This window comes from Agelaius tricolor, unplaced genomic scaffold, assembly GCF_023055355.1.
Source record: "Agelaius tricolor isolate 1412-34295 unplaced genomic scaffold, bAgeTri1.0.p SCAF_2, whole genome shotgun sequence".
NCBI classification, from domain to species: domain Eukaryota; kingdom Metazoa; phylum Chordata; class Aves; order Passeriformes; family Icteridae; genus Agelaius; species Agelaius tricolor.
The window spans coordinates 76,436,351-76,503,173 of NW_027269262.1; the positions used below are offsets into that span (position 1 = coordinate 76,436,351).

General features: G+C 39.3%; 1 protein-coding gene across 1 annotated transcript; it reads left to right on the forward strand.

The window, feature by feature from the left end:
• The first annotated feature begins 43,370 nt into the window (after positions 1 to 43,370).
• Positions 43,371 to 60,605, forward strand: CALB1 (calbindin 1). The gene is made up of 11 exons (XM_071421625.1): positions 43,371 to 43,600; positions 43,885 to 43,961; positions 48,420 to 48,494; positions 53,097 to 53,180; positions 53,269 to 53,325; positions 56,261 to 56,338; positions 58,603 to 58,658; positions 58,757 to 58,796; positions 58,884 to 58,937; positions 59,071 to 59,142; positions 59,557 to 60,605. The coding sequence occupies exons 1-11, from the start codon at positions 43,519 to 43,521 to the stop codon at positions 59,668 to 59,670; spliced, it is 789 nt and encodes a 262-aa protein (XP_071277726.1). The 5' UTR covers positions 43,371 to 43,518; the 3' UTR covers positions 59,671 to 60,605.
• The last annotated feature ends 6,218 nt before the right edge of the window (positions 60,606 to 66,823 follow it).

The following is a 66,823-nucleotide window of genomic DNA, read 5'->3' on the forward strand; positions in this document are numbered from 1 at the left end:
GGATTCTTAGACCTTTGTTTCTTTCATAACACATTCACACACAGAGCTTTCCAGAGAGAGCAAAATGGACAGGAAATAAAAAAAGGCAAATTCTTTCTTCCTCTCTTTCTTTTAATTTCATACTATGCTACAGTGACTCAGAGCTAAAGCCAAAATCCAAATTTTTAGTTTTGATTTTAGCATACAAAAATTGTAGATATTCTTGACCAATGTAGTTTTTTTTGCAGGAAGTTAGAGAAGAAGATTTTGAGATGTTTCAACATCCTCTGCTCCATGTAAGGAGTTACTGCAAGTCAATTAAAAGCATCAGTTAAAAATAGCTTTCCCTTGATAAAGGAGATATTTCTCTCATTAGGACACATTGCTACGTTCTATAACCTTACAGGGAAACAGCATTATCAGCTAAACTGCCCCGGTTTACTTTCTTTTGTCTAATTCTGTAACACCCACGTGTCTTACAGGGGAACCAGTTATGGTAGGTGTGGTGAAGTGTTTTACCAGTATTTGTTCTGGGACTTGATGTAGATTAAAATAAAGAAAATATATCCAAACTCAGGGGAAATTAGAAAATTATCTGTTTAGAAAAAACACTTATGCAGTTTTAGGATAAAAAGCAAAACAGTTTAATTTTGCAGGAGGAGGAAGAGAGACCATGCAAAGCAGCAGATTTGGAGAGAGTTACTTGTATAAACCAATATAATTACAGGGAAACTTGGACAGCTATGGCCCTTGAGAGTGCTCCTTGAGCTGTATCCCTTGAGAAGTGGCCTGAAGGCTTCTCAGAACAGGAGCCCTGCATTGAGAACATCTCCAGGATGCAGAGATGAAACAGGGATATAGGCACACAGGCTCACGAGAGCCCTTGCATCATCAGATCCACTTACCTGCTCCTGCAGACTACCAGGCGGTAATAGTCTGTCCATCAGCTTATAAAATCCATCTTACAGGTAATCAAGCTGCTGGATCCTGCTACTGGGTCTGAGATGCCTGTCCAGGAGTGCTGCACAGACCAATGGCCAGGTGTGGTACCTGTTGCCCTGCAGAGGTTTTCCCCTGTGCCCTTGTACAACTGCTGGGGGCTCTCTCCCATTGGGCTGTAGAGGGAGAAGATGCCCCTGACCACAGAGTTATAGTTTGGGCTCAGTTACCAGGTTACCTGAAGCTGTAATGTATTTTTTGTAACAGTAAAATCTGCTAGTGAACTGATTTATTTTCCAGTAAAAATACAGATAGTTTAGAGTGGGAGGATTTCTCTGTGTTCAGATATTTCTTTCTAAAACTGAAACAAAATATTTCTTTCATATTATTTTAGTTTAGCAGGTAACATAGAAGCTCTCTTCATTGTAGCTTTGCTACTGCTTCTGCAGCAAGGAAAGAAGTTTGAAAGGTGCAAACTGCAGGAAGACATGCAACACTTGTAGGCTTTCTGATAGAGCTTTGAGTCCTGTGGGGGCTTTATGTCTTTTCCTTACAATCTCAGAGCAAGCAAGTACATTGAAATGAACACACATGAGAAGCCCAGAGCTCAGGGAAGCTGCTTTTGATGCCATGCTGCAATCACCTGTACCTGCTCCATCTGCCGTGCCTCAGTGGGCAAGGCCTTTCTCCACCCAGCTCCATCACAAAATTTTTTAGTCATAGGGTTTCAGTGGTTTCTCAGCCAAGCCCATCCTCCCTCTTAGCTGGTGCATGGCACACAGAGTGATCACTGCTGGTGGCAGAGAGAGTAGAGACTTAAGTTTGCCATTCACAGAGTATCTCAACCCTTTGCCAAAAATCCCCAAGACCATTCTGGTAACATTTAACACTGAGTTTATTATTCCTCAGACTACCCAGGCAGAGCTTGCATGTGGACAGATGCTCCAAGACAGACATGCAGAAGGAGCTGTCACATTCTCTGCTGCAGCTCCTCCCAAGGTGTCCCCTTCTCCAGACTCCCTACAGACTATGGGATCTACTCCTGCACTACACACACTGGGGATACCTTTAGGAAAGGCTCTGGGGAAGTATGAACATTAACCAATGAAGGGATTGGACTAGGAGCAGACCATGGAACCCTAAGGTCTGGCAGAACATTGCCCTGTTCTCAGGAATTCCTGTCAAAGTATCTGCACACATTCTTGCCCATGGCTGGCAGAGAGCTTTTAGATGTCTCACATAAACAAGATGCCTCTTTGACCCACACAGGTTTTCCATCTTGGTCCGAGTGCATGGAGATTTTGCTGTAGAGCACAAGAAAAAGCAGTTCTATTTCTGCCCATCAAACAACCAAGAGCAAGTAACCACCTTTCCTCTTGTTACAGAATATTGCCATGGTTTCATGGAAGAAAACAAATATATATTTCATCTTCTGAAAAAAATAATGATTTTACATTTCCCCAGTTCCTCTTTATACAGTTTTCTTGTCAGACACAGAAGCACACTTATTTATTTCCTGTCTGTGTTTACAAAGTCTTGCAAATAGCAATATAAGATTTTTGACACCTAGAATTATGATTCCAGGGCCAGGATATTTTTCCCTGCACCAGCAACACACAGCACCTGTAAAACTTGCTTCATTACCATGCTCTTGGGGATTTCTCTTATGTGAGTCCACAGTTTATAAATTGCTCTGGATAGTAAAGCATACTGATCCCAAAAGAGCCAGTTTTTGCAGCCTCACTCAGAAGGTGTGTCATATCACTTAATCGTGTTTCTCATGGATTCCAGTGCTGAGTACTGCAGCAGCTTTGTATCAGAATTTAGGTTTTGGAGAATATCTGCAGCTAACTGAATTCTCCTCCCAGCAGCAGAAGATGTCTGTGTTTCAGTTCACACAGTAGTTCACCAAGAAGCTTGTAACAAATTATTTCCAGGGCAATCCTTTTGGGTCAGCATTTTGCAAACAAATTTCTAGATACAATTAAAATGTTTTATTTCCCCATAGGCATGAGGATAATAAACAAAAGAATCCCTGTACTCAATATGTGTCTCCTTCAGAAATTCTTCATTTTCTTTGGAATCTGGTCTGAGATACCTTCTTTAAATTTTAGTACAGGCTTTTGCTTTTTAAATGTTTTAAAGAACCATTTAGTTCATATGTTCATTAAGCTGGATGAAATGTCTCTGAAAGGGGGAGATTATGCCTGACAGAAAATCCTTGAGTAAATAAATTCTTGCAAAGAATACAAGTTTAGACGCTGTTTCTGTAAATAAGGAAGCAAGGTCCAATTTTTTGAGGTTATTTGAATTGTGAGTGAGTTCAAGGAAATTAAGACCCCTGGTGCTAGGAGCCATTTAAATAGAATTTATTTATTTATTTGAATAAATAGCTACAATGTCAGTTGCCTGTTTCCCACAATGTTCTGGTAACAGCAGATTCACTAAAATGCCTTTAAATTTTAAAGAGTAAGGCAATAAAATGAATAAAACACTACAGAACCCCAGGTGTCCAGCTAAGATTCCCTGCAGCAGAAAAACACCCAAACAGAGCTGATTTTTTAATATCTTTGATGTGAGAGAAGGCATAATGAGCTCAACAGTATTAGTTTCTAAGGAGACACATGCAGAAATTAGCTCCATTTTGCTTAATAAACTGTTAAACAAAAATGGTTTTGATGTCAGACTTGGTGAAGATGAGACTTAAATCTTTTTTTCATCTGCTCTCTGGGATGTTCTTATTTGAACAAAATAAAACTCATCTCTCTAAATTAATGAGACTCTTCATTTCAGGATCATAGTTTGTAAAGTGTGCATTAGATCTAGTCAACATCTGTTAAACTAAAACAGCTATTCAAGTACAATTAAAATTTTTCAAGTAATTTTGCATTTTGGTCCATGTTATAGTCTGGTGCTGACAAGCAGATAAAGTGACTCAGATAAATTCATGCTATCTTCATAATAAATTTCATTTTCTGGAGCTTGTTAAAATTTTGGGGTTGAGGAGTTCATTAGCAACATTTTCACAGTGAACCTTACCCTTTTTAAACAAATCTTTTGGGGTTTTGGAGTAATTTTACCATGTGGAAACGAAATCTTTGGAAACCTAGAAAAAGAAAGGAATCAAGCGGTATTTAAGGAACTTAAATAGTTCTTTCTCCAAACCTAACAAGTGAAGGAGATACTTCCACACTCAGACTTGCTTTCAAGAATGGAAAACTGGAGCCACTTCCACAGTGAAGGCAACTTCCTGCACAGCAGATTCCCACTCTTTCCTGCAGGATCTTCAGGGCAGCAAGAGCAGTGGGGGTGGTGGGTTTCCCCGTGGGACACGGGGTTGCCCATCACTCCCATTCCCAATGGCAAGGAATGGGATACTGTCAATAGATCAGCTTTCAGCCCAGTCCTTTAGCTGCTGTGAGGGGGTTTAAGAAGAAGAGCTCAGATGTTTCAGCACCACACTGAGATCACAGTGTTGGCACACTCTGCATCCTTCCAGAAATTTCTGCAGTATTTTGAAGTACCTTGAGCTCAAGCAATTAAGGCAGCAATTGTAAAGGCTATCTTTACCTTAGTTATAGTGACTGACATATATAAAGTGACTTTAGAGAGTTGAAAAGGTTAGTTTCCCTAGTCTGTTCCATTGCTATTGCCTGCTTAGTCATCAGGATATGTTGATTATTTGTTAACATATTAAATATCATATCTGTGGGAAAATGGGTTCATTTAGGATATATCCACATGCCTGCATACCTGTCCATAGATGCATGCTAACTACATGCTTACTACTGAGCTAAGCCCTGAGGAGGGGCAGAGGAACTTGTGTTCTGGTTCCAGCAGTAACTTCCGCATGGAGCTGCCCAGAGAAGCTTGCCCTGGATCCCTGGGGATGTCAATCACACCAGACAGACAGTACTAGAGCTGTGGCACTGCAAAGAGATTTCCCAGACCCCAAACCACATCTGGCATCACAGCTGGTAACTTGCTGTTGGGGCCTGATGCTTTACTCAGCATCCACCCCTTTCTAAAACTGGAGGGAATATTAAAAGCAGAGATCTTTAACACATCAGCCAAAGTTTCAAATATCAGATACCACTAATGCTTGTTCAATTCCTTCTAAAATTTGTCATTCCAAGTCTAATGCCACTGTCATTCTCATTAGAAATAAACAGGGCAGGAGACTTTTTCTCCTTTTATTGCCTTTATTAAAAGTGATCAGCTCAAGATTGGGAAGCCCGACAGGTCCGCGTCTCTCCCAGGGTGACTCGGAGGAGGAGGAGGATTTGTGCAGCTTTGTCCACCAGGGGCAGAGTTGGGGGTCCAGTCCTCGTGGGAGCTGTAGGGCGTGGCCCCACTCTCGATGTTCTACTGCTGTCCAGCTCCAGCTCTTGGTTTAGGATGATTTCTTGCTCAGGGCGAGGGGTAACAAAGGTTTTCAGCATCTCTGCAGGCTCAGCATTCTGTTCCTCACGTCCAGGCATCACTCTAATTTCTTAATTCTGTATTGGCTCGTTGTCTTTGGGGTCTTTTTGGTAAGTTTGACACTTCTCATGGCATGCTGGTCCTCAAGTTATTTTGCATCTTCTGATGCCCCCCTCCATCCTTTCCCCTCACTGTCTGGGGAGAAGAGCCATTAGCCTAGCCCTAGCCAGGGCCTTTACTGATACAAAAAGAACCCTTAACTTCAACGACTTGTGATTATCATAACAAACAGATAGCACTGTAGCAGCAACACTGGTCTGACTGGTTTTGTAACCTTTTTCTCAGAAAAAAATTGGCAGATTTTTTGTTTATAACATAATTTTTTAATAAATAAATAAATAAATAAATAAATAAGCAAATAAACAACCTTTAGACTCATGGAATAACAAGTGATACCATTTCTTTTAATGACTACATGTTTCCAAGTCAGTGGAAGAAAATTTGCTGTGTTCTAGTCTCTCTGGCTCATTAACTCCAGAAATCTGATAACGATTTTAATGTAAAAGAATCATGTTAGGTTTTAAATGTGGACAAAATAAAACATGCACAGGAATAAATTAACCTGTTACATCCCCCAAACGATTACTTTCCCTGACCTGGAATTTGCATAGACAAGTGCCTTACAAACAAGTACACAAATGTGTGGTTCAGCTCAAAATATTGAAAATAGTTGGGAAATTCTGTCCCTATAGATAGACTCTATGTTAGGTGTCTTCTGATCCTGCTCTTTCCCATGGTATCTCCAAATCCAGAGCAGTGCACAGTAGCTGCAGCAGGTACAACAGGGCAGAGTAGGAATTAGCAAAGAACAGAAGCACATCTGTTCCTTGGAGCATCAAATGCAAAAACAAGCAGCATTTAGGCTTTTATTAAATCAGAACAGTCACAGCTGTTAATTCCATTCCAACTTCTAGTGAACTGTTACTCAAGAAATCTCATGTTCTATGATGTGTTTTGAGCTCCAGTTTCGGTGTAAATATGTGTTAGAAGAACAATCTCTTGGTTGAAAGGTGGTAGTCCTTAAATGTGATGTAAGTTGAGAACCATCAAACTTTTTGTCTTCAGAATTAGTTGGAGAAGAGTGAATTAAGGAGAGCTGTGGAAGATTACAGGAAGTTTCTCAGAAAAGGAGAACAAAACCACTCTGGGCATCATATAAGGAGCTTGACAGTTTGAATTGCAGAAGTCAAGAGGCAATGAGCACGAACTGAAACACAAGAGGTTCCTTCTGAGCATCAGAAAACACTTTTTCACTGTGAGGGCGACTGAGCACTGGCACAGGTTTCCCAGAGAGACTGTGGAGACTTCACCCTTGAAAATATTCCCAGGTTTTATGTACATAGTCCTGGGCAAGTGGCTCTAGGTGGCCTTGCTTGAGCAGGGGGATTGAACCAGATGACCTCCAGGGGTCCCTTCCAACCTGAACCATTCTGTGGTTCTGAGAGATCAGAGCAACTAGGAATGAGCTAATGTAATGATTACTAGGTAACACTACCTAATAGGTATGCATTTGCAATGCACATGAGGAACTGCTCCCACTGACCTTCACGTGTAAGCTCAGCCAGAGTATAAGCAGCAAAACCTCAAAATTGAAAAGTTACAAGTTATGTGGAGAAAGGGAAGTTTAAGAGAAATATAAAGAAACAACTGGAAACAAATCTGTTGGATCCTCAGGAAAAAGGACTGGGAAGTCATTAGACAATTAAGGTTTTTATCCAAAATACAGTTCTTACTAAGGACTGCAGAAGCAAATTTATTTCCACTGTTCAAGCTTGGTAAAACCATCAGCTCTGCATGGAGAGCATGGCTGTCTAACATCTTCAAAACAGTTCTGTTATAACCTGTCAGAATGAGCAAGAAAAATAAACTATGAATGAAAATTTGTATTTGAGAGAAGAGTAATTCTCTGAAAGTCTGAGCAAGGCTCAATCAAATCAGGTAATCTCTCCATCCTTGGCACGGTCTAAGCATACTTCACAGGGCAATGTGTTCCTGCAGGATATATGGGCAGCAGTAGAACATTTTCCACTCCTAGGGAAAGGAAAAAAGCTACTGCATTTATGTGTTTTCTTCAGGATAGTTCTGAGAACTTCAGAAAACATTTTGAGATAAGTATTCCAGAAGAAATAAATAAGGAAGTTGGAGGGGTGTTTTTTGTTTGGCGTTTTTTCCCAAGTGGAAGTATACTAAATACTTCATCAGATTGAAGGCATTGTTCGGCATCGGAAGGAGGAATTATTCTGTAAATCTGGTTTGAAAATGAGTTCATGTGTTGGAGAGGTCTGTCTGGTGAAGGCTAGGTGTGAAGCTGCACCTCCAGAGGCACCAGGGAACCAGCCAAAATCACATGCTGGGTTATCCTAAGGAACAGGGAGGAAGACAGCAGCTGTTGAGTTTGCCAGCTGGAGTCTTAGGGAGGTAGGTAGGGTACACATCTGTATTTCTGAATGCTTATTTGTCATCATCACATGCTTTGTCTTGAAAGATTTCCAGTTGCTCCAAAATGCACCAGGGAATGAGCGATCTCTGAGATATCCAAGTCCACAGGTCTGCAGTGAGCATCTTTGTGCCTCTCCTTCCTTAAAGGCAGCAAGCAGATCTAGCTTTAGAGGCTGGATGCACCTCTTCCTCCTGGTGCAATTGGATCTTTAGCTTATATCTGAGGCACCCATCACTGCAATGTAATCCCTTGTGATATGTAAATCCTTACATGGTGAAACAGGACTCATTTTAGGAGTGTCCTAGTCCACCAGGCTCATTCTCTGCATTCATAGGGGAGGGAATTCCAGGTTCTTCCTCAGATAAAACACCCTGCTCTAAAGCAGGACACTGATGTGATGACAAAGCATATGGTAACTGTGGAAAGGCAACATGATGCCATGACATGTGATGCCTCTATCTGCAAGAACAGGAACACCAGCACTTGCAGACGTATCAGATTTTTCATCAGTTAGAAATGCAAGGTCTGAAACATGCTGCTAGCTCCTTGTCCATACAGACCAACTTTTGGAATTGGGACATGAATGGTATGGGCTAAATCAGGTTTGCTGCTGGTCTAGCAGCTAAGCAGTGCCTCTCTCTCTGCTCCTTTCAGAAATGTATCACCTACTTTTGGGGAATCTGAATTTAAAAGAAACAAGCCTGTGTCCTGTCCATCGTGCAACTGCCCAACACAGCTGGGTTTGAAAGAGCAGCACTTCTGGAGATGACACCTGTGGATGATTCAGAGGTCAGTATGTGTTAGTGACCATTCCCAATTAAGAGTACACCCCTTTCATCTTGTTTAGATGTGCAGATGCTCCTTAAGCAACAGACAACCAAATTCCTCCGGCTCCCCATACCACAGTGAATACCACAGCACCTCAGGGAAACTCCACTGGTAACAAAAGTTATATAAAACTTGTAAAACACTGACTAAGAAACCTGTCATCCTTTCTTTTACTGGTCAAGTGGTGATACCTTCCACTCATGAAAAGCGATCCATGGATAACTAACTACTCCCTCTACCTTTTCTGGATATCGAGGTAATAATCTTTAAACTCCTTAGTGTGGCCATGGGCAGAGAGAGCTACACAGAACAGGAGATGGCAGTCTGTATCCTAAACATAGATTCTGCCCTTCCTTTACCTTGCCATTGGTTTAGAAATCAATGTTTGGTTTCGACTTAACATAGCAGGAAACCACAAACCACAAGGACAAGATACAGCTTCTCTGGCATCCACTCAAACTTTGTAGACAAGGAAAAGCTAGACCTAAAATCATGCCCAGGATGGTCTCTCTCCAGCCATCCTAGGAGAGGTGGAGTCTTCAGGGGATAGAGCAGAGGCACTACCTCCAAATCTGGCTCTTTCTAGTTACCTAAAATGGAAGGCTGAACCCACCTGCATAGGAAACCACCTGTGCAAGGCCACATACCCATCTTAGCTGGGAAGTTTGGCTGAGGCTCTGCCTGGAGTGCTTTCTGTCTTACTGTGAATCTGGCCAAGGATAGCAATGTATTGTAGCAGTACTTCTCACCTGTCTTCAGAAATATTCAACTCCCACTTATGGGATGTGCTGTCAAATATAACCCCAAGATTATTAGAAGTGACTGTTAGCACTCTGCATGTGTTTTTGAGCAATTATCCTAGGGTGACTGAAGGAACTTTATTTCTTTAGAAAAAGAGGAGCGACAACAAAAGTTTGGGGTTTTATTTTATTTAGTACATGGAAACTACAATTACAAAAATAAGGTTTAAAATTGCTGAAGAGTCTTCATAAAGGCAAACAAAAGAACAAAGAACAAACCAACTTCTGTTTGAGAATGTAAATTTTCTTAAGCATTTGGGTAAATAGAAAAAGGGAAGAGGTCCTTTCAGCCAGGTTGCTGAAAGGAGCTAACTCATACAAAGAGAAATTTTCCCCTCCTAATGGATTATTTTTCTGCTAAAAGAAGCATACAGGGAAGGATAGGATGACAAAAACCTGCTTTATCACTTTACAAAAAAAAAAAAAACAACAAACCACTCACCATGCTCTGAAAAGTGGGATGGGTGAGTGGTGAGCAAAGGACAAATGGAACTTCTGAAAGCCTCATTTTCCCAGTCAGCATGTAGCAGACCTTCCCAGAGGCTTCTCTTCTCAGTTTACCATGGCAAAGGAAAGAATTGTTCAGCAGCTTCTGAGTGCCCTGGCAAAGACGGCGAGTGTAGTGACCAAGGGTGGAGCGAATCGTGAGATATTTATGAGACAGTTCTCTATGAATGTCTATTTTACTAGCACATGATATCCCAAATTAGATATATCCTAGAGGTAGCCAGGCACTAAATTAGAAAGAGGATCAATTTTACACAATACACCTTGTTCGAGTTGTATGCCAGTAGACAATCAGCAGCTCCCTGGAAAGGTGACTTCTTTTTTTACGGAGAATTGGTATAAGATTTACTTTTCTTAAAATTGCTTCAGGTTTTCAGAAAATTGTGGTGTTATCAAGCAGCATTCTGAAGAATCAAAAATGTTGTCTTGCACATAGGATATTGTTCAAAGGTGGAACTCTGACACAGGGTGTTGGGGGACCAAAATATCAGTGCATTCAGCAACACAACAGATTTCTGGAGAATTTATAGATAGATGCAGCTTTCTACTCCAGAGATCTTCAAATGGCACTTTTTTCCCCCCACAATGGAGAAATTATGTTAGGGAAAGAGAGTAAATTAAGAGGTAATATCCAGGAACACATACAAAAAGAAGCATCAACTAATCATGTCTATTTTTTACACATAGTCTTCAAGATTTTCATTACTGGGTGGTGCTGGAGACACAGCTCTCTGCACAGTGTTTTCATTCATTCTTCACTTTGTATATTTTTATTGTAACAAATATTATGATCAGATACTTGTGTGAATATAAGATACCACTTTTCTTGATTGTTTCATAAGTGCTCAGCCACCAATGCTCAGCTCACTTCCAACCAGAGGTAAGAGCAAGGAGGAGCATGTACATCAGTACTTTGGCAATGTTGATAGCCAGAATACCACATTTCCACTATTAAAGGCCTCTATCTACAAAGTAGGCAAGTTTGCCCTTCATTTGAGCAAGTCTCTTGAGACTGACATGGCTGCATAAAGTTTAGAATAGGAGGAAGGGCATTTTAAGCAATTGCTATCAGAGTCACGAGCTTTCCTAACAAAATTCCAGGATTAACCTTATCAAAGTTTCACAGCTACCTAGGTAGCCTTTGGTATGACTTGACTCCAGAAATGAGAAGATTCACTGAACCATTCAAGGCCTTCATTCTCACAAAAAAAAAAAAAAAAAAAAAAAAAAAAAAGCCCAAAGAAGGTGAAATTGCATACAGGCCAGTCAGCAGGTTTGGTGTTTGTGTTTGTACTTTCTTAATTGAAGCTAACAGCTCTGCCTGCAAGAAGTCAGCTGACAGAGATCCAGTTCTGCACAATTTACAGTTTGTGGACGTACAGATTAGAGCTGACTGCAGAGTATGCACAAGCATTATTTTTTGTGCAGCCATTTGCCTGACAGCTGCCTTCTCAAGAGGAACAAGATACAAGCTCGTTCCGGTTTACAATTGATGGAGGAAACAAGAAATCCTTTCTGGTGTTTGGGTGGAAGCCAGGCATGAATGAATGAAAATGTAGATCTACATTTTTCTTACACTGACAGAGGATGTATGCCTCTCTACTCTAGTACAGGGAACAGCCTGCCATCAGCTCTTTGAAAATCAAAACAGATTTTTGAAGGAAGATAACCATTTATTGATTCAAGAAGTGCATGAAAATCCTATCAGTTGTACAAAACTTGAGGAATCTTCCCTCAAAAAATCTTCTGAAAATGTGAGAAAGAACTTGGGAAACACATGAACCATTTCCCTAATGAATGATTGTTCAAATTACAGTGAAATAAAAGTTAGTGACCAAATAAATAAAGCCATTCCCACCATTCCAGAACTCCCATTTTGCTAATTATGAATGTTTCAACTTCTGTACTAAATTTAGGAGCTCTACATGAAATCTTGGCTCTATTGAAATTAATGGGAGTTTCTGTCATTTCGAGGAGGTTCTAAATTTAGCTAAATGAATTTTCTCCTCAGTAGTTCAGTGCCTTCTCATAGTTTTGCTGACACTAGCCAAATCTACATGTCCTTGGACTAAACACTAACAGCCAGTGTTTTGGGGCTTCTTTCACATTAAATGCTTGTTTCAGCCACTATTTAATTATTGTTCCCCACACTCTGTTTCCATATATCTGAGAGAGTCCCCTACAATTTGACAACTCTGAATATGTTCCTAAAAAAGTGATGGAATACATTCAGTGTGGAATATATAAAGGTGTCAGGAATAAACGAATTTAGAGCCCCAGAAGGCAGAGTGATCTGTAAATCATAAAATTGTGCATTTTTGACTGTCCCATAGTGAGATAATCTGTCTGCTGATGGTCTGAATAATCTTTCAAAGTCTCCTAATCAATTTTTGTGTATGTTAGACCCCTCTATTCTTGTGAAATGGGAAATCTTCAGAGATGGAAGAAGTTTGGTAATTGGCTTATTTTGCATTTCCTTCTGAATCAGGCTTGATGAAAATTGTAAGTTATGTCACAGGCTGATATGTGTAAAAAAATCCTTCCCTGATACTAAGAATTTCCACTTGTGAAGTTGGGGCTAAATTGGGTAACAAACAGAAAGCAAAGACCTGGGGATGTCCCCAAGTAACCTGCACAAAAATAGACAAGTAAGAGACAGCAGTAATGACCAAACTGTAATATTTTATTATGCAGAGGTAAAGAACCAGACATAGTGGGGACAACCTCAAGTGATTTGTGTTCATCTTTATAATATATTCTTTTTCTAACAGGAAAAAGCAATACAAAGTGTCAACACCAGGACAGCTAGCATTGATGAAGCACATGTCCAGAAGAACTTGTGAGAAAAGAAAAATGGAAGAGGGATTTCCTAGCTTTTTTTTTAAACTGCAGAGAATCATGAAGTTTCTCTGCATCCTAATTGTGCAGAATATCTCAAATAATGTCTAAATGAGATAGTAAAAGAGTCTAAGTCCTTTAGGAGGTAAATCAATTAGAGACACAAATGCATCTGTAATGCTGCTGGGATTCAATCCAGCACCTTTTTAATTTGGCTTCAGATCTAGGATTTCCATTCTTTCCCCACCTGTCACTGAAACAGCTGCATGCCTTTCCAACAGTATTTGTTCTCTCCAAAGCACTGTAGGTAGAAAAGGTAATATCAACTTCTTTCCTTTGCAGAGGGAAGATTTAGGATGAGGCTCTTACGAATGCAGTATTTAGTGATATTTCTGAATTTGTGTGTTAATGGCTGCCCCAGGACAACATGGAAAACCAGTTGAAATTTTGAAAATCTGTCTTCCTGGGCAGCCAGAAGAAACCAATGGACTCCAGTGTCCCAACAGGTCCCATATTCCTCTGCACTCAGGCAGGCTTCAAAGCAGCTCCAGGTGTGGGTGTGTGGCAGGCAGATCCCTGCTCTGGGTACCGTGGACAGAGCCATTGGCTTCAGCATGAATTGTACAGGCAGGAGCTTCTGAATGCACTGCCTGTGGAAATGACCTGCAGGCTGCTCCTGATATCACAGGAAAAGACAGACACAGTCTCCAGACTTTGGATTCTATTTCCCTACAAGAAAGGCTTATGGATAATAAAAGAGGAACCCACTGTAAGTATTTAAACAACTTGGTTCAGGAAATACTTGAGTTTCAAATTTCAGAAAGCTGAGATCTTGGAGGACATGATGCTCATGTCCCTTCTGTATACCTTTCCCAGTGTTGTCTATCATCAAAGAAGGATGATGGGCCACACAGATCTGCAGTGTGTCTCAAATTCTGGTATTGTCTGCAGATTTCTTGTCCAAATACAAGGTGGAGGAACACAGAGCCTGGTGGTGATCAGACCTGGGTTTTGGCAGCATTATCCTCACTGGCATTTGGAGAGGAGTCAGTAATAATATAATCTGTACATCTTTTACAGATGGGCAGCAAAGGTGAGGGTGGTGCCTAGAGTAGCTGCATATGGTAAATACAAAATGCAGAGGTGGAGTTAAGGAATCAGAATTAATCTAAGATTGATGCTTATTGATCCAAGCTCACCGCTGTCCAGGGCTGTCATCTCTGGACCTCCTGCACATTTCATTAAGAGATCCAGTTGTTAAAACACACTGGTCTAACCTGAGTGTCTCACTGTCCTCTCTTGAAAGACTTCATAAGAGTCAGAGTCTGCCGGCTTGGAGAATTAAATTAATTGTTCCTCCTCCATAACTTGAAGCTTTCTAAATGAGTAAGCTGAATAAAGCTCTATCAGTTTTCTAGCTAGCAAATTTACCCAAAAATATTTTATCTGTCTTTGTAGTTAAATTTCATCCTTCTCCTTCCCTACTCATCCATCACACAAGGAGCAAATCTTGAGATCCTACCTTATTCTAAATATCTTTATCACATATACATCATAGCAGAGCAAATGTAAGGGCTGTAGTGAAGGCTAAAGGCATTTAAGTACATTAAGAGTAGAAGTCTCTTGACAAGAGAAGCTGTTAAGAGCCCAAGGAGACATTGATTTTTTTATACATTGAGTCTCTTGCAAATTCAGTTTATTGACATGTCAACTGATGCAGTACACAATAGGGATTTTCCTGGTACAAGTTTTATTTAGAACTGGCAGATTCCAGCAAAGCCAATTTTGGCTTATTTCTGTTCATACAGATGTAACATTGAAAATCTGTTGAGATACTTAGTTGAGCTCTGTGTTCAGAGAGTTCAGTTCTGTGTTCAGCTTCATTTCACAGTGGACTTTAGTGGTAGTAACACCAAACCTCATCCAGATAAGAACCTTTAAAGATATGACGTGTGGGTTTGCATTCAAACCTCAGGACTTGGCCTATCATTCATTAAAAAATACTGGATATGGTTCAAAAACTCACTGTGGTGAATGTGTTAGACCAGATAATACAGAGCTGGCTGAACTTTTTAGGTGAACAATTTATTCACTCAAATACACAGAGCTTTTTTGGCTTAAATTCCTAAAGAATTTTTTAACAAATCATATATACTTTTAAAAACCTAAATTTAGAAAGGACATTTAAAGCCTCTTTGCCAATGAACCCTCCCAACACACAGACTCAGTATATCATTCTGAAGCCAACTAAAGCTCGGCAACTAATTCAGAATTAAGAGATTTTTAACTTTATTCCAATATGTCAGAAAATATAAAATTGACACTGAATATCTCATTTAAATTATTCTACTGTTTTGTCATGAAACCAAATGGGCTTATTGTGTATCACTAATGAAATTTGATTCTTTGTTGTAAACATAAAAAATCCATCTGAAATGATTGCTTTTTATAAAATTGAAATCAACTTTCTAAGCCTAGTCTAGGGAAGCTATAAAAACTCCTGGTGAGAAACAGCTTTACCTGAGCAGATATAACCTTAGCAGCCTGAGATCCTGCACACACAGGAGCAGCCAGGAGGGCAGGCACTCACTGCCCCACAGCAGTGTCACACAGCCACAAACACCCTGAAAGAGACTTTGAAACTTCTGTATATTTTATCCTTTATTTTATATTATATTACATTTAGTCCTGTTGTGGACTTAGGCAGGGACCGTCATGAACATCACTGAAAAGACTGAGTAGTAAGAGCCTCTGCCCCAAAATGTGCTTAGAAATATTTATAATCTTGCAAGGCTGGGGTGTAACCAGACCCACATTCTTTCTCACTGAAGCTTTAAGTGGAGCTGGGAAACAGGATTTCAGCATAGAGCTGAGGTGTGGTTATTTGTAGCATGTCAGTGTTAAATACAGAACCCCAAACCAAACTTACTGCATAAAAACAAGCATCCATGACATGAAGTACAGTTGCTAAAGACTTGTCTCAAGTGGGGATTGAAAAGCTTCAGCTGGAGCTTATGCAAAGAAAAGAGATTTTTCTGCATATCCTGTTGAATTTCTTTAACAGGATCAAAGTTCAAGATACACAGGATTTCCATAAATTGCACTTTTGGTCAAAGTGTTGTGAATGCTCAATATACTCCTTGCCCCATATATACTCAATATACTCCTTGCCCTCAATATACTCCTTGCCCCCCAATATACTCCTACGCCCCATGCTGTGCAGGTTGAAATAAAGCAAAAGACAGACAGCAAAAACACTGAACAGAAAAATCAGTATTGCTATTGTGCCTGTTTATTGTTTGGAGCAAGAATTTGAAATGTTAATTTTACTCCTTTTAGCTATGAATGACTCACTTTTTGCCAAAGAACAGCAGTTTTGAGCCATTTTAAACAGCTGATGTCATCTTTATCTTGATAAATCAGGAAGCATGAAAGAGATAAAAATCAAGCTCTCCAGAGAGTGATATTAGGAAAAGAATGACACTCACACCCCCCTAATCCATCATACTCCTCAATCATACACAAATGTGGGCAAGAACAATGTTTGTGTATAGCATGAAAAAAAAGGATTTTAGGATGCTTTAAGGGAAATGTGTTCATTCCTGACTTCTATTAATGTCATGTATATTGAGATTGCAAAGACAAAGCAACAGATTTGGACCCTGGGAAAATGGGATTAACAGTGCATTGGATTAACAACTTGCTAGGAAAAGAGACTTTTTCTCTATGCAATTTCAGGTGGCCCAACATTCAGTGTTCTATCACTTAGATGTAGTTTCCTAGCCTGGCAGAGTTATTCAGAACCCACAGTTGACCACTGTTGTGGAGACGGCCAAAAGGCTGAAGTTATTAACTTAACCTACACTGAAGGACAAGGTGACTTTCAGCAAACACCCTCTTCACAGAGGTGGATGAGGGCTACTCATGGACTACTTGTCCTCTGGCAAGAGGCACACAAGAAGCCAAGCACAGCAGCAGCAGCACGTTCAAGACCTGAACTGCAGTGTCTCAATTGCTGGCAAAAGTCAGACTCCATTTCAGGGTGATGTAGACTCTGTGACATCCAGCTTGGTGACAGTCTGGGCTGTCAGACACACCACAGTTTCTTTATTTTGACCATCCTGATTGCTGTCCTGGCTGCCAAGGAAGCCCCATGACTGCATAGGGAGCCCTGTTGCTGCATGGCCATGGTGAACTCTCCAATTCATGCTAAACATATATATTACATAGCTGTAGAGGGCAGCCTGAATTCAGTTCCCATTTCTCTCCACTGCTTAGAGAAAGCAGGTCTAGAAGTGTGGACTATCAGGTGTGCTGCCCTTGAATACAAAACATAGCAGGAACAACTAAACCTTCAATAGATCTGAGTGAAGATCCTAATTTCCCTCGTCTGGAAAGCCCTGGGCTAGCCACAGATCAGATAAATAAGCAGATCCCTGTTGCTAAGATAGTCTGGTCTCCAGTTCTTTCTGACCTAGGTCTTTCTATTAAAGCTGTCAACAGAAGAACTAATTATAACGTCAGACATTTCTGTGCCGAGACATTCTCTGTCAGGAAGGAAATAAGGAGCATTAAACACTGCTCTGTGGACAACTTCTAGAAGATAGAAAGGCGTGATTACAGCCAATCTTCATCAGACTTGATTTACTTAGTTTAAAAGAAAAGCATTCAGTGTCCTAATTACAAAACTCAGACTGCATGGCAACCAGGTCCATTTTACTCAAGCATGTTTGTAGCCTTGAAAAAGTGCAAAGGAGGGTGAAAGGTTTGAAGGACAAGGTAAAAGAAGAGATCACAAAGAAATGCAAGAGGGACATTGGATAAAATAAACAAAATAAAAAAAATGGTTTTAGATTAATTTTATTTTTTCTTTAATTTAATAACCCTTATTTATTGATTAAAACTGAAAAGGACATTTAAGAAAAAATTAAAGGAAAAGAAAGAACTTTTCTTCCAAAATGAGAAAGAGAGGCAATCCTGATTATCTCCTGTTCTCCTAACTTCCAGGAAAATGTTGGATTTACCATAATCTATGATATCTGCTCTTGTATATAAGAAGGTTTCATGCTGTGTATATCAACATAATATCAGGGTGCACAAGGGCAGGAGCCAATTTGATTTGCAAACTCTCCTCCTGCTAAACTAGGATTTAAAGCAAGTGGGCTTTGTCCTCCAGGTTCAAGAGCAGAGCCTTGGTCTCCCATAAGCATCAGGTCACCTTAAATCTTATCAGTTCAACTGTGCAGCAGTTTTGTGAAATCCCATATGGACCTGAAAAGCTACACATGTAATCTCAGGATTCAGGCTGGAAGGCTTGAAGTAATCTAAATGTGAATGACAGAGGAAATCCTTTGCTTTAATCATCACTCAAATTTTTCACCGTACTCTAAACAAATTTCTTCATCCTTTTTGGCAAGTAAGAAGGTTAGAAACTAAGACCTGCAGATTTAGTATCCAAAAAAGTTCCTTGAGGAAGTTTGCATTATTTTAGTAAAGAACAGGAGCTCAAGATAATTGCCTCCTTTGCATTCCTGCTTTGGAGATAAAAATACTAGAAATCACACAGAGTGCTTGGAGAGCAGAATCAAAGATTTTCATAATTAAAAAAAGTAAAAAGAAAAAGAAGAACTGGACTAATTTACTGGGAAAAGTAACAATATAGTTTTGGCCACTGAGCAAAATGCCACCTTCTGTTGAACTATCTTGCATATGTAGTGATTCTCCCCATCTCTTTTTCACATCCCATGACTCTGATGGTGGTGTTAACCTAAACTTTGAATATCATGCTAAGCCTGCAGTCTCTGCAACTACTCTTTTAATACTGCAGATGTTTTTTACCCCTGAAAAGAGACATCAGGGCGGGGAGAGAAAAATGCAAACACATCAGGTTCCTGTACATAAACCCTGAAAACTTTTTTAGCAGTGTAGCATGAAACTTTGTGTTAGAAGGTGAGATGGAAATCAGCCTTAGCTGTGAGGATTAAAAGCAATCAGGGAGTTATCTCTTCCAACAGCTGTTGGACTCCCAAAATCTTACATCAAGAAGGGGCATAAACAACTTGGTACTCAGCTTCCCTATCTCATTGTGCTGATTTACTTTCAGGATGTAACAATTATTTTACGCTGGGTGAATGTGTGCAGATTGTGGAAGTATTTCACTCACAAACCCCTTAATAAGACATTGCATTCCCAGCATATTGCCTTACCCTGCATCCCATCCTGATTGCACATGCTTCAGCTTGAGAACAAAGCTGGAGCCAAAAAGGGAGCTTAACTTGTATTTTTCTCATTGATACTGTGCTTAAAACAGTCATCCCTTTCAGTGTGAAACTTCTGCTGAAAGAGGCTAATGAGTGGGCAAGGAACAGAGATCCAGTTACTGGCTGGATGCATAAATTCATGTTCTCTGCTCTAGACGCATTTCATTTCCTGTAGATTCATTTCCTATTTGATTGTTCCAAAGTGGTCTCAGTCACCTTGTGATTTATTTCTTAATAAGAATTTAGGGAGTCATATCATGTACACTCTATGTAAGAGTCTACATAAGAGTCTAAACAAGGTTCTAAACGTTCTAAGTAAGGGTCTAGCTGTGTTCCTTGATGCCTTGCACATGTTGTGCTGCCCAGGATCAAGGTCTGCCTGTGCTAACACCAGTGTGGAAAACTCCTGAGGAGGAGGGCAGCCTCCCATGCACTCCTGGGTTCTTGTGACTTGCACAGATGACACAGCTGATGAGCTAATCACAAGTCATAGTTTGCTTGCTGTTTCAGCACAGCCAGATCTCCCTGCACTTTCAACTCCTTTCTGGCCTCCTACTCACCCCCTCTGGTATCAGCCTTTGTCTTTTTCCTGAAGGAATTCTTCCAACTTTCTCTTATGTCTCGGATCATAGTGCCCATTTCTCATCTGCATGTACCCTCTGGACAGCTGAGTTTTAACACCCATAAAGTGCTCCACAAAACTGTTCCCAGTGACAAACTCAGCACTTCAACCACTTTTCCCAAAACCAAACCACTACTACTTTTTCAGAAGCAAGAAAACAATTTACACCAGGAGATGAGCACATCTTATTTAAAGTTTAACCACTCATCTTCTAACAGAGACTGAAAGATGTATTGCCCTCCAGCCAGCTCTGTTTACACTATAGTTATGCCATTTCTTTATCACCAAACAGACTGTGACCATGGTGTTAAACAGCCTCCAAGACAAACTGTGTGTGGGTAGCAGTCCCCAGCTTGCACTGGGCTCAGATTTCATGGAAACTGTATGGAAGAGTGGCAGCTAGCCTGAGCTGCAATGGGGACAGTTTAAACAGTCTAGTGCAGTATATAATAAGATTTTACTGTCCAGTGACATTTCCTGACCCTATTGGACAGAACAGACACTGCAGGGAGCTCTGTTAGCTGCTGGCCAGTGGAGGAACCATTCTTTAAAGGTCCACGGGGAGTATGTATGGCTTCAGCGTGTCTCTATCCCAGATGTAAAACTGGGAATTCTTGCTTTCATGGTGAAATCCTTCCTGTTTTCCTATCTCTTTCCTTCAAGAGACTTTGTATGGAGAGACAAACTGGATTTAAACCACTAGACTTTAAAATCATTCAACTGTATACGTTCATTAGAACAAGAGGAATAATTGTCTTGTCCTTTCATCCCTGCTGCTGAGGAATGCTTCTCCATGGTCTAACAAGGAATTAATGAATGTACAAATGAAGAAAAAAGATGGCACTTGCAAGGAGGCCAGATTTACTCAGTGAAGGTTTGTGTTTCCCTGCTAATGTTCCCACAGAATTGGGTTGGGCCAGATTTACACAATGAATATGAAGAAGTTGTGCATTTAAGATCATGTGTTCTCTGCCTTGCAAGAAGTTTGATAAAAAGCCTCATGCACTGCTCCCTCCCACCACATGCTTGCGGAGGTCTCATGCATGTAAAAATCTGTTTCTAATTAACCTGTCACATAGGACAGTTCCTCACACCATTCCACAGCCAGGCAGCAGAAAATTCTGCAGAGATGAAGATGCAAGACACTTAATCCTCTAATACACTTCTCATAATATCAAGGAAATTTAACACTCATAGAGAAATGGTAGAGACAACCAGCATCTTTCACTTAACCCACCAGTCCCCATCAGCCCTGATGCAGAAAGACCCATCTCTGAGCTAAGAGGTTTGGCTACAACTCTGAGCTCCAGCTGACACTGTCAGATTTGGGGCCAGCTACGGTCATGGAATTTGTGATGTCACTCTCCATCTACATGGAAAGGAACATCTTACAGAAGTTAAAGCATTGTCTTGTGGCAGTTTTAAGTACTGCTAACAAGAACTGGGTGTGAACTGTCCCAGTTAAGGGACAAAGGGTTATACACATCTATATGTTTAAAGGGGAAGAAAAACTTTGGTTGATTCTGCTTGTCTGATCTCCACCTGCTTTCCTTTTATTTTTCACGTGGTGGTGTTGAAGCAGGAATTTGCTGTCAGTCCTCATTAGAAGGCTGCACCAGCTAGTACATGGAAGGTTATGGTTTTCTGTAGGAGTACACTCTCTCCTGCTCCCTCTCTGCAACCAGACTGCTAATGAACTTACTGCTTATTCAGTTACAGGGCTCCCCATGAAAAGCTGGGAGGTGTTTATGGCTCCAAAGGCTCATAAATGAGAATGGTAAAATTATTCCTGCTGACTGCGCAGCAGGCCCTGAGAATACAGCTAGCTCTAATAATGCTGTCCAGACACCTCATGCTTCCAAGTTAAAGAGCAAACTACCTAATTGAAGCAATACACATGTCCAAGATAAAGCAAAATATTCCTTAAAAAGGAGTTTCCAGTAACTTGCGTCCTCAGAAAGAAGTAATTTACATGCACTCATAATTCTACTGTATTGCTTTTTTGTTAAGCAGATCACTGCTGTTTTAACAGTTCTTGTTCTGTTTGATGATGACATCTCTACTATCCTAATTCTACTTTTTGGGAGGGATGTGGAGACATCCTGTGCTCTTTAAATGACTAACTTTTCTGAAATGGGATTCCTAATGAATCAACATTCAGACATGAACTTCTGAATGTCACTTCCCTGAGGGTTTTGCACATCCACAGAGTTAACTGAAGTTTTGCTTTAAAATTTAAGAACTCAGTCTTCATGTTGAGCAGTGCTATGGACTTAGACTGTTCATGTTTTCTTAAAGGAAGGCAAATACTGTAGTAGAGCACAAATGAAAAGTACTCCCGCTGTACACTCATAGAGGCTGAAGACCATTAATTAAAAATCGTGTAGAACTGATTAATGTTTCACACCACTGCAGCTGCTGCAATGTGAAAAATACTACCATATTTTTCAAACCTTTCTGGAGGTTTGAACAAGATCAATTATATTATGAGGCAGAAAAATGTACTTAAATCTCTGAAGTGCCTTACACTTACTTGTAACACCTCAAGGTCAGTATTAAGCAGGATTCAATAGGCTGCCCAGAAGTCTTTGAATCATAGATTCATAGAATACTTTGGGCTGGACAGGGCTGGCCAACCTGGCCTTGAATATTTCTAGTGATTGGGCATCTACCACCTGTCTGGGCAATCTCTTTCAGTGGCTTACCACCCTCATTGTAAAAAAATTCTTCTTTTTCAAGTTTAAATAGACCCTCCTTTAGATTAAATCCATTACCCCTTGTCCTATGTGAACAGGTTCTACTAAAAAGTTTGCCCCTCAGCATGTGTCAAAGTGGGATGGAGAGCATCACTCAGTGGATTCTACTATCAAGTCCTGCTTTCTCAGCCTCTTCATGCAGCTGAGTCACTATGGAGCAGCAGCTCACAGCTGAGTTGAAAAAGCTCCCTGAGGACCTGAGACAGGCAAAGAGACCTTCACAGAGCTGCTCTTTGCAGAGCTAAGCTGAGGAGAGGGTGGGGTTGATATCCAAAGTGGAGTGATAAGAGATACTCATTGGTGAAGAGGAAGGATGTTCAATGGCTTATTTACAACATCATTTCCTCTTGACTTGCGGATGCTGTCAATATTTGTGCATGTGTGACATGCCTCTCTATTTCCCTACAATTATGTCCATTTTCTGCACCCTAACAAACAGATTTGCTACAATTAGAGAGAGCTAGCAGTTGGATGTTCTGCCAGCACAGGGCACTGCTCTGTGATTTGAGACTGAACCTTGCTCAGTCACTTGTGAAGAGCAGTCTCAGACACATTGAACCTGGCCTTTTTTGCTGCTATTAGTTACCTGGTAGAGAGTTTACAATTGTCCTGGTATGTTTGTCCTGACAAAGTTTGGTTCTGGACACCCCTGTGAACTCTGGTAATGGAGTATTCAAAAGAGCTCTACTTTTTTCTAAAGTAAATTATTTCTACTAAATTATTTCTACTCTGAAACTGCCCCAATCTTTTTCCTCTGCTCTTAGACCAGCAGTAGTAAAACTAAGATTTGTTACAGAGATAATAGGAATTTTAGCAAGCCATCTCACTGAATCCTTTCAGGAAAGACAAAGTGGCAGAGCACGACTGAATGGCCCAATTAACCTCAGCACAGTATCTTCAATTGGCAATATAAAAAGCAAATGCTAAAAGTTCCTCATCTAATATCATTCAATCCTCTGCCATGATTACTTATATTTTAGAAATGACCAGAGCTGAGATGCAGTTTAGATACTAATTTATGGAGCTTTTTTTTTCCCTGTCAAAATAACAGTGGCAGAAAAAAATGCAATTTGAAACTAGCTCTAAGTCTGGGAGAAATTCAACTTTTGGATATAAATAGCAGCAAAACCTGCCTAACCTAAATGCTCATTTTACTTTAAACTAGTTTAATTTAAGCAATAGAAGTTACACTTACTTTTAATGGGCAGCAGCTGTTCATTAAATTTATAATGACATTTGGGTACCCTGGTGATTGACATTCAGAAATATCATATACATAGAGACAGAAATTCATTAGTAGCACTACTGAGATGGCTTGGAAGTGAAATTAACTTGAAAAGAGATACTTGTTTCACCTCCATCTGCAGTTTGAAAACCTACACTATTATCTAAGGCATATAAATACATCACAGAATGGTATTAGCCAAAGCCCATCCTATCAAAAATCTGAAGAATTTTCTCTGTGAAGACATACACATGCTTAGATTTTTTCTAAAATTTATCATTGTACCACTACCACTGAAATATACATTGGTTTCACTTTCATTTATATACAGAGACATACAAATCTAATACAGAGATTGATATATTACCACCAGGGCAGTGGTGAGTGCATTAGAGTTTATGCATGTGATGGTATTTGCCTGTGCTCGTTCCTGATGGACCCTGGCTCTGTCCTTCTGCTGCCAGGTGGATTATTTGTAACAGCTTCAGTAGACAAACGGGTTGAGTAGACAAACCCACACATTATCAACTAACACAGAAAGTAACTACAGAACTCTAGTAACCAAACAGCTTTAGTCTTTTATGAATGCTGTCTCTTGGTCCATTAATTATACATTAAAATCCCTCTCCAATCTCTTAGCTTGGGTCTCTTCTTCGTGTCAACTCCATTTCTCCTCTCTGAAAGCAGTACTGCTAGGATCTACCTGTACCATCTTACCTGTACATATGAGGTACATGCACTACAGCCCAGAGAACTCAGCAGGGGATCAGTACTAAAAATATTATTCCTACTTGCATTAATAAGACAGCCAAGGTCAAATAAAGCTGTGTGTATGGACTCCATGGCATTTCAAATACTCTGCAGTGAGACCTTTGCAACCTTTATTACTTCAGTGTGATTGCCAAATGCTATCCTTCGCATTTCATTAAACAAGACTGTTGATTGTACATAGGAATGGACTAGAACATGACTGGACTAGAAGAAAACTTGTAAAATGACACACAAAATCAAACAGCAGCTTTTTTAGTTTGGTTCAGCAAGAATTGATGATACAACCTCCATCTGCTTATTTAATTTTGTGGATCAGTAGGAGTTGATTTATACAAGGAAAGAGTCTGAGAACCCAACATCCACACAGTACCTCTCACAGGGTTTTGTTTTGCCTTTTTCTCCAGAGCAGCTCTGGTCCAGTCTCACAGACTGACGACCTGTTTGTGGTTGCAATGCATTAGCTACACTACGAGAGAGCATTTTCCCCTTTACTTTTATGCAAAAGGAATCCAGTTCAAGTTTCAAATATATTACAGGAACCAAAGCATGAGCAGAGACACTTGTTTCAAAACACTCTTCTGATTCAAAATAGTGCATTAAAGTAAATAAAAAGCATATAAAGCAGGGGTTTTTTAATGTATAGAAGTGACAGCTCACACTGGAGCTGCTCTGAGGACTGCATCTGAATAACTCTGATAATTTAGAAGCATTATACCCTCACATAGCTCTCTCTGTGCATCGTTCAATTTTTTTTCTGTTAAGTAAGTCCTCCTGTGGCAGGAAACTCATTAGCAAATTCTTTGCTGAAAGTAATGCTTATGTAAGAAAAGCACATTATCAGAAGAATGTTTTGATTAATTTGCTGTTCATTAACGATACACCTCTGTGGCTTAGAGGAAGTTCTCTTTTAAAGACAACTATAACAATTATACACAGATGCATTTTTTTTAACAAACTAGTGTTCTGAGAACATTTAATCACTTCTAACAAATGTTTGGTCTTTGTTTACTTCAGGTCCCCATTTAAACTCTAGCACACTGTTGCAATATGTCTGGTAATCTGAGGTCCCAGAGGGCTTCTTCCAAGAAAGCTACAATTGCAAAGCCATAAAAAGTCTTCCTGGAGTTAAAAGGTGACAAGGTTTGTGTGTCTTGTCAACCATGAATCAGAGGTAAAGAACATATATCAGCTTTAAACAGAAAACTTACAGTAATTGCTTTTTCCCGCAGGTCAACTTGGCTGCTTACTATGATGTACCTTAATCTGGATCATACTTGCTTTACTTCCAATGTCATTGCAAGTCCAAAACTTTGACCCTATTCCCTTAAATGATATGCACCTTTTCATGACCTTTTTTATAATGCCTAGCTTGTGTGACTACTAAACTGGAGATACCTTTCTTTTTATCATATTAAAAATTAGTGTTCATTGTGAGGAAAATTGGTATTTATTGTGAGAAAAAATTAAAAAACCCATAATTTAGTAGCTTTGCATTTTTTTCCCTGGGAAAAAAAAAAAGGGTTTAAATGAGGGCTTTATTTCTGTACTGCATCTCTGCACTTCTCCATTTTAAGGGGTATTGTGGTGATGAAGACATCATCAATGTTTTGACAACATCTACCAGCTACAGGTGTTATATCAGTCCCAGTAAAAATAGCTGTCCTAGTAACAACACTGTGCCAAGCTGGTACTAGGTAGTTATATTTGGCCAACATAACCTGCTACTAGATAGGGTGTTCTTCACTGCAGTGCTACCATGTGTGGTAATAGAAATTCTCTTTCAGTCACTTATTGTTTCTAGGGGCAAAGCAAAACAGTCCTCACACACTATGTGTATTTCTAGGTTTCTAAAGAGCTTTATGATGCTTAGGATAAGAACATGTCTATAAATATAAGTAAGCATACACTCATTTTCTCCACAGTTTGTCATCTGCCTAATTTTTTCAGTAGGTTTGCCCAGAATATTATTTTTCTAGCACTTGTTTTCAGCTAAGCCTGGTCTGCTCAAAAACCTGCTCACAAGGTTCACTCAGCTGAGCAAAGATTAGCTGGAGTGACTTACCAGTTAATAATTGATTAAAAGAAAATGGCTCTTCCTCCCAGACATCTTCTCACTTTTCCAGCCTGTAACATCAGATGAGTGGGAGTTGCAATGGTCTGCTATCACTGCTTCCATTCCTGCTTCTGCTGGAGCAAAGAGGGAGAGTACTGACCAACAAAAAGACATCAGAAACACAGCATGGTATTAACAGCTCTTGATCATTAAGGAAAAGAAAGGGCCATATTTCAGGCTAACAGCACAACATCTGCCAAAAATCTGCACAGAGCAGTTATAAACACAAATGGGTACTTTGTGAGCACACTTCAACCAAATAACTTGAGTGAGCAGGTAGTTTTCCAAATGCCTTCCTAGCTTTAATCCCAAGGCAGAATGCTGTGCACAAATCAAGCAGCTCAATGGCATTATGCTATGGAAATGTGTCCCCAGGGTCCAGTGTTCCCTCTTCTTTCTCTAGCACCCCGAAAATGACTCCTGTTAAAACCAGAACTTGTTGCAGAGATAAAAAGAGCTTGAGGAGTTTTGTCCTTACATTTTCACCAAATAAGAGGGAAGAAATTCAAAAGCGTGATGAACAGAGAAAGTCAATAGGAACATCATGATGCTCTGTGGAACATTCCTTCCTGCCCTGCTGTTAAATCAAATTAAATATTTGTTTCATTTCTTTCTCTGTAGACATAAAAGATCTGAATGCCTTCGGTTTTGAACTATTGTTATGAATACCAACAAAGGGCTAGAAACACGAGGGATCTTAGAGAGCTGTCCTCTAGCCCTCCAAGTATGGCCCTGAGAGGGAGCCTGCCTGGCTTACACAGGCAGGAATAGAGCAGCATTTCTAAAGAGATAGGCAAAACTGGTAACCCAGGGAAAGCCACCTAAGTCAGCAAAGCAGAAAAGCCCCAAAAAGGTGTCTTAAAACCATCCCTTTTGGCAAACATTAGCTCAGAATCTCCTCCCCTACAGGCAAGCACTGAGGTCCTCAGGGAGATGGAGGTGGCCTCTCAGGAATTGGTGTCATAGCAGGCAATCCTCTCCTGACTGCAGGACTTATACTGGGTGCTGCTTGAGGCTGAACTGGTGCCACAGTGCTTGTGAATCTTGCTGAAGTTTGTTTCTTTTCTAAACTGATCATGACACAGGCCTTTCATTCAAACCTTTGATGGGGATCTGCTTCCCCTGTTGGTGTCTGCAGCTGTCTGAGATGCAGAGATCTGCATTTAGCTCCTGCTTTTGTCCTAACAGGGTTGAACTCTGAGCATGAGGGCCCCATCTACCCTTCTTTGTGGCCTGCAAAAAAGGCATCTCCTCCCTGACATAAAAGCCATTTTTGCATGGAAGAGGAGAACAAATATTTTCTCTGTCTAGTGGCTGAGGAAGTTTATATGAGAAATAAGACACCTAAGAGTTACTATGGCCCTTATATAAAGTAATTTTCAATAAAGATCACTACAGAAAATCTGAGGAGTTAATTTTTATAACTTTTCAGGAACTAAAATGGGCTGGTTGCATAAAATGTTTCACCTTTAGTATTTACTGCAAATGAACCCATTTTGCCTCAACGGGGCCATGCTAGTGCAGCACTTCACACTGGCTGCCACAGCTTACCCAGCTCCCCTGGCCCCAGCTGGAGCCACTGGAATGGGTCAGGTTTCTTTGCATGGCACTGAACTGCGTGGCATTGAACTTCCATTTCTCCTGCATAGAGGGAACTTGCTCAGAAAAGTTTTGTTTCCCATCTGAGCCATCTCACTGACTCTAATAGTCCTGCCAGCTGACATCCCCTGGCCTTGCAATGAAAAGCAGGTATGCTTCAGCAGGAGTGGGACCTAAATTTAGAGTATTTTTCTTCTGAGCAAATATTACAGGAATAGTCATGAGTCTTTTAGACTCTGCAGCCTGCAGTCAGTCAAGTAAGTCCATTACCTTAAATACATATAATAATTTCCAGAAGAATGCAGTACAATTTTCCAGAGGTCTCAAGAATGATTAGGGACCATACAGTTTTGGAAACAAAACTCGTGCTTTCAAATAAGGTTTATAGCCTTCCATATTACAGAGCTAGTTTAGCATGTCATGGGAAAACAAGAGGGACTTTAACAAAAAAGCATTGTCAGCCCTTCCAGTTTTCCCACTACATTTCTTTAATCCGTTCAGAAGAGACTGACCTTTTTTCTTTTGTATTGGTCTTCTATTCTTACCATATTGCACAACTGAAAATCTGACATCCTTAGCTTCTCAGGTATTCATTTTCACCACACTGCTCTAAGAAAGAAAATTCATGAATGGGGAATTGAAGCACCAGAGATCCAAAGAGCTCCCAGAGCCATTCAGGGAGTCAGTTCAGGGAGCACTGAGTCCAGACCTCCTAAGTCTAACAGCAGGACCTCAGCTATTCAATCATCCTGCCTTTCAATTGCACCATTTACCTGTCCAGAGATCACTTTCACATGATAAGTGTTTTTAATTAAAAAAACACTTATATTTTCAGTGTATGTTCATAACAAGAGAACCAGAATATTTTTACTGAATTATGTTCATACTCTATCAGTTATTTATGGACACCATACCTGTCTCTCCCTATTCAATAAAACAGGTATGTATTAATTTAAATTAATGCAAATAAGGACCATTGATTCCTCTGACCCCTTTAATTCATTAGCCAGGCTGATTTGTTTTTTAGATAAAGTTGAAGGGAAAAAATATACCCAAGGTGAATTTTGAAACAACTGTGTCAAACTGAAACTGAGCCTGGAGTGATCCTTATCTGCAAACTACAGGATATTTGTTCCACTGAACGTCAGAAGGATAAAATCTGTCTAAAGTCTCATGTTAGCAATGGACAGCCACTTAAGAGCCCTGCATCTGAGAACAGGCTTTACTTTATTGACCATAAAAGTAAACAGTGGGTTTTATCATGCTCCTACTTAGGCAGCAAAATACTCTGAGATGGCGAATTTCTAAGTTTTACATACTGTAAGAATACAATTCTTAATGGGCCAGTACTTTGTGGAAAGGCAGTCCTCAGACCTTGTAAAACCCATCTATTCCAGTAAATGTTGTGGCCATGTGTTCTGACCTTTGCCTCCAGACTTGGGAGCTGGGAGCTGGACCAAGGCAGGGTCGAAGATTCTTACGAACCAAGTGGAAATTTCCAAAGTGCTCAGTCTGGTTGGGGCCGCCCAGGCCCCAAGGGTATTACTCACAGTCCCAAATGCTGGCTGTATGATGTGACAATGGGGTATTTTAAAGCATTTCTCCTCAGAACAGTTATGTCTCCTCTTACAGTGTAAAGAACACTTAAGAATGGGGCAGCCACAGAACAGTACTGCTTCTCTTTGGACAAGGGAACATGCAGCTACACAATTCAGTGTCAAACAGCTGCAAGGGCAGGATGGGAGAGAACCCCAGCCTGAAGTACCCCACCATGTGCTGACTCACGGGCAGAAAGAAGAGGGTAAAACTGCTCTTTACAGTTTTGGAGATGCAGGAAGAGAAAGGGGAGAGGTACAAATCCTGGACTAAGATAGACTCCTCTCCAGGGTCCACAAGAATTGGAATCCACTGAAATCTGGAGCAGCCGTAGTTCTAGAAGGATTCTCCTCTCCTGAGCTCAACATACCGCTCCGCAAAGAAAGAGGGATTTGAGGGAAACAGAAATAAAGAAAGGTGACATCTAGAGCTGCACTAGCAGGTGTCACAAGCCTGGGAAGAGCAGCACTAGGGTTTAATATCTGACATTCAGGAGAAGACCTGACAACCTCTGAAGAGAGAATTGAGGCAGAGGATCCATGTGTCCCAGCTTGATGGTTGCCTTAGGGCCATCCACTCTACACATCAGTAAAAGCACGACTTGCGTTCCTTGGTTATTTAGCTCTGAATCACCCATGAAAATGGGAAAATATTCCTTGAAAAATTTACCTGTGCTCTTTATATACTTATTTTCAAATGTGAGTCATAGAGTCAAATGCCTTCTGGAGTTTTAGGTTATGCAGAAGAAATGAAAGACAAGAGATTCCTGTGGATAAAGAGAATTTGTCACATCTATGCCATAACCAGCTGTCACCACACAAGCCTTGGTAACAGGGTTTGAGCAAGCAGAACCAGCATGGAAAGAGTTCTGTGTCCTTCATCAGATGCAGGTCACCATCAAGAAGTTAACTTATACAATAAAAATTTATTTCAAACCTGTATTAAACAAACAGGAACTTTTTATGTCTAACAGGTAAATAATGAACTCTGTGTCACGTATCTTAGAAGACTGATTAATCCTTTCTTGCATTTCATATTACCCAAGTGAACTAGATATGAAATAGTGTCTTGGATGGTTTTAAGAGATACCTTTAGAAACAAATCTGCACACCTGGGACAAATCTGCACACCATTTTCAATACAAATGCATTTCAGGCTTCACTCAAATTCCTCTGGAGAAAACAGGATTCTTTTCTTCTGGGTCAGACTCTTGCTCTGCAGGCAACAGTTGTACTAATACCTTGTAAAACAAAGTATTTCTAAGCTTTGTCTACATACAAATGAAGATGCCTCAATTTTGGAGGCATATTTACCACAGGTGCAAAAATCTTGAATACAGACCCTACAGGTGTTGAAGCTGCAAATGTTAAGAAAATAGAAATAACAGCAACTAACTTAGAAGTGATTCCCACTTACTGCTTTTTTCTGAATTCCCTTCCTTTATTAGATTTTTATCTCTATTCTGCAGGAGTTGGCTTTCCCTCCCAGAACCACTCTTTTTTTTAAGCACAGGTGGGAACAAGAAATTGCCCAACTCATTTACAAGCAGGTCAGTCACTAATCCAACAGCAAATGTGGAGTAGTACCATGCAGTGAAAAAAAATTAGGGTTCAATGCATTAACACAAATATATAGCCACAGAGACTTGTGGTGCTGCTCATCACTTTAATGAAGAAGCACTTAGGCAGCTTTTATGCCCTCTGACCTGGGTGTTCACCCTCTTCTTAGTCTTCCCTATATGTCCTATCCTGGTCATTAGAGATGCTGAAGGATTTCTCTAATTACTGAGAGTAATTTTCTCACCTACCCAGCTGCCTCAGACCACAGAGGTGCCATGGCAAATGGATTTTTCTCAGTACCAAGGGTCACCCCAAGCTGGGGATCATCTGGAGGACAGTTAATCTGATGTTATGGCTGCTTTGTGTGGATGATACAAAGCTGAGCTAGGGGAGTGTTTGGACAAGAGTATTTGGGACTCCTTCCAGTGGTGTGAGATTTCTTGGGCATGGTGACCTGGTACTGGTAACGAGGTGCCTAACTGAGCCAAGATTGCAGGAGCTGGTAAAACAAGGGTATTTCCTGCTAAAGCTTAAAGGACCTCTCTCCTTATCATCTTCTAACATCTTGAGGGAAAAAAAAAAAGAAAATGAGCAACTAATTTTCTTGTTTTCTAACACCACAGAAATTGACACATTTGAAAGTTTTTGTTGTCTTTTTTTTTCCCTCCACAAACTAACAAAATAAAAAAGACTCCAGAATATTCTGAATTATACACAAATGCACAAATGTTTTCTTAGAAAAGAATTCAGGTCCAAAGTGAGATAGAAAAATAAAACAACAGACAAACCAGAAAAGCTGATGGTGGAGACTGAAGCCAAGGTACATCTCCCAGCCTAGCACTCCCTGACAGCTAACAGCATTTGCATGAGCAGTGATTTAAGTCATATTTTTATAAACACCACATACTTAAAGGCATTAGAAAGACTTCAGCATCATTTATGATAGCTACTAAAACAATTGCACCAAATTCCTTTTGATGGTTCCAGATATTTTTATTTGCCAATGTCAAACACTTATCAGTGATCACTCTATACAGGCTTTGCCTCTGCTCTAAAGAAAGTGACTGTATAAAAACTATATATGCTACTAAGAGAAGGAATGAGAAATTTTACCTGGTAAGGACAGCACCTTCTAACAAAAATAGAAACCTATATTTAGGTTCTGTTACTTCATGCCTGGTTAATCTGGAGAGCATGTCCGGGAGAGCAACTGGTGTTAACCAGTCTGAGAGTGCGATGCCTGCAGCAACACAAACTTGTTAATCTTAAGTTTAAAATAGATCTTCACAAGCAATTCAAGTTAACTATATCTGATCCAACTAGTTTTATCTTAGACTAGTCACTACATTTCATCTCTTCTCTTTCGGTGCTGGGAAAATTTGATACAATGTCTTGATCATTATGTAGCCTGCACTGAATTGTAGATACAGGAAATTTGTGGACTTTCCTAACTTACAGCTTGAGCTCAGTGGAGTTAAATGAAACATCAGACACCTAAATATGAAGAACTTTCAGGCACAAATATGTGTGTTTCAATGGTCCTTGCAGTTGTAATCATAAAGTAGCTATGGTCATGATTAAAAAAAAATATTATTCCACTTCTTCTTGAGCTACAGTACACACCACAAAAAATTCTAAAACTGAGAAGGATGATAATCTTTACCACTTCAGGAAAAAGCCTTCTGGAAATGATGGTGAGCATCTGCTGTTTCTAATGCTTAATAGTATCCGTGTGTATTTGAGTTTTGGAAAGTTATCCAGTGTTCACAGGTGCCTAGATATAGACTTTGGAGACAGATACATATCTCTAAACTGTATTACCTTTATCAGGCAATTTGACTAAACAATATGCGTTATTCTCTTGCCAAACTTTCCTCCTTTTAGGAGAAAGAAAGATCCACTTGAAAAACTGAGCTGTGGAGTGCTATGTTTTTACTTGTTTTGTACCACTTCTTAACAACTTTGACTCCAAGAACAGAAAATCACATTGGGCGTTCACTTAGCTCAGTGCAAAGACCCTGCTTGAGCTCAGGCTGATCCATGGGGGTCACCTCTGGTGGGATTTCCTGGGCCATGTCTTCAACATGCAAATTACAGATACTTTCTGGTTGCCAACAGTTTAGCAGCACCCTATTGCTGTTTGCTTGTGCTTTACCGTCTTTCAATGATAAGGAGAGAGAGGAGATAATGAATTGCAATTACTGGTGCTCTCCCCATGAAGAAGTGACCATGAAGAAAGCTTCCGCCGACTCTGTTGCCTAAAGAATCCAGCCTGCCCACTGTGCCTCCTGTGAAACCAAAGCCTCCTCCCACTTTCTTGAATTGTATCTGCTTTGTACATTAGTTTTAAGAACAAATGACCTTGAAGCTGTATGTGTAGCAAAAGGGAAGAATATGAGTCCTGTGTAAGAAACTGGAGAAGTATTATGGCTTTTATATCAGCATGCAAAGCATCAACAAACCAGACACACACATGTGCATTGTGAACTAAAAAAAGTCCTGTCCTGGCATCCAGGGAAAATGCAGCTTGCAGTATTTAAAAATACATCTTCAGGCTACTAGAAACATTAACTATAAAGATGAAAGATTGATCCTACTCTAGGAACTTGGCTTGTCAATGGAAAATGTATGGTGAAAGAGATTGTTCTAAGTCTTTAGAAACAGCACTGGAAAGGCTCACTGAAACTAGCAAACTTTTCTCAAAGATAAAGGCTCTGTGTGTTTCAGAATCTGAAGAGCAGCCATGTGAAACACACTAATTCCTCCACTTATCTGTACACTAGAGAATATCACAGAGAAGAGCAAAAGTGCCACCCCAAAAGGCATATAAGATATTCATGAAATGAAGGGAACAATAAAGTTTGGCAAATCAGAATAAGCCTGCTCTAAAGTATGTGAGGTACCCACAGTGCAAGATTTTGGTCAGTCAAGCATATGCTCCATTATCTAAATGCTGGACTTGAATGGAACTTGCTGCCAGAACAAATATTTACTTTCTGGTGTGTCTGTCCCTTAGTCTGTCCTTTAGAATGACTTCAAGAGAAGCTACTGGAGCTGTCTGCATCAGAACAGTTCATCTTCTTTGGTATGCCTGGATAGAGACACACTCTCATACAGGTGGAGGGAGAATAATCATCCTTTCTTGGGTCCTCCTTCAGATCTAACTCAGGCTCTGTCAGGTTGCAGCAATGCTGGTGTTAAAGCTCACAAGTTCCACTATTTCTCAGCTAGTTTATTCATTTTTTTGTGGCTTTCTAGGATATTTTCCTCTGTCTATTCTGGCCACAGATTCATATATTGTTTCGGGCTGTTTCACTCTCATTTTGAGAGTACAGCTTTTATCTGTCACTTTTGCCTTTTCCATGCTTTTCCATGGCACAGAGGAAAGTACTTCCTTACCTTTCTCCAGGCAGTGGGAAGAGTAGGGATATGCTGCGAAGCAGAAGGAAAGACATTTCAAAATAGTAATTTTGAAACTGAGTGATTGATACAGCCAGTGAGATGTTGCTGAAAAGTTGTGGAAACCTCTGGCCATTATTCTCATTCCCAGCAAGTCTGGGATAGGTTCACTCAGACAAACTGGCATCTGAGAGTCAGCCCAAGCACGTGAATGTGTAGGATTCATGTGAAGAGCCTTACTTGCTCATGTGAAGAGCTAATGGCTAATAAAGAAAACCTGTGTAAAAATCCTGCTGGTGGGACTGTGGAAGACAAGAGGCTGTCTGGAAGTGTCTCTTTGATTCTCATACAAACTGACGTGGGACTAGAAACCTGGAGCTGAGGTCAGTCTTGTGTTGCAATTGGTGAGATCAAGACAAAACCACCTGGGCAAGTAGGTTTGTGCCCTGAGAGTACAGAGACCAATTGAAGTATGAATTACATATTTTCCTGTATGATTGAGTGCAAAATTTCACTGTTTTTGCTTAGTTCAGAGCTATTTAAATACAGGATGAACTTCTCTTGATTTACTTTGCTTCCACTTGGTGAAACCGGCAGCCCTGCTGGTGGCCACAGCTAGTCCTTAACTGAGAAGGGAAAGCAAGCTCCTCAAGACCTTTCCATGAAGGTACTAAATACTGCCATTCAGTGATGAGGAATAATGCAGCAGGTTGGTCTGCACAGCCCTTACACTACTGCTGGCTCCCACAGCAGCAGAGCTGCACGAGGGACGGTGGGAATGGCCGAGCAATCCAGGTCGATCTCAATCAAAAAGTAACAAAGAACTCAGTGAGTTTGGAAAGAGGACTGTGAGGCTAAAGTTGTAAACTGATAACTGGTTGGACACACTGCACTGTTGTGTTGTGAAAGCCTAACGTTTAACTTCTGTTTGCTTTAACTTGCTAACATTTTCCATTCTCTGGCTGTTGTAAATGTCATTTCTTTCCACAATCATGAGGTGAGGCCCTGATCTTTGCTCAGAAAAGGGTCCAGCTTTTATATCAAACCTTCTAGTCATAATTTTACTGCAAACCTTGGACAATTTTGATAAGTAGTTATGTTATGAATTGTTGCAAGGAAAGCTTCTAATATTGAACTTGAGTGCAGGTATGTAGAATGGATCAAATTTTGAAATAAAATAAATGCTGTTTAATGTATCATTTACAAGGTTCCAAGAAGCTGCTGTGCTTATCAGAGGCTGCAATCATTTCCAGGAGCTACTTAGAAGAAGCTGTCAATTCCCTTCAAAAGTAATATGCCTAAGAGAATTAAAAAAGGGATTCCTTACTAAATTTCTCTTTTCTAATTTTGAACTCATCTATAAAGTAAATTATTTAAATTTCTAAAGAACTTTTTTTTATAATCTATTTTTTTAATAGATCAGGGGGATGGAAAACAGTGCTCTAAAGTCTGCTTGCACAGTGAAATATTCTATATTTTTAAAAAAAACACACATATTTTAGTATGTGGATAAGAAAGAAGATAAGACGGTGGAAATATAAAATGTAGAATAAAAGTTAAAAATAGAAGAATGCAAAAATCTATGTAAAAACAGCTCATATAATTTGGGAGACAAACAGCATATAGAAGAGTTATTCTCCCTTTGACATACAGGATTACCAGGCACTGATCTTCAGTGAGAGCTGTGCATAAGAATGGACTTTACAGCTGAATTATAGTTATGGTATTTGCGTGGAAAAAGTAAACAGAGTTACATGCCTGCTTCTATAGACTTCTAGTTACAGTAATAATTGATCACACATAGTTTTGTCCATACCAAGAACTCACAATGCTGTGTAGCAGCATGCAGCGACTGAAATTTTTATTACAATGGCACTTACATTATTTTTGCTGAGCTAGTTTTGAGTTCAGCACAGTTGGAAGATGAACCTGTTCACCTTATAATATTGTTTGCTCTATTTATTGTTTTTTCCATATTACCCTTTGAGACTCTCACCGTGTAATTTTATGGCTTTGAAGTTGTTTGGGTTGACCTATAACTGTAATAAAAGAATTTGGAATGAGATAACACAAGTTTTTCCATTACTTACAAAAGGTTGAAGCTACTTATTAAACAACTTCATATTCTGTAACTTTGCTAAAATTAGTACTTTTTCAAGCAACTGTTATGTTGGGGCAGACCCTTGCAGCACACAGATTGTATGGGATAGGCCTATGCTGTGAATTCAAACAAGAAAAGACTATGGTTTATGTTTTTAATTCAACCTTTATGAAGAACACTGCATTTCCTAGTTACAAATTAACAGTATGCGACCATCCTACATAACTACTCTGGGACACAGGTTGTGTTTCTCATGATTCATGCTCTTCTTAAAGAGCATTGAGTTCAGCTCAGATGATGCAAAGGAAACAGAGAGGAAGATCTGTCTCTCATTCTGTAGCCAGGGCATTGACCCACCAAACCACTCAACATGGATCCTATCACATCTAATGTACCCCTAAGTTCCATGCCTTTGGTCACACAATCAGCTTTTCCTCCAAGCAGAACAGAGTCCTGTGGATGTGCCTGGACTGCAGGGCAGGTGCGCCCCGGAGTGCTCCCCGCAGCCCTGCTCCCCCGCTCACCAGGACAGCAGGACCTGTGGGTGTACTATTTTTCCTTTCAGCTGTCAGCTCAAGTTTCTTTGCAAAAAAAAAAGAAGTCAGTGCTCAGGAAGTGAGGACTCTGGGAACAGGGACCACTGACACACACCCAGCTCTCCTCCCACTGCAGAGCTAATGCTTGGCCAAAGCATGCATACTGCCCTGTAAACTAGACAGTCTGAGTTCTCCAGAATGCAAATGTCCTAAATATTCTATAGGAACTCTAAAATCGTCCAAAGAGGTAGGCAAACCTTTTCAATTAGGATCCTAAATCTCCAGCTGTCTTCTAGCAAAATCTCTGAAAGCTTTAGTAACTACCACCACTACTAGTAGCACTAACATCCCAGATAAGTACTTGCTAGACAATTAAACTCTGCTGCATTTGCTTGGGATTGCATGCAAATATACATTATTCAAACAGTGGAACAGGAGAAAAATCCCAACAAAAAGAAAATAAAGATCAAGTCTGTCCTATAGCAACAGAAGCCACTAAAAATCCCACTGAAACTCAATCAAGGATAAACACTGATGTTAGTAAACACTGGATCAGGCTCTCACAGATAGCTTTGGGTCCAGTGACCTGCAGCCCATCCCCAGGCAGTCTGTGCTGTGGAGAACACTCAAGGCAACAGCTGAAGGTCTCCTTGTGGCAGGAGTAGCTTTGGCTGTAGCAGCACTTGCACACCACCTCACAGGCCACCAGGGTAAAGGTATTATGGGATTGTGGCAGGTGGGCAAGAGGAGCTGCTTTTCCTGGCATGAGTTAGGTCATCCCAAACTGCTTTCTACTGGTATGACTTAGGCCATCCCTAAGGCTCTTTTGAATCGCATAATTAGCCAGGGACTTAGCAGTAAAGTACAAGACAATACAAAGTAAGGCATTATCTTGGGAAAGTGGAGGCTAAATGCAAGAATGCTGCATGATTTCACTGGTTTTCTGCTTGGCTATTGTTGGTCTATAGCACTGAACAGATCATCACACAGATCCCATCCACATCAGGGACTATTTCTGGTGGTACTGATACTCTGACAACCCAGTACAACCTTTCATACATAAACATGGTGCTGTATTCCTTCAAACAAAAAAGCTGCTTCCCCATGTCTGGAGCCACAGGCTATCATGCTCCCATCTCTTGGGAATGGCTGGGTTGCAGTCAAGTCAGTGCCACCTGTGAGGTCTGTGCTGGCATCCATTTATTTCTTGAAGGAAGGGAGCTGAAAAGTGAAGAATGAAATGTTCTGCTGTCTCTGAGGTTCTTACAAGTGATTCCTTACAAGGATTTCTGAGGATCTCTGAGGGAAGACATGACAAAGCATGGTTGCATAGACTATTTGCCTTCTAATGCTAACAAACCTGTTACTAAGCATTGCCTTGTCATTATGCTTCTTCTTGGTAAGCTACAGACGAGACGGTAAAGATATAAAGTGGATTAGAAAGGGATGAATTAGGCCCTAGCTTCACCTGTCAGAAGGTCAAGGCTTGGATTGTGCTGCAATCTGAATTCACAAATGACTCATCAATTTGCACTTTCTATTAAAATACATTTTAAATCCTCAAAATTGTTTTGGACAATTCTGTCTTGTGCATGAAAAATATATTTCTGTCTCTATATAATACTGTCTGCAGAAACCAGAAAAGGCTTGTGTACTATTTACATAATATATTTCCTGTGCCAATAGTGGTTTACCATAATGACTGTATAATCCAAGGGCAGCTTAACATAGAGAGTGCATTTCCATGCTGCATTTTCTTTTTCACTTTTAAGGAACACAAATACTGATTGAAATGTAGATAAAGAAAAAGTAAGCAATAAACTATTCTGTGGTTTATTCTGAGAATATTCTGAAAAGACACATTCCCCCAACCACAGGCAGCCATACTTGATGGTAGTTGCACACATCTCAAACTGCATTCTAGAGCCCAACAAATTCTGCCATAGCCCAAACCAGGTACCAACACTGCTCCAGCTTCTCTTCCTGGCTTATGTGTCAGGCATAAGCTTGGGGATCTTATTTGAGTATGTGGATAAAAAATTTAAAAGAAAAATGTCTTCCAAGGTTTGGGTTCCAAGGATCACTTTATAAAGCTTATCTATCATCTGGTCTGTACATCTGCACCATTAAGACTGACAATAGCAGTATTTATTATGCTATGCTATGCTATACTCTGTATAGGTACAAGGGTTTTCCCTTTTTGAGAATTAACATAATCTTCATACTTTTTCTCTTATGAAAGACTTCCAGTTATGGTATTTTTCAGATATACATTTTAATGTTAGAGTGTAGAAGAGCAAGAGAGACCTTCTCTGTATCATGAAAAGGTCATAATTAAAATCTCTGAAATCACTTGCTTCAAAAAGCTTCTGACTGTTATGATTCCTTATGGAAAAACTGGCAACTTCAGACAAAGATCAGGATTTCCTTCCACATCTTTCAGGAATGACTGGGCTGCTAATAGTCACTAAGGATCTAACAGGAAAGAAGAAATTCATAAGGCAAATCCAGCCACAATTCAGGATCACACAAGAATGTGGCCTTTTAAAAGAGAGGTAACAAAACAGTCCCTACCTTTGATATAACTTCTGATGAAAGACTGAGAATAGACAAGTAAACAACTTCTGTGGCCCTCATGGAGCTCTTGTGTCATTCATGTTGGACATGTTCATTTGGAATTTCTTATATTTTGCATCTCTTTTGATCTCTGCTCAACAAAATCAAGCTTATGATGCTTCACATGATGCTTAAATTTTTGTGTTTCCTGACTGAGAATTACCTGCCCTGTTATTTATTTGGGGGATAGCCTATGTTATAATTGGCATCTTTGATTTCCACACATCTTGAGAAATCCTTGGGCTATTATCATTAGGTGCTTTCCTGAGAGTGAGAAGAGAAGACTGGTAGTTGGAGCTAAGAAGTCTCAGAAAAGCCACATACAAAAAAAAAATTAATGAAAAGCATTCGAACAACAAATGTTTTCAAAGAAAATCATCATCACTTGGATACTGGGTCAAATCCTCAGCTGGCTTCAGAGTAGGTCTTCTGATTTCTGCCAGATATGGATCTGGCTTATGTAGCTTTTGGAAAAATGAATGACAAGGCTTGGGCTTCTCAGTAAAGTAATTCATTAATCAATATATGCTTATCATACATATAATTTTTGAAAATGAGAAGAATTTTGTCCTTGCATAAAGCCCTCTAGAATCACTGGGAAAATTTGCATGGACTTCATTGAGTTATGGATCACATCCTGTATATATCTACATTTTTAAATCTTTTCCAGTGCTTCCTCTTTCAATGGAAATTAATAGCTTCTTGAATTGAAATGACCAGTTTCCGATTTAGTTTTGCATAAGCAGAGTCCAGTGGGATTAAATATGAATGCTGGCTTGCTTATTCATTAATCATAAAAATATGGCGTACAGTTAGTTATGTAAGTGATTATTTTGGCACGGAAATGTCTGCTACTTTTATGCCTGTGCAGAAGGATAATATCAAGTGCAGCAGAGAACTTAGAAACCCATTCACCTTGATATATTCTTTTATAAAGAACACACAAAGATTCATAAATTGCTCTGGAGCCAATCCTGATTTTGTGATGTTAGCATAATGAGAGGTCAAAGTGTCCAAGCATATGCATTCAATTGTGCAGTTACGGGGAGAAACAGCAAAAGTTCATGTGAGACTTCTTTTGAATCCTCCTGGCCACATATGACCTATGTAAAATATTTTATTCTGAGAACATTTAAAAATGTAAGCATTGCAGTTCCTGTTCGTTTAAAAGTCTGAACAGCCAGATGAACAAGGTTGAAGTGGCCCCAAACAATGCTAAGTTCTTCGTTCCCATTCAGCTACAATCTTTTGGGTCAAGGAAAAGGGACAAGAACAAGATGTGATGTGCCATTGGAAAATGGTAAGCAGCAAGGAGCAAATCAACATCAGATGCAAGTCAGAGGTTTGTTGAAACAGGTTCAGTACTTGGTTTCTTTTCCTGCAGGCTTGCTGGAAGCTGAAATTCTGCACTGGACAGGGTAATTCAATATGCTTGGCGTATAAGAAGTTGCCTCACTGGCACAGACATCTTCTATCTAAAAATGAAGGAAATGCTAGTTCCACCTTTGTCTCCTTCCAGTGTCCTTGCGTCACTGGCACCCCATTGTCTTTTCCAAGTACAAAGAATAATCCCAGGCTTGATTCACTGTGCTTCCATTTGTTGAGGCCAGAGCACTGCCATGTCCTTGCTCCTTGTAATAATAAACCTCATGAATTCTCTCTTTTCTGGTCATTATTGCTACTTTATGGAAGGAAATGTGTTAGGTTCAGGTTTTTATTTTCAAGAAAAGATGTAGGCAGATTACAAAAGTTTCATTACATTGGTCCCACTGAAGTCTCCTTCTCTGAGAAAGCCATGCCTGAAAAGTAGTTCCTAGATGGGAAATTGGTCCAGTCTCAATTTTTTATTTATTTTTTACATGGTAAAACCCAGAGCCTGATTGTAAGAAAATGTTAAAATTTCTTCAGCGCTTTTGGGAGTATAATGGGTATCTGTGATGGCAAAACTAGTCTAAACATTTTTCACGAATACAAATATTTTGAACTGAAGAGATTAATAATCAGTTTCTTGTGTCTTTTCTCTTAGCTGCTGCTTTGTTCAGTAGCTAAAAAAACACAGGCCAACCTGGTGCATCTTTTGTACAACTCACAGCCAAACAGCAGTACCAGCAGGAGAGAGGGCTGCACACAACAGGTGGAGAAACAGGAGAATGGAAAGATGAAGGAATCAAGTATAAGGTCTCATGATTTCTTAATCACTATGTCCACATCTTGTTCCATAATACATACAAGATTTCAGCCACCCAATCTACCGAAATCCCTCTCACAACATCTCAGCCTTTAACTAAACATCCCCCTCTCATCTTGATGGGTTATCCATCCCCATTGGCATTTTGCTGTCTTCTGCATTATCCTGCTATTTTTTTATGCTCATGCTATTTGTGAGTCTTAACATACTTTTGCCCTACCAATCACTTAACACATGGAGATTTCTGGGTTTCCCAGCTGTTTGCATCTCTCATCTTTACTGTACTACCTACTGCATTTGCCAGTGTCCTATCAGCCATTCATCTTGACCATCAAACCATCATAACTGAGCATAGTATCTGAAGGATGCTGCTGGAAGGAGAAAGGCAGTTTCAGTGCTTCAGAGTATCCAAGTAGCCCTAATGACTAAAATTAATCATTCCAAAAGGGACTCAGTCAGTATTACCAGCACAGCACCATGTTTCCCCACTGCAAAAGGAAGATTTTTATAGGCTGCTCTGTTCCCTTCCTCTAACTCACGGCTTATAAGAGAGCAAGGCTCCAAAGCCAATCTATGAAAAAGAAGCTCTTGCTCAGTCAGAGCAGACTGTGGTAGTGTCCCTCTTGCCTAGGCACTGTTTCTAGGCTGTCTCAATATGGGTATCTCAAGATCCCATTATATCTCAGAAGGAGTATCAGGTAAAGGGTTGTGGCTCTTCAGAGATCACCTCTGAAAAACTGTCTGCAGCTCTGGACTGGGGATGGACCAGTGAAAAACGGGTTCCTTGCAGCCTACATGGTGCCCCAAACGATTGTTTTTGGTTTTTTTGTTTTTTTTTTCCTTGTACCGGGACATCCTGAGATGCTGCAAGCCACGCTCTAAAATTCAGGACCCTCTTCCACAAGGAAACCCACGGCTAAACTGGGAGGCTGTGCTCACCCTCCGTCCCCACGTCTCATGGGCATGCTCTCCGCAGCAAGGGGTGCGCAGTAACTCCTGAGTGGGTCGTTCAGCGCTGCTCCCTCTGCTCGGGGCTGCTCGCTCGGCACCCGCACACCCCTCCCACGTCGCGGGGTGTCGGTTCCCGAGGGCTCCGCCGCCGGGCCGGCCCCGGCCGAGGTGCCGCCGTCGGGAGACCCCGGCCCCCCCGCGCAGGGCAGGGAGGGCGCGCTGGGGCCCTCGGAGAGGGAGGGCAGCGCCGGGGGGAGTGGCCCGGCCGGGACGGCCTCATAAATAGCCCTCGGCGGGGCGGCGGCGGGAGGAGCCGTCGGAGCCGCCGCTGTGGTTGCGCGCCGGCCGCGGTCGGAGGCGAGTCAGGACCGCGGACAGCGCCCCCCCCCACCCCGCGCCGCCCCGCGCCCACCATGACGGCGGAGACCCACCTGCAGGGCGTGGAGATCTCGGCCGCCCAGTTCTTCGAGATCTGGCACCACTACGACTCCGACGGTGACTCCTTTCCCTCCGGGGCGGCGGGGGCGCGGGGGGCGCGGGGGGCGAGCCCGCGGGAGGCTGGGGGGACAGCAGCGCTGCCCGCCCGGAGCGGCCTGGTCCCCGCCCGCCGCCGCAGCCCCGGAGCCATCGGGAGCGGGGCCGGTGCCGGGAGAGGCGCGGGGCAGCCGCTCGCCGGGAGGGAGCGGCCGGGTCGGAGACTCCCCTGCCGGCGCTGGAGAACGGAGAGAGTTTGGAGGGAGCGGTGACGGCAGCCGTAACTCTTTCTGTTGTTCATTCAGGCAATGGGTTCATGGACGGGAAGGAGCTACAAAACTTCATCCAGGAGCTGCAGCAGGCACGGAAGAAGGCAGGCTTGGTAGGTTAATGTTTCGCCCCACTTTTCCGTCTTCTTCGGGAAAGAAGAGTTTTCTTGAGCAAACTCCAGTGCCCCGGTTCCTTGTGTTCTCTCTTGCCATCCCGCGGTTCACGCACCTGCCGCACCGGGCAAAGGGAAATAGCTTGGTTAGGAATGAGCAGGTTGCAAATCCGATAAATCGTCTGGTTTGGAAAGGTGAGACCAGGGTCCGCCTCACTGATGAGCGGCTCCCGCTCGTACCTTGCGAGGCTACAAGCTGATACTTCTGACAGTGCTGAAAAAGAAAAGTCAAGAAATGTATGGATGCTGTCTTTCTGTCCTGGATGGGACCTTATCCCACGGCAATTAATCTGATCTGGTCCAGATATGCACTCATTAAAACTAGCGGGGTCAGGGGGAGAGACACTCTCGCACCAAAAAAAAAAAAAAAAAAAAAAAAAAGGAGAAAGAGGAAAAATACCCATCACTTCAGGGGGTAGTTGGACTCTTAATTTCTCACCTAATGGGCAGCACGGGCTGAAATGCGTTTCTGCCCCTTGGTGGTCACTAAATAGATCTGCAGATGACTCCTAAACACTTACTGCTCTTCACCAGGAGTATGAGTACCAAATCCTGGCTGTTTAAATGGCTCAGAGAGACAGCGAAGTTCTTGAAAGTGTTGTCAAAACACATCTGTGTATGAGTTATTGAAAAATTTATTATTAATTTCTTCCAAACGATACCCATGGAGGGAGGGAAAGGAAAAGGGAGAAAGAAAGAAATTAAAGATTCTGTGTAAAAATACAGCCACTTTTAGCATCAAAGCCCAATATATAACTTAATAGAATCAGTCTAAGTGAATCTATGCTAAAAGAATTCTGAAAAAACAGAAAAAGAAATAATTTAAGTGATGATGTGTGCATGGAGAAAATAGATTACACTTTCTAATAAGAATGCCTCCAAATTGAGAAATAGCTTTTCAATAATTGACTTTGCTTTGAAAGTTCCTATATATTTTAGACCTAAATTCAGAAAAAAATAATTTATATGAACCTTAATTGGTTTTGTGGAAAGTTGTATCATATAAGTTGTATGAGCACAAACTTTACACGTATGAAAATCTGTCCCTCGGCAATGCCTCTAATGTGACTGCAGTCTAGGTAGCAGTTAATTCTGACAAGAGATGTTGGTGTAGGCTCTCATTTTCCTGAGTGTAAGTTCAAACTAAAATTAAAAATGAAATAAAGCAAAATTGAAGTTTAAAAAATTCAAAACAAAACACAAAATTGGAAAATCAGTGTGGGTGTTTTAGAAGGAAAAGGTCTATTTTTTTTTCACAGAAAAGGTTAAACAACTTTGATACATTTCAAGTACTGCAACAGAACAAATCTCTCTTCTATGCTAAAGTGCCAGAAACTGAAGTTTGGTCACTAGAAAGAAGATAGTGAAGCCTTTTTATATTTAGTATGAATGTCATTGTTAGTAGAAATGCTAATATATTATTGAGTAGTTAAAAATTTATTAGAGGCTCAAGGTAAAAAATATTCATAATTTTAAGGTCAGGATCTATTCTCTCTCAAAGCAAGTGTGGATCTCTTAAAAACATAGACTACTCAAAGCAACATGGAAACCCTTGCAGGATTATTCTTATCTGCTACAAATGTTATAATGTATATGGGTTTTTTTAAAATAACTCCTGACAGTATCTGACAGTGTATTTTAAAAATGCTCAGATGTTTAGGTTTTTCTGTCCCATTTCTCTGATTCAAACCTAGCTTTGGAGTGTTCTGCTGGAAAGAGCAATCTACAGGAGCAAAACCAAATTCAGCACCTGCTCTGTGGGCTCTGGAGTACAGCTATATGTCGTCTTAGGTTTCAAATCTAACCTGGTTCTTGCACTTGAAGGCTCATTTGCTAAACAAGCATCTCATTAGTTCATTTCTTGTCTCGTGGGACACTAATTCAGTATCTTTGAATATCTATTCTTTTGCCAGGAGGGACACATTGAGAAACTAGTGTAGGCTATATGTCATTTCCTTGTCTGTCCTTCTTTTAACACCCCAAAGCTTCTTTGTCATCATTAACTTCTGCATTTCAGGTCGCTCTTCTGCTCACTATTTTTGAAATATTCAATTATGCATTCTTCATAGCTGGATTTTACATCAGTCATGCCATATGCATTAAAGAATCACATTGATGCTGTCATTGAATAGGATGGTTTAATATTTTCCAATATTCTTCCCAACTGCAGAACTGTTCTAATTATGTTCTGATGCTAATCCTTGCATTAATCCACTCAGTAAGCCTGTACTTTCACAGCTGCTTTTTTCTCAGACAGAGAGGTGGCATGCAGCTTGATTCAGGCTAGCCCCCCTGGAAGGGGGGAATGTCTACTCAGAAGTTTTAGTGCTTGGGCTTTGGAAACATTAGGCCTTTTTTTCATGCGTTACGGTAGATACTGAATTTATCTGGTATAACTTCAGCCGTGCTAAATGAACTATTTTTTAAAGATAAAAGCCACAAAATAATCAACATAATTTCTGTTTATTGTGACCCACATTTATGCAATACATTCTCTATTTGGGAGTGCCAAGTGCCAAAAGAAACCCTGGGGAATAAGTGACCAGCGCAGAGGTTGATAAAGTGCCAATAGGTGGGTCTTGTCTGAGCTATTCCACATCTGTTTTTAACTTTCCCTGCCTGTATAGATAATGACAATATTTCTGCACAGAAGTATGTTATTTATGAGTACAATTATGTCAGTGTTTCTGTAGTGCCAATTATCCTTACATTGTCAAATCGTCTCAGAAAAAGCTAATTTTTTTCCACTTCTTGGAAAAGTATCTTTTCTGAGGTGTCTGATTAAGGCATGAAGGGCTGGTTTCTTTATTTCAAAAATTGAGCACTGCATTTGTATCAGGTTTAGGACTAGACTTGGTTAAGTTTAGGCAATTTTTTTGACCAAAAATACTTATTTGAATAACATAACTCAAATAACTCTTCAAGCAGCTCATGAGCAGGTTAAGTGAACACCAAAAAACCTCACCATAATTTCTGAATAATGAACTAGAGGATAAGTTTCCTGGTTTGTTTAACCTGTAATCAACTGTGCCTCTTTCAATGGCTGGACATTGTCCAGCACTGCAGAGCTGCTATTAGAAAGATTAGTAAAATATTTAACCAGGACTAATTAAAATCCAAGTGTCTAATTCTCCATTCTATCTGCTAAGCAAACTTGTCCCCACTATGGGATCATTAGATGAAAGGTGACTTTGAAGTCCATTGTATTAATAACCACATCTCTAATTAAAGGCATGGCAAATTACTAACTTGCTATGGATGACTTTGACAGAAATAGGATACTAGGCCGTGGCTGTATCAGCCACAAGGAACTGACATTTTAGTTAGCTGTGGCAGGTGAAATTTGGGACAAGCTACAATGGACTTTGTACAGCTGAGAGTCCCTGTGTCTCCAGTGAGAAAATCACTTAGGTCCTATATAATCAGATCTATTATAACAACTAAACCTTTAATTTCCAAAGTCTGACATAACTTCATCTATAACTGTAGAATTGTCCATGGTTTCAATATAACTGCAACCCTATTCTTGCTGAATGGTTTCACTAGCTTCCACCTCTAAGAAATACAATGAAAATTAAAAGTTTAATCAGTATTGAAGGTTGATGACATCTCATGTCAAAGAAATGCAGGTCAAGTTGAAGTGTGAAATCAAATATTTATATATTTACCCCAAGGCTGGCACTTTTTGCCGTAGCCTAGAATGAGAATAGTCTTTAGAAGACAGATGTATAGAGGGACCATAATTTGTATGGACAACAATGATGGTTTATTCTGTCAGATTAAAGGTACTGCGTAAGGTTTTCTCCTGACTAAATCTCCCTTTCTACTTTTAAGCAGTGACATTTTGACTCTGTTTCCATGATAACCAAATACTAAACAGTGAAAAATATGATATTGTGATGAGATTTTAAGACTAAAATAGCATCCATTGTTCAGGAAAAATCCACTCAAAGACGTGGAAAGACTATTTTGGTGTTCAGATGTATTATATGAAATTTTTTTCTTATTTTGAAAGATTCTGCACTGCCTTCAAGTTACTAATTTAAAAATGAAAACTGAGAAAATGCAGTAATAATTGCCTATGAACTTCACTGTCACCATCTCAAACAAAGGAACTGTTAGACACGTCTTCCAACACATCTGTCTTTATAGTTTTTCATTCTGTAAATGAAAATAACATTATAAGCATTTAGATGTCAATCATTCACACTGGCTATAATAGAATTCCCTAGGAAGTAAAATGAAAAAAAAATTCATTTAAACTTGACGAGTCTAGCTGCAATGTGTGAATACTTCATTAAAGGTGGTATATTATTTGGCAAATAATAGATTATTCAAGTATGTTTATATATTTTTATTGTATTTTAAAGTAATAATTCTATCATTGTAACTTTGTAGGATTTAACTCCTGAAATGAAAGCTTTTGTGGACCAATACGGGAAATCTACTGATGGAAAAATAGGCATAGTTGAGGTAAGACAGTTACTTTGTAACTTGACTTGAAGAAAATATATTTAGCACAGAGCAATGTGAGCATAATATGCCAATACTTTCGATTTTTAGATACACAGAATATTTCTTCCTTGCCCTTAAGATCTTTTTATTTTTCACTAATGAAACTTTTTCATTTACAAGTAATTTATTCCTTGCCACATTCCAGACACTTCACCATAAGTCATTTAACTTTTCTCTCTTCATTCAATACAAATAAGCACCAATAGCAATTTAAGTTTTCTACAATGCAGAATAAAGTTCTATTTCAGAAATTTAAATTAAAAAGGTAATTTGATAAGAAGTAATGTGATGTAGTGCTACCTGTGATTTTGAACTCATTCTCTGTCACCATTCCTAATAGTGATAACATCTGAGTGAAGTTAATAGGGCAGTCACTGTATGTAATCTATTCTAAAAAACCCCCAAATATGTAACCCAAGTAAGTCAGCATGTTAATTATGGCTAAGAATGAATTTCTTAGGATTTCCTTTCTTGAACTTTAACAGAACTGCAAGCAGAAAATTCTCACATTCCTTACTCCCATTTTCTGAAGAGGCTGAAGATAACCAGCTTCTCCTCATACAGCTGCTCAACAATTGTACAACTTAGACAACTTGATAGGAAGTAGGGAACCATTGTGTTTTCTCTGAATTTCACTCTTCAGCACTGCAATTCAAAAAAGAGAGTTTGTTGGGTTATAGGGTTACAGTTTGAGAATTCACTTCTCTGAGCTTAAATCAACGACTCATTTATGTCACTCTGAGTGCAGTGAGACTGCGGTTTTATTATTAAATGATTCTGTATTTTTTTCCTGATAATAAGAAATCTGACCTAGAGAGCTAATTAAAAAACAGCTGGAAACAAGCCAGGCCTGCAAAATTTCTACAGTGACCACCTTTGGGTCAGTATCTAATTTTAAAACTGAGGACTGAATAGAATGTGTAGAAGTCAATAGAAAGTATCACTGATGATACAATAGATCATTTCAAGATATCTTTTCTCTTCTATCGTATATCTGAATTTTATGTACTTGTTTAAAGGCATATGTAATTATGATTAAGCTGCCACAGAAATGTGAACAATTTGCTTCACTTGCAGCCATAATTGGTTTTTAAAAGTGCATTATTTAACAATACTTAGCATTGATCAAATAGCTTTGCATCTAGAAAGAGGTATAACAACTCTTTTTGTTTTGGACTAACAAATACTAATTTATTTGTTATTGAAGAATTTTATTTAAATTAGTCTTTTTGAATATCTGTGGAGCCAGCACTGATGCAAGAAGAATGTGTGAACAGTGCCTGAAAAACACTGTGCTTCTTCACTTAGGAAAGATAACTGGAAGTTTTACCTTTCAAATTCTATTTCTGATTCTGATATTGACTTAATGAAAATCCAATAGGGTCTGATATGGCTCACCACCCCCAGTGAAGGGCCAAGCATGCTCAGCATTCACGGAAGCAACTGAATAGTGATAGTATGGAGTTCAGCGGCTGAAGGGACTTTCTCCCTTAATATAGCAGTTTCCAAACCCAATAGCTGTATTTTGTTTCTCTTACATCAGCATGAAGCTTGATTTGGAAACTGCTGATGGGACTCATGAAATGTGTGGTACGTGCCGAGCAGTATGATATTAAAGTTGGTACTTGGACTTGACTCTCCTTCCTTATATTAAAAAAATTATCCAGTAATTCCAGATTGTTCCCATTTACATAGTACATCAAATAGCTTTTTCTGAAAGCTGTGTGGATGCTGTTCAAGAAAACTTACATAAAGCCATTCAGACTCCCGGCCCTCAAAATGGACACCCAGCATTTGACAAAGAATGTGCTAGCCAATAATGAGCTTTCAGGAAAGGTCTGTTGACTGAGATAAAGAGGAGGCCTGGGTGGCTTCATAGAGGAAAAAGTGGATTTTCAGCTCAGATCAAGTGTTGATTCTGTCTTTGCAAGCACACTGCAGTTAGTTTGCTGGCTATTATCCAGTGTCCTCCAGCTAAAGGCAGAGCCTGACCTGCCCACTTTCTTTCCATTGTGTAAGAGACCTCTAATTCACCTTTTGTACTCATTGAGACCAATGCTTTTACTAAAATGTGGCTGTGAAACCCAAGGTTTTCAAAACTCAGAGCTGCAGCAATTTCACATTCAAATTATTTGAAGATTACTGCTGCCAAAAAATCGACTACTTATTAGCCTAAAATATTCTTTGTACTCCCATGCTCTATTATGAGATTTTAAAAAGCAAATTCACGCTATCAGGCAAAAGGCATTTTAAATAGCATTAAATATCAGTGGAATTTACTTAGAGAACAATGTCAAGAAAATAGTTCTGATATTGGTTTAGGTACTTAGAGGTTTTTTTCTGCTAAGTAGCCTATAAAGACACACCTCAGCCTGCAGCTGACCAGAGAAGAGTCAAACCAGTCTCAGGTTTTGTAGTTGTCCTCTATTATTTGTGATCCAGAGATAACCCACCTTCTCCATAAAAGCAGCAAAGCTCAAGGCTCACTAAACTACTATTGCTGCCATACACAGACTTACAGTGGTCTGCGCTCTTACTCAAAGATGCTCACAAAGTCCCCCTATGCTTATCCCCACAAAAAAGTCATCACTTAAAATAGCACCAGGTTTTCATCTTTCTTCTTGGTAGTGGTATAAAACTGGGACTGGGAAGTTGAACCAGTTTCCACACAATCTACTCATCCCTTTAATACTGCAGAATTTTCCACAAAAAGAAATTTAATGCTTTCCCCTGAGACTTACAGAGGGTGAGAGGTATAGCTTAAAATAAGGTAATTTTCTTTCAGAGGTAATATATTCTGTGCCTCAATTACAGTTTCATACTGCTAATAAGCTGTTAATGATCCTTTGGACAGTTACTATTTTATGGTGCCCTTGCAAAATTCACAGGAGTTAGCTATGTCATTGAACGACATCTTATTTATATTTTCCACACAAGCAAACCCTTTCCCATTGTTATAATCAGTCACTTTACCCAAACTATCTTTTTTATTCTGAATAGTTCTTCCATTCAACATTTGCTGTTAAATAGGAGCATACTCTAAAAATCAAAGCCTTTCTGTCATGAGAGAAATAAAGACATTTTTTCATAAATCAGGACTGAGTTAGACACATTTAGCTATTGCGTACATGTAAATATATACTCACCCATACGTGTATATTCTATTTATGATGGAGTAGGTTTTGAAAGCTGCTGACAAAAATGCATTTCTTGGGTTGATTTTGATTTCATGTTCAGCCACTTAGCAAAAGCACTCAGAAGGTTCTGATGGGGCTGACAGCCTGTCATCAGCTGCGCCATTTCGGTAAGGAGAGGGCTCTGAGGTGTCTTTTCAGCTGTACCAACAATGAAAGAATTTAACTGATTCCTGCACATAAGATTTTAGAGAAACAAGAGATATGTCTCCATAACTTTGTTGTGTCTGTGAGGTGAGAGCTGAAGTCACTTATAGCTCTGCTGGTTCCCAATAAAAAAGCCTCAGCAATTAGGCAATAGCACTGAAATAGGCAGAACAAAAGATTTGAGGGTGTGAAACGAAGACAGAAAAACAAAAATTTGAATCAAAATTTTAAGATGGGACTCCAGAAAGTCTGCAGATGTCATTTTACATAAAAGAATCCAGCTAAGAAATCTGTCTTCCTCCATTTTCTCCATAGTAAGCACAGCTGGCCTATTCTTCAAGTAAAGTTTTTTTTAATCAAAACATATTTCATACATTTTGAGAACAGAAAAAAAAATTGGGCTTTTGTTAAAAACAAATAATGAATTTACATTAAATTATACAGCATACTTTCCATCTTCTACATTTGTCACTTGCCAAAATTGAGTTATAGTAAATGAACATTTTCAATAATCAGTACAATAATGTCTGATTTTTAAAAAGCTTTTTGTAGAGAAGAGGCATTGGAAGAACCATCCCCGGTTTTGCAAGGCTAAAAGCCCTCTTGATTTCTTTCTTTTATTTATAGCTCTTTTTTAACATGTCTCTGTGACTGACAAATGAGAACTGCCATCCCTTACCCTCCCTGTTTTCCAGGGTTTTTTCTCCTGGCTTTTCCTTATATTTAACCATTTACATTACACACATGTTCTTCATGTCAGCGTTCCTTTCTTTCTTGCTCTTCCTTGGTATCTGAGTAGTCTATATTTCTGCTTTCTAATTCATGGTCCTTCACACTTACCCTCTGTGAGTCCTTGTGTTATGCTTTCCCTTCGTGCTGATTCAATGGATTTTAATACAGATTCCAATTCTGCAGGGGTGAATTTTTTTCCCCTTTCCCCAGCCATCCTTTTGGTAAAGTGCTACCTCACTCCCTCCTCTCAGACTTCAAGTTCTGTTTGACCTTGATGGCTATGACAAAGCTGCAGGCCAGAAGCCTTTCAGAGGCACCTTCCAAACACTGCAGCTAGCAGCATGAAGCTTCCAAGTGGGCCACAATACAGCAGCAGCAGTATGAGCACAAAGAATTCCCCACCATTTAAAAAATATTCATACTCTATTACAGGCTCAGCTGGCCTGATGAAGAGCCAAAATTCATTCTTTCTTAAATTCTCTTACAGCTTGCTCAGGTATTGCCAACAGAAGAGAATTTCCTGTTGTTCTTCAGATGCCAGCAGCTAAAGTCAAGTGAAGATTTCATGCAGGTACAGTGTGAAAAGTTGTCTGTTACAAAACCATCAAAGACCTGCTTGCCATAAACATATCATTAAAGCATTCCCATTCTGATTGCAGACATGGAGGAAATATGACAGCGACCACAGTGGCTTCATTGATTCTGAGGAACTTAAGGTAAACCAGTATCATCTATGAGCATGCACAACATGAGAACAGGTGTTGGATTACAGCCTGTGCTGCTATCTCTTTCTTCAGATACCCAACTGTGCATGTTTTTGCATTTCAAACATGACAAAAAATGCAATACAACTAGCTGATGTTTTTATCGCCAGTAAATTATTTAAAGTGAAACTCTAATCTGATCAATGTTTTTTAAGCCATGTTTTAATTCAGATCAGTGCTGGTATCAAATGACTTAGGGTACCAGGCAGCTTAGAAGTAAGAAAGATTAAGAAAGCAAGATGAGTCTCTGTCAGCTATATTGGTTATCTTTTTTGGCCTCTTAGGGAAAAGAACTGCTTTGTTGTGTTTTTTCTTAAGAGCATCACTACTATTAATCACTGTGCTGCTGAACAGTTGATGCTGTCTCAAGTACTACATAACCCTGCAATTTCCTAATTCTAATACTGCTAGACTAACACACATGGTATTGTGCTGCCTCTGCTTGGTTTAATATGCACAAATAAGAGCAGAATCAAGGTTACTCCCTTAGCCATCTCGGCCTTGCACAGTTAAGAAATCTTGAAACAAGAGTGATTTCATTTCCCTAGTCATACAACCAACACCAATTTGTCAATGCTGAGTTAGTGTCACAAAATCACAGGGTGATTGTTAGGAACCTCAGGAGGTCATCTGGTCCAAGCCCTCTGCTCAAGCAATACCACCCAGAGCCAGTTGCTCAGGACCTTTTTCAGATGGCCTTTGCATGTCATCGAGAATGGAGACTCTGCAGCCTCCATGGGCAACCTGTGCCAGTGCTGTGTCATCATTGCAGTGAAAATATATTTCCTGATGCTCAGAAGGAACATTTTGTGTTTCACTTTGTGACCATTGCCTCTGGTCCTGTCAGTAGCCTAGCTCCATCCTCTTTGCACCCTCTCTTGAAGTTTTTATATACTTTGATGCTGTTCTCCTGAAGCTCCTCTTCTCCAAGCTTAAGTGTCCCAATTCCCTCTGCCTTTCTTCATAGCAGAGATGCTCATATACAGCAGCTTTCTGAGTAGAAAGGTGCCATCTTCCACAGTTCAACTGCATTTGATTCATTATTGTAGCTTTACATTCAAAGGAATCAAAGCAATTCATATCAAGAGAACTATCTGTGTTTATCCATCTAATTTGGACTATTTTGTCCATATGTGGCATAAAGAAGAGTGATGTAAGTTTTAAATAAAGCACCAGGAGATCAAACTGTTCAAAATCTTTACTGTTCTTCTGCTCAGAAAAGAAATCCATCACAGAAAATTCACATCTTTTTTCCTTTTCCCTTCCTCTTTTGAGTTTGATATCTGTGTGACATTTGCTGAGGATCTAAGCTTAGGGTAACGCTCAGGCAGACAAGCCCATTCTTCTGCTGACTGGTTGCACCAGACCAGTTTTTAAAGTTGCAGGATCAGGAAAAGGTAGCACTTGAGAACTCTCCAGCTGTTAGATGATGCCTGCTGACTGCTATATTTTAAAATAGATTTTAAAAGGCAGGGTTGATTGAGGGCCAGCTGAAGAATGAAGACATTTAAACTGCATCTCTAATGGTTCATCTCTCTTGTGCTGGGAGGTTTCATTTGCCTCAGAGAAAGAGGTCATTTTAACACTGAAAATAAGACATAAATGTCCAGTTTTATTTTTAGATCAGTATTTCTTGGCAAGCCTAAACATTTTAAAGTATTTGCTATGGGAGGTGTACACCCACTTACAACTTTGTAAGTGAAATTTAAGCTAAAAAATCAAGAAAACTTTCTAACAATAGTAATGGCAGTAGAATATGTTGTGTAAGGGGGAGGCAGACTCTTCATCACTGCCTATATTTAGGAAAGGTTTGGCAATAGCTCAGATCAGAGACTAATTCAGGAAGTTTAGATAGATAGAATCCTTTATTGAGACATGGACTGAATAGCCTTTTAATTTCCCTTCCAGTTCCATTTTCCATTGAAGCACACAAGATTAAATATTAGACATGTTTCTGTAACATCCATTCACAACATTTCAGTCGTGTTCTTCATTATACAAGCTACCAGGAAGGGCCTTCAGCCTGGAGGGGGCCAGGCTGTATGAACTGTAGGGAGTGTTAGTCATACCAGTATTGACATGGTTGCATTCAGGTCCAGGAATACAAGTATATTTTCCGATAAGCTCTCCCATTTTCTGTCTTGAAATGTGGCCAAAAATTCTGCAAGGATAATGACACTCCAACAGATGACAGAAATTAGGTCCTTCATCAGGTCTTGTAATGCCCTTGCTTTACAATTTAGTATCTTCCTTGTTTTGAATGTCACAGATCGAGTACAGAAATTTAAAACACGGAATGGGTGGAAACCATCTTATTTTTTAAAGTGAAAATGGCTTGTGTTTCAAGTCATGTGACATCAAATTCTCATTCAAAAATGCAATGAAATTGGCTGCACACATTTAAAATACAAAGTAGGAAGAAGCAATGTTCGCCTCTAGCATCAGGTAATGCCATAGGCAAGGACAAAACTCAATTAATCATTGATCTTTTCTTTAAAATTGTTCAGATGCTGCAAGAAGTGATTAGGCATACAAGTTTCAAGGAGACCCAAGGTTAATTAGTTTAGTTTACTGATAGTGCATATTTAGAAGCAGTACACTTAAAAGCCAAACTTTTTTCCAAATTCACAATACAACAAATGGCATACAATGCAGGAAGTTTTATTAGTTACTTTTTCCAAATAAAATGCAATATACTTGAACTTACTAAAAGAAACATATACTCTTAGCTGTTAATAAATATTTTTTCCTACTTATTTGGCACTGCAGTAGTAAATACTAAAGTGGAAGTAAAATAGTATTTCCCATTACTTTAATCTGAAGTTAGCAAGTCAGACATTTTACACTGTAGATAAAAATTCAAAATAAATTCTATTTATTTTAACAGAGCTTCTTGAAAGATTTATTACAGAAAGCAAATAAGCAGATTGAAGACTCAAAGCTAACGGAATACACAGAAATAATGGTAAGTTTATTTAAAAGCATAATGGGTTAATGGGAAGTTACTCAGTAACTGCCCATAATGGGTTAATGGGCAATACTGCTCAAAAAGAGAAGTCCAGAAATTTTTAACCTTCTTGGTATTTATATAGTATCATGCCAAGCCATTGTGTTTTCCCTGGTTTGCTCCCGTGTGCTGTTAGCTGTAAAACCAAAGTCTTCACATTTCATAGGAGCAAAATTGTTCTTGTCGTAATTATATTGTTTTGATCAAATTAATTTGGTGTTACTTTCTTTCTATATTTTGCCTTCTTTCAGAGCTGTGTCTGTCTCTTGTCTTAAAAGATATCACTGCATGGTGGCTTCCTTAAATTTACAAATACCTCACTCTTTCCCCGCTTGCTTTAAGGAAGATAGTTGATATTTTAGATAAACACTATAGCAAAACTGTTGCTTCCTTAGTCATCCCATCCTTTGAACAATCCATCCATCCATTGCTATGGCACTCCATGGTAAGGACTAGTACTGGCTTCTTCATGGGCTTTTCAAGAAAAAAAGACAGAATTCTGGTCTTCAGGAAATTTATAAATCCACATTTTTTGTTTTACCAGCTTGTTTTCATCCTAAAATACTTGTAACAATCAAAAATATGCTAGGTAGATGCACTAGGCCTCAAACTGGCTTAAGACTGGCTGAAAAAAACTTGTGTTTCTCCTGGAAAAAGTCTGCTGGTTCATTGTACCAGTATAAACCATTTACATAGAATTGTCACTGTTCCTTCACTGCTGAAGATAACATTTTCATTCAGGGAGCTTTTTGACCTCCATCCTAAAGTGTGCTATAAGTTCTGGCCTCTGAAGAGACACATATTGACAAAGAATTTAGTTAAAAGAGAAAAAATTAAGCCCAGCTCTGCAATTGTCTCTGCAGAAAACAGAAGGATAATAAAAAAACACACAGTCCTGAGCAGCTGCTGGCAGGCAGAGCCAGCCACTAACTCATCAAAATACAAAATAAGTTTACTTCACAGCTGCCTCTGCTTACCTCCCTCAAATGCAAATCTGTTTTCCTGGGAAATGCACACAAGGCAGATGCTTTTATGTAAAGGAAGGAAGTGTTAAAAGGAACCATGGTGTTGTGTAGAAATAAATGTTCTTAGAATTGGTCACTTTTTTCTGGTATCCTTTATCATTTATTGTGTATTAACAAAATGAAATTAGGCCTTTCTTCATTGCCTTACATTAGCTCCCTCTTTAAAAGGATGTATGTTTATGTATATACCTTGGTACAGGATGTTACATTTCCTCTTACCTATAAATGACATCTCAAATTACTGGAATCGAAGGTGATGGGATGCAGTGTGGGTGGTGGTGCTTTCAATACAATGCCTTGTAGTCTGCTGCTTTTGTGACTCTTTTATTGCACAGCAAGTGCAATATAATGTTCAAAAGTAGAAAAATGGAACTATACAGACTTAAATACTGGAAAAGCAGGAACAATATCTTCGTCTACTTCTAACAGCTATTATAAGCTGTTTGTGCCTTTCAAGTGGCAGGAACACATTCTTTCAAGGCCTCAAAGGAAAACACTTTATTAGTAGAGCTATTAAAATTATTAGAAATAATAATAACAACTTATTTTTGTGAAATTATATTAACATAGTTATTACTATAATTTAATTTTGCTTATTTGGAGAGATTTATTTTCCTATTTTCATACCATCAAGAAAATAGGATCATCTGCAACACCTGTTCACTTTTTTTTTTAATATTTCACAGTAAAAAATACTGTCTTTACTTAAATAGTTAGACCTATTCAATTGAATGAAATGTCAATTGTTTTCTTTCTTGGGAATTGATTGCCTTGGATTCTATTGCACTTAACCCAACAGTTTTACATCTTTATGAATAGAGAATAATGATTCTATTACCCAATCATGCCATGAAGTCAAAAGTAAAATGTTATCACATCAACACTCCTCTCATTTATAAATAATAACATGCACCATTTCTCATACAGGAAATTCATTCTGCAGTGTAGGCAGGCTAAGACCTGCCTTATTGCAGGTTAATCAGAATTGCTCAGCTGCTTTCTTATCAAGATTTTGCAGTAGAATTATTTACTATAAATTACTTAGTCAGTACTTAAAATAAACGTATTACACAGCAAATGTGACCTGGGGACATCATTTCAGGACAAAGTTAATTGGATTTAAGTTTTCCAAATTAGTGTTTTCTTCATTAGATTGATTAATTTTGATTGATATATTAAATATATATATTCTTTCAGCTCAGGATGTTTGATGCAAACAATGATGGAAAATTGGAGCTTACTGAACTGGCCAGGTATGTCTTCTGTTTCTTTTCACAACAAATATCATATACCAAGTGCTGTAATGGGAACAGTTAAATATTTTGACCTTTGTTTTTTTTTCTCTCCAAAGACTGCTCCCTGTACAGGAAAATTTTCTTATTAAATTTCAGGTATGAATATTCACATTCTTCAGGTAACCTGTTACGATCACACATAACTGGTGTCATTAATGGGTTTGTTTTCCTTTTGGTATTTAGGGTGTCAAAATGTGTGCAAAAGAATTCAATAATGCCTTTGAGATGTATGATCAAGTAAGTCTTTAAAAAATGTTTTTTATTAATGGTGTAGTTTATTGGCACTTATTTTCTGAATTTGTGAAGAACTAGCCATAACCTCTGGAATTAAAAATAAATGTTAAAACTTATCTTTAATGGTATTTTTCAGGATGGCAATGGCTATATAGATGAAAATGAACTTGATGCCCTACTGAAGGATCTCTGTGAAAAGAACAAAAAGGTAATCCTAGAGGGCTTCTTTCCCCTTAGAGATTAGATTTAATTTGGATTTTAAGGACGCTTTAATCCACCCTAATAAGATAAATATAGAGCTTCTAAGTCATAATTCCTGAAGTCAAAGTACAACTAAAAATTGTGGTGGAAATAATAGCAGTGTAAATCCTGAACTAAGGAAGTTGTGATTACAGTTACACTGTCAAGAGCTTGCTTGCTTCTGAGACACCAGCTAGCAGCAAGCTAACACATGGCTATCATATAATGGATAACATACAAATATATAAAAAGCATTTTAGTGTGTTACTGTTGGACAGGCTGAGAATACTTGAGATTTTTTCTCATTTCCTGCCATTGGAAGTAAACTTGTTCATGCTGATAACTAAACAGGATTATAAAGCATTATCTGTTCTTTAAATAGGAACTAGACATTACCAACCTTGCAACATACAAGAAAAGCATCATGGCCTTGTCTGATGGAGGAAAGCTTTACCGAGCAGAATTGGCTCTTATTCTCTGTGCTGAGGAAAACTAGAGCTCTTCTATCATGTCCACTTAACTAGTGATGTACTCTACACAATAACTGTGCACTATAAGGGAGTAGGCTGTATTTTTAAACTGCATATAGAAAATTAGCCAGGATGTGTGGCACATTCCTTTCAGTTTGTTTCTATACTGTTTGTAATGTACAGTTTTTGTAACAATAAGATTGATAAAGAGAATGTCAGTGTTTGGGCCAGTCTATATATTCAAAAAGAAACTAAATATGTCAGGGTTGGTTTTGGTTGGGTTTTTGCTTTCATAAACACAGCTGGAGAAAAATTAAACCTGCTGACATTGTTGTGGTCATCATATCCTTTGACACTTGCGACATTTCTTGTTAAACTACATGACAAAAAGATCGACACATAAACACATATCTTTCCCAAAACAAATAAATGTGGGATTTTTAAATATGAAACATGAATTCAGATTAAATATGATCTAGGTCTGAGGAAAGAGACATTGGCATGTCTGATTTCAAAAATTTAATAAGGCACTAAGAAATATTTTGAGTTGTTAAACCTCCCACTTACAGGTCTGTACTCTTTGCAGTCTTACAATTACTCTTCTCACTGCGAATTCATAGCATATAGACAAAGCATTTATCTGGAATAGATCTCCATGCAGTAGTTGATAAAAATATAGTGTTCTCAATCTAGCTGTTTTACTGAATTTAAACATAGGCACTTCAGAAATAAATGCCTTTAATCTGTCTTGAAATCCTGGCTAAATGACAGGTAGTATAGTTAATACACAGATTAACATATGATATTATAAGTGTACCTTTCATGACTATTGCTGTGTCAGAGAATATGACAATCCATTTTCTAAACTATTTTCACATTTTGCAGGTTATAATTATTCTAGTAAATTGCTGTTTTTACATCATATTCTGTGTAATCTATAATTAAATTTAATATCCTAAGATTATTGGTGTCTAGTTTGTGTATCTCCTGGATTCTTGTATCTGTACCATGTAAAGGACAAACTGACTATTTTAAAAAATGTGCCTCCTTGGATCTTACACTGAATTATTAGTCTATCTCACTAGCATTAAAATTTGACATTAAAGGAAGAAAAAATAATACAGATTTTATAACAATTTAGTAATTTAGTTTACATTGTGGGCTCTGCTTTTTATTATATTAGAGATGTATTTTTTAAATGGGAACTATACTATGAAGCAGCCCTATCTTCTTGCATCCTTGGGGTTTTTTTGGGCCTGGCTCCCTTTTTACTTTACACCAGTTTTATGCCAGACAACTTCATGAATGTCCAGGCCACCACTCCCAGTAAGTACTGGAGAAGGAAGGAAACTGGGGTGTCTATTAATGCCAATAAACCTTTGCTGCCTCCATGTACAACTGTTTTGGAAGCAATTCCAGGTTAGCAGATTAGCTATACACAACTTCTCAGATGCACTTCTGTGTCTTATTTAACATATGTAAGCAAATGCATTTTATTTGAAATGTGTCTCAAACAATGAGGCTCAGTCCTTCAAGATTACAGTCAATGAACTCCCACTGAAATGAATCCTTGAATTCCTCAGTGAACTCAAGCAACTAAATACCATTTCAGGAAAGGCCTAATGGCCTTGGGCTCTCTCCAGCCTGAGCCTCAGAAAGTTAAGGGGTAGGTGGTACTGAACGGGGTCTTGCTGGGAATAAAAACCACACAAAAAACTAAAATAAGGTTAAGCCAGTTCATTCTCACTGTTTTACTCCCACTCCATGCACAGTGATTTAACGTCTTACCTGCTTGTCTCCTCTTTTCTCTATGCAATGTGAAATACAATTGTGTACATGAAGTAAAGGAAAAGTGAATCTGCCTATCAGTACAATAAATGATTGATATTGTTCATATTGTCCACTTGAAATCCTGGATTTTGCCTTATTTTAACATTTTAAAAGTATAAAGAAAAAAGCCCCAAACCTTGTGTGTAAAAATATGTTTGCTACATCATTACAGTGAGAGATGAAGCTTTTAAAGTGTTTTGACAGTCACCACAGAAATTGAAATCTGTCTTCCTGAACATAAGTAAAGGTAACTGTCACAAACCCGTTCTGAAGTCACCCTTGTGCTACTGCTGCTGCCCACCAGCTGGCTCTGCTGCAGGACACAATGCAGAAAGTAGTCTCAGTCACCCACAGGCAGGGTGTTTCCTGCAGTTATTTCTCTTAAGTAAAACTTGGATTAAAAGGCAGCAGTTCAGAACCCCAGTTCTAGCAAAGGTGCCTACTGTCAGTGCAAAGCAAATTGTGACAAGTACGGCTAAGACAAAAGTGCTGTAAAACCCCCTGGTTTTAAACTCTAAATCACTCCTGGGCAGACTGATTTTTAAATGTCAGGGCAGAACAAGGCATAATCACAAGAGAGGTAATGATAGGGAAGACTTCTTCTTCCTTCTGGTAGACATCTGGTGACCAAAGAAAAATCGTAGCATGTACGAAGATTATTTACATGATGTAGTTCAGATATGCCATATTCCAGCTAAACACAGAAACTGAGACAGAGCTACTTGGGATCCCCTTTACTGAAGCTATTAACCATTTTGCTGTCTATAAATACATAATTTACTACAATAAACACACAAAGAAACACTCAAGCTAACAAATACCAAAACTCACTGTCCTACAAATTACAAGTATGCTGTAAAATATTTTAGCCCATTCTAGTTTAAATATGTACAGATTAAAACTTAATGTAGCACTAGGTAGTCAAATCAAAGAAGGTGACCTTCTAGACATTTTAGAGCACAAACCAGCAAACTGAAAGAAAAATAACAGTAGTAATGATGAGGCCCTTCAAAGCCTTGGCATTATAAATGCAGTGTTTGCTGACAGAAGTAAACCTTAACAGTACCAGGTCAGGCAGAGTGAGTGCCTGCTTCCACCTAGGCCCACAGCAATGTCCACCAGGGCACCTCAGGGACCATTAACACTGCCCAGCTAACCATTCTGGAGAACACCATGTGAATTTCCACCAACAACCTAATCAGGATTGAACACAGCCCTTGAAGCAGATACATTGGCTTTCTTTTGTTCACTGCTTCACTGTTCTGTCATCAACAGTTCATGTGCAGTATCATAGCACTGATCTAATCTTCCCTGTTTAGAACTTAGTTATCCACCTTCGACAATATTACCCACACAAGCTGATGAAATTTCTAAACACTATATTCCATGGGCAAATGTCTAATACAGACCGGGGTGCTGACAGTCATCAGCACTTTTATGCAAAATGAACCTCATCAATGAATAAAATACATACACACTGCTGCTAAACTCCCCTTAAACCTCAGTTAAGGCTGTGTTTCTTTACATAAAGTTTGCTTTTTCTGATTTTTACTAAGCCCTCATCAGAATCATGGTTATAGCCCCTGGTTATGGAGGGCAACTGAAATCCACTCCTACTTACCGAGGTTTTGAAAAGATACAGAATACATACTTGGGCACCTGAATATACATGGCCTGATTTTCTGAAGTGTTGAGCACCTCCAATTCCCTATGAAATCAATTGAAGTTGTTCTTCAGCAACTAAAAGCAGGTCAGTGCACTCAAATCCCAAAGACTATTTTATTTTATTGCATATTAAATTATTGCATATTAAAAGACTGTGGGGTTACCTTTGTTCAAGTGGCACTACTTATTTAGCAGTTGCAACACAAGATGTTATATTGGAGGAAGACAATGGTACAAAGTTTCTTGCAGTTCAGTGTCTTTAGTTACATGTTATCAGTATGGGGAAAAAAAGAAAATAAAAATGAGCAGTTCACATGAATTTGGAAGCCAGTACGGACAGCTAGGAACTCACAGTTCCCTCAAACAGTATCATCTTCTGTTTGTAAAGCAATCCTCAACTTGGGAAATGGAAGAAATATTCTCAACAGTAATTAAAACATTAAAGAGGAGAGAGTTCCCAGAACTAGGAGAACTAAAGACTGACAGCAGTTCTGGTATCATAATGAAGAGGAAATACAATAGATTTCTCTCATTTGCAATCTTAAATGATTTTCATAACTCGTTGATAAGCCTCTACTATAGCACAATAACACTTTTGCAGCACTGAATTAATCTAATAAATTTTAACAGGTTCCAAAGACAGTAAATCACCAGCAGAAATAAAAAGGGTAATTTAAAGATTTAATTAAGCAGACAAGATGTACTTTTCAGTTGAAAACAAACAATGAATCCTCTTTGTGGGTGTCTCCAAGTTGAGTTCATGGAAGCTACACCACCTTCCACTAATGGACCATGCAAAAGTCATTTTTAAAAAGGTATTTGGATTTTAGGGAAACATCCTTGTGACTCATGAAAATTAAATTGCCTCTGCACCCCTACTGACTCCTGTTGCAATCTCCAATATACACCATCACCTTTTCTGACTCATTTCTCCATGATCCTGTCCCTCCAACTTCATAAAATGATTTTGCCACAAAGCAATACTTTTTTTATCCTTCCCTTTACATTGGGTCTCACTGGCAATCTCAGGGTGAGAAATGTAATAACCTCAGGGCAAATATGCCAGCCTAAGACAGCAAAGACCCTACCTCTCCTGCCAGTTTAGCTATGTTTGGAATAAAGTAGCTGTGATGACTGTGCTTTGTTTCAGTCTGTGAGTAATACAAAGCTGTGGGGCATGCTTATGGATTGGACACCTCTTGGGTTTTAGCAGTATTTTATGCCTTTTTCAGGACAGTCTAATCCTCATCAGCATTTAGGAACAGCTTCTTTGGGAGTTTCCAAATCAGACACTGCCTGGGTTAAGTAGTAGCTATAAAGCTTTCTCGTATTCTTTCCCTGAGTTCAGATATCATGGGTTGCTACTTCAGTAACAATTACACTGTATTTAAGCAAAACATAAACTTGAGATGTTTAGGATTCATGTCTTCATAGTAATGTTTCTTTCCTGTCCCTACCAAGTCTAAGAACTTTTATTGAAGAAAATGTGTCCCAGCCAGACTATTCCATTCTCCTGTAGCAGTGGATGACAAGATCAGTTATGTTTTCTCACTTAACTAAGTCTATATATTAGCAAGTATTTTGTAAGTTAAGTAACATATAACCCTTAAAACAGTAAATGCCATTTCTAAAATCTACATATTTGTCAAGACAAAATGTTCAGCATCTAAAAGCAACTAACTTGTGAAGTTTGAAATAGATGTCACTGGCATAAGCAAGATAAAAGATACCCTATTCTTATTATAGATGCTCATTAAAACTTAAAACGTGCTTTCTAGTTCCATCGCTTTAAAAATAGGTTTTTTGTCACTTTACAATTAATAATTCATTTAGCTATGAACAGTTAACAGGTAGAAGACTTCAGAAGCAGTATCCATTTCTACAAATGACATTCTGTTAGTAAATAAATCCCCAGTATCTCTTTGCAAGACAGGCTTTAAGAGGCCTCCCTTCAATATTCTGACAATGTCAGATGAAGCAAAATCTGCTGTTGTGTTACCATTATTTTATACACAGGGAAGAGATCTATATGACAGGCAGAAGTGCTTCCTAGCACCCAAAACCAAGTACAAACTGGATCCCAACTTCATGTTAAGACTTGGAATATGCCTCTTTCTTGATCTTTCCCACCTATGCCCCACACAGGACCTCTTTTGTGAGCTAGAAGGAACTTGCCAGTCTTCTTGCTTCACATGACCAGCTCTGAGGGAACACTGCACAGTACACCTGTCCTGCTGTTCACAGGCTACAGAAATCACTTTAGGTCACATGGAGTCCATGGCAATTTCAGAGATTGAACCATTGAGATAGTAATCTACAGTCTCAGTCCAGTACTTCAATCACACAACACACCTAGCTATAGTAAGTCACAGAAACCCACAGATGCAAGAGACTGATAGGAACTTATTTTTATTGACAGCCTGTCACCAGAGGATAACCTGCTAGGCATTCCAGAGAAATAACTGATGTTACCACACCTCACAAACATACATTTTTCTCTGAAGCACTTTTTTTTAAATGTCAAAAGTCTCATATGCAACTGTGTCCCATACAAGGAGACAATATAATTATATGCAAAGGATGACAAGCAAAAAACAGTATATATGGGCCTAACTTCTCAATTAAATAACTTTTTGAGGAAAAGACATGGCTGTCATGTCAGAATTTGATCTTGACAACACACCTACCAAGCTCAAGTTACCATAAAAATGCTTTACATTGTGCTCAAGAACACCTTGAAGGCTGCTCCAATAAACACATTTGTTTTTTTGATTTGTTTTATTATCAGTGGCTGTTCAATCCCACAGAGAACCATCACTCACAGGAGAAAGGCACATGGAAGCCTGCACTAATACAGTCCACACTTTGAGCAGAATACATCTTAGCTTGCTTCAGATTTGTAGTAAGGCAATCAAGTGACTTCAAAGTCAGATGTTGGCACATGTTAAGTATGCCCTGGATTGTGTGGAAAAATACATGACTGCCACCATCACCTGAAGGAAGACATCCTTATATTGATTCTATTGTCCTGACTCTTAAATCACTCTATCAGTCTCAAAGCACATAAAACTATGTACATGCTTGTATGTGGTGACCGGCTGGAGCTCTAGTAAACACAAAAAAAACCAACAAAAAACCAAACCAAAACAAAACAAAAAAAAAGCAAGCATTGATTTCAGGTTGTAAAGGCCAGAGGCTGATAATTTCTTTGAAGAATTCCAGCCATTGTCTGAGACATGAGGGACAAAATCTACCAACTCTGTAAATTTGGATAAAAGAGGAAGAACAAATTTTTTATCACCTGTTTATCTGGAATGGATAAATTGACTAGATTCAGAAGTAATGCCATCTAAAAGTTTCTTTAGTACCAGCTTGTGAATGCAAATGAAACCTAGGGATTTTTTGTACATTTCAACAAATGAGGTTTCAACACTTTCAGTCCCAATATACCGGCATCCCTTTAACAGTCTTAAAAAAACTGCTTTTTATGGAGAGCTGCCATAGTCACACATATGTAATAACAAATGATTTTCAGCTTCTCATTTTCAAGAACATTAACTTCATCATGACAAAGAGCAAGCTCCTTAGAAAGGCACAGCAGGTCTGTAAATGCCATTTTTAAAGTTCAGAAAAAGATAATTAACAGACTGAAAATGTCACAAAAGATGAGACCAAGACAGTTAG

What these genes read in the sequence shown, in the direction of transcription:
- CALB1 (XM_071421625.1), top strand. Translation starts at nt 43,519, where the DNA reads ATGACGGCGGAGACCCACCTGCAGGGCGTGGAGATCTCGGCCGCCCAG. An exon ending in GAAAAATAGGCATAGTTGAG is followed by an intron (nt 48,495 to 53,096) that starts GTAAGACAGTTA and finishes ATTCTCTTACAG; the next exon opens with CTTGCTCAGGTATTGCCAAC. An exon ending in CGGAATACACAGAAATAATG is followed by an intron (nt 56,339 to 58,602) that starts GTAAGTTTATTT and finishes ATATTCTTTCAG; the next exon opens with CTCAGGATGTTTGATGCAAA.